The 72,089-nt window shown below is 42.4% G+C and overlaps 1 long non-coding RNA gene and 1 pseudogene across 2 annotated transcripts in view; both read right to left on the bottom strand.

Annotated features, from left to right (window-relative positions):
• Positions 1–13,558, bottom strand: part of LOC148004539 (ubiquitin-conjugating enzyme E2 R2-like) — a 25,343-nt pseudogene extending 11,785 nt beyond the window's left edge. The window contains exons 1-2 of the transcript XR_015624418.1: positions 13,526–13,558; positions 12,944–13,051 (exon numbers count right to left, since the gene is read on the bottom strand). The product of XR_015624418.1 is annotated as a ubiquitin-conjugating enzyme E2 R2-like (transcript). The remainder of the gene's footprint in view (positions 1–12,943; positions 13,052–13,525) is intronic.
• Positions 13,559–26,224: 12,666 nt separating this feature from the next.
• Positions 26,225–60,122, bottom strand: LOC148004538 (uncharacterized). Its single transcript, XR_015624456.1, has 4 exons — positions 59,840–60,122; positions 54,187–54,232; positions 53,431–53,542; positions 26,225–26,566 (listed from the first exon to the last, which is right to left on the bottom strand). It is a non-coding gene; the product is annotated as an uncharacterized LOC148004538 (long non-coding RNA).
• Between the last annotated feature and the right edge of the window lie 11,967 nt (positions 60,123–72,089).

The following is a 72,089-nucleotide window of genomic DNA, read 5'->3' as shown; positions in this document are numbered from 1 at the left end:
GACGGTCATTCCAAGTTTGAGACAGCCTGATCTATATACATATTAAGTTCCAGGCCACCTAGGGCTATTATTCCTCAAGCAGAACAAAACATATGGGGTAGTCTCCAAGATAGATGTCTGTCCTGTCTGTAGCATCATCTTTCTGAAACAAACAGAACAAGCAAGCAAGCATGGTACCTGCTAAATACACGGTTACCAACTGACTGCTGTGCTATACGATTTGCATAATGCATAAGCACTGTAAGAGCAGATCTAACAAGCACAGTCAATACGTCAAACACACAGCCACAGGGAGGTATCTAAATAAACATACTCAATAGAAAACAGGTCAGTAAAACAGTCATTTGTTTCTTTTCTCCCCCTACCTTCCCTTTTCCTGTTGTTTTTTCAAGACAGGTTTCTCTGTGTAGCCCAGGCTGTCCTGGAACTCTGTAGACCAGGCTGAGCTCAAACTCAAGAGACCCACCTGCCTCTGCCTCCCGAGTGCTGTGATTACAGGCATGGACACCACTGCCCGGCAAGTTATTTGTTTTTTAAATCTCAAGGATGGAGATAAGAGTTAAAAGTTTTTGAACTGATTATATATATATATATATATATATATATATATATATATAATGTGAGGTATAAAAATTATTATGTATAATCAAATTAAAATACATGCAGACGGCTAGACGGTGGTAGCATAAGCTTTTTATTCTAGCACTTGCAGAGGCAGGGGGATCTCTGAGATTGAGGACAGCCAGGGATACACAGAGAAAGCCTGTGTAGAAAAACTAAACAAACTACTTCTTTGTATGTGTGAGTAGCCCGTGTGAGGGAGTCAGTGGTGACCACCCTGTCATTTCCTCTCTGCCTTATTTTTTGAGCACGAAGATAGTCAACTACAAGGCTTAGCTAGGAATCCTCCTGCCTCTGCCTACACCTACACCGCACTGGAATTAGGTCTACACTGCACTGTCTCACTTGGCTTCTCACAGGAGCTGGGGACGGGAGCTCAGCCCTCATGTCTGCACAGTAATCACTTCCCTGAGGCATCACCCAAGTGCAAAGCACTTTAAAGTGTGTGTGTGTGTGTGTGTGTGTGTGTGTGTGTGTGTGTGTGTGTGTGTGTGTTGAATTTCTTAAATTATATGTATGTACTGGTAGGAACAGAGGGAGGGAAAACTGTAGTTGGGATGCACTGTATGAGAGGGAAAATGTCTCTTTGTATGAAAATGTCTGTCAATCAGCTGGTCTTACTATTGCTGTGACGGAACACCGTGACCAGAAGCAACTGGAAAGGGCTTATTTGACTTACACTTCCTCAGCACTGTTGGAGGAAGTCAGGACAGGAACTCAAAGGAGGCAGGAGCTGGTGCTGAGGCACGGAGTGGTGCTTCTTAACTGGTTTGTTCCTCATGGCTTGCTTGGCCTGCTTTCTTATGGAACCCAGGAGCACCAGTCACCCCCAACACAGCAAATGGGCCTTTCCCATCAAGGGTGCCCTGCACACCAGGCCCAGCCTGACTGCCGCTCTGGGGCCACTGCATGTCCCCATGTCAGCCTCTGGGAGCTGAGCAGAGATGAGACAGTAGAAGGCTGGCTAGACAGTGACGTGCAGAGGGGCTTCTAGTGGCAAAAGCTTCTGGAGAGCGTTCTCTTCCCAGGCAGTGTTACAGCTCTTGTGTGACAGATGCTCTCAGACAATGGAGTAATTCTCACACATCTTTATTGCTATTGGCTTGGTCTGAAATGTTTAGGGACGCCTCGTCTCTATGTGGAGGCACTGACCCTCCATGACTGATGGCCACAATTCTCTCCATGGTAGGCTGTGGCTATGAGACCAGGGCCTGGTGACAGGAGCAGGCGAAGCTCCTAATGTTTGTCCCTCGTGGGTCCCTGGGTTTTCAAGCCCACCTCGATCTTACTAGGCTTCCTCTCACAGTCCACTGTCCTGCAGTGTCCAGCAATCAAATCTTTAAGTCAAAAAATAACATGGAGAAATGGCTTTGATATAAGACCTAAGTTCAGTTCCCAGCACCCGCATCATGCAGCTCACAACCACCTGTAGCTCCAGTAGGTCTGATCTCATTGTCTTCTGCAGACCTGCACACACAGGTGTACACACGTACACACACACAAACACACACACAAAGGTGTACACACGAACACATACAGGTGTACACACAAACACACAGGTGTATACACGCACACACACACAGCTGTACACACGCACACACAAACACATAGGTGTATATACGCACACACAGGTCTTCACACGTACACACAAACAGGTGTACAAACTCACACACACAGATGTACACAGACACAGGTATACACACGTGTACACACACACACGCACACACACACAGGATTACACACACAGGTGTAGACACGTGTACACACACAGATGTACACACACACTCTCATACACACACAGGTGTACACACACAAGTGTACATACTCACAGGTGTACACACACAACTGTACACATGTACACACATGTGTACATACTCACAGGTGCACACACACAACTGTACACACACTTGCACACACAGGTGTACACACACACAGGTGTACACACACACAGAGTAAACTTTTTTTTTTAAATTTCATTTTACTTTTATGTGTTCTGCCTTCATGAACATCTGTTTACCACATGAGTATAATGCCCATAGAAGCTATAAAAGGGTGTAGAAGTCACATACAGCTGGCTGTGAGCTAGGGTGTGGGTGCTGGGAACTGAATTCAGGTCATCCAGAAGAGCAGTGCATGCTCTTAACTGCTGAATGTCTTCCCAGCTCCAGAAATTACAAACAAGCAAATAACCAGACCACCTGCTGTATCTGGTTGAAAGCCTGAGGCTGAGGCAGTTCTAAGTTCTCCTAAGGAAGCTACTCTGCTGCTTTGTTAAGAGGACATAGTGCCTGTCAGGCTGCCTCCCAGGTAACCATAGTTATGCCCCAGACTGATGCTGCTGTCAGCTTTGGTCAGAAAAGCTCCCTTCTGCAGTAGGCTCATAACTTGTCGCCTCAGTCACAAACAGGGCATCTACATCCCCCTCCTCAAGTGCTCAGCAACCACAGGTCAGCAAGGCGGTAAGCAGTCTTGGGAGCCTGGAGCTGACTACTGCACATGACACGCAGGTGTTCTCGTGCACTCACAGCAGCTGTGAATACTTTCATGTGCCCTACAGGAAAACACCTGCCAATATCCTGTCACTCAAAGGGCAGAAACTCAACAAGCCCCACACTTCCTTGAGCTTATAGTTAATGGCTGTTAGGGAGGAAGAGTTTCTTCAATGCTAAAATCCTGGTGTCACTAGTAAGGTGCCCAGGCACTGTCAGCAAACACAAGCAATCCATTTACCAAAACAAAAACAAGGCAGCAACAATAGCAAGAAAAAGTGGACAGGGTAGAAAGAGGAGCAGCTGGAAAAAGGAAAAGAATGAGAGAACCAAAGTGGGACAAGAGGGAGTAAAGGAAGGAATATGATAAAAAATTATATCCATGTATGAAATGTATGAAACCCATTCTGTATAGTTAATACTTTTTTGGTTTTTTGTTTTGTTTTGTATTGTTTTTTGAGACAGGGTCTCTTTCTGTCCTCAAACTCACAAACCTACTCTTTGGTTGGTTGGTTGGTTTTTTCGAGACAGGATTTCTATCCTGGACTCAATTTGTGGACCAGGCTGACCTAAAACTCACCTGCCTCTGCCTCCCTAGTGGGTGCTAGGATTAAAAGTGTGCATCATTACCCCCAGCCACAAAACTACTTTTGTAGAAGCAAGAACGTATCCCTTTAAAAAAAATTTAGGGCTAGAGAGATGGCTCAGCAGTTAAGAGCACTGACTGCTCTTCTGGAGGTCCTGAGTTCAAATCTCAGCACCCACATGTTGGCTCACAACCATCTGTAAAGGGATCCAATGCCCTCTTCTGGTGTGTCTGAAGACAGCACAGTGTACTCACATACTTAAAATAAGTAAATCTTTAAAAAAAATCTTTAGATGAATTTTACTTACTAAACTTTGGTCTTATCATCATGCCTTGGCTAGCTAGGAGTTCTATATACACTAGACTGGAACTGAACTCCTTGAGATCCATTCATCTCTGCCTACTGAGTGCTGGGATTAAAATTCTATGTTACAATGGCTGGCTAGAGTAACTGGATTGGACATGGAGGCACACATTTGCAATCCTAACACTTGAAAAGCAGAAGCAGGTGAATGGCTCTAAGTTCATGCCAGCCTAGTTTACACAGTGAGATACAGATCTGTCTGCTATCACTACAGTAAACTGTTTCAAGTAAACTCAAAAAAGCGAACAAAAAGTCAGAAAAGTCTGGGAACTGCTGGGCTGGAAGTAGAAATCAGTATTAATGTGCCCCAGCACCACAAAAACCACACTCCAGTGGTGCTTGTACATTCACAGGACTATGAATTAACGTTTTTAGAAGCTTTCAAGTTCTATCACACCAGTTTAAAATACTCTGCTTGGTGTTTTCCCCACTCCTTACCTCCCCAGACTTCTCACTACCATCTTGCTCTTCTGTTGAATACCTGGACCTTAAATACAAATGTAACCATACAATATGCAAGCCTTTCTCTGACTTCTTTCACTTTCCTGCATGTTTCAGTTGCCTCTCCTTTGTGACCCCCTGCGTGGATGTGGTGAGCTGGTGCTGTGGGGACACTGGTGTGCGCAGTGCTGAGCTCTACACTTGTGTGCTTGCCTACAGCGTGTGCTTCTTCTCCCTTACAGCAGAACTGTGGGTTAGATGTGAGACCCGTGTTTACCTTTGTCTAAGAGCATGTCCACTGTCCTGTGCGTTACTGGCAGTGTGTGGCATCTGCAGTCCTTGTTCCTCAGATGCAGCTAGCCTAGGCTGATGTGATGTGTCCTTCAGTTCATTCAATAATTGTCAGGTTCTCCTTGTATTTTCCTACAGGTTGTTGCCCAGTCGGGCCTAATCCTCTTACCTCAGCCTGAGTATACATTTGTGGCTAACTTTGGCTACTTTTCAACTAGGTTAATCTTCTTACTACTGAGTTTTTTGAAATTCCTTAAAGAACTTTACAGACTGAGCTGGCCTCAACTGCAGGAGCCCTCTTGCCTCTGCCTCTAGAGTTTATTTCTGAGCAGATTTTGAACATTTTTATCATCTGTTGTTGTTGTTCATGGAAATGCAACTATTAATAAGTGTGCTACTTCCCACTTGTGCTAATCTTAACAGGGAGGAGGTCAACTGCTCTGTGGACAAGGACTGACTAATGTGGATGTTGGAGGGGAAGGGGAATCACCCCTGGACAGGTTGTTAAGAAGGCTAGCTGAGCAGGCCCTGAGATATAAGCCAGAAAGACTTTCCCCATGACCTCTGCATCAATCAGTTCCTGCCTTGGCTTCCCTCTCTGGACAGTGACCCAGAAGATGCAAGCCAAATAAACCTTCTCATAGGAATCTGTGGTGGTTTATCACAACAGAAGCCATAGAAAGTACACCACTCAACGAGTGTGGTGTCATGACCGGGCATCACAGTTCCTGCCTACAATGTCAAACCTTGGGAAACTGAGGAAGGAAGAGTGTGAGTTAGAGGCCAGTGTGGGTACCAGGCCAAAAACTCCAGTAATTACACACGTTCTCAATCCTTGGTAACAAGTTTCACACTCTACTTCTCTCTCGATGTCGATTTGGCTCTACCTCTAGATCTCATTTCTCTATAAATTTTATGGGCATCTTGCTGAGAGAGAGAGAGAGAGAGAGAGAGAGAGAGAGAGAGAGAGAGAGAGAGAGAGAGAGAGAGAGAGAGAGACTTACTTTGATTGGAGATTTATGGATCATTTATGCCAAATACTCTCTGCCCTCTTACAGTTGTCTTTTATTAGGAACTCAGCTGGTGAAGCACTTGCTGTGACATCGTGAAAACCTAAATTCAGTCCCCAGTGTGCACATGAAATGCTGACTGTTGCTGGGTGTGGTGAGGTGGTGCTGATGCACAACTTTAATCCCAACACTCAGAAGGCAAAAGCAGAAGACCTCTATGAGTTCAAGGCCAGCCTGGTCTCCAGGATAGTCAGGGCTACACAGAGAAATCTTCTTTTGAACAAAGAAAAGAAATATCTAAGTGTCATTTTTAGATAAAATAAAAAATAAATACATGAACAGAGTTGAGTGCCATGGCACCCCTGCAATCCCAGGGCTGATATAGAGAAAGGTATATCCCTGGGGCTGGCTAATCAGCCACCCTTAAGCAGTTGGCAATACTCAGGCCCCATAGAAAGACCCTAATTCTAGGATCATATTCACCCCCTACACCCTTTCTTCTTTTCCCTAATGCTGGTTCCCTTCCTATTTCCTATAGTCCCCATTCTAATTTTATGTCTGTCCGTCTCTTGCTTCATTACTGTTTCTATTTTTAAGATTTGGATATGTATGAGAAAATTTTTGTTTTGTTTTTTGTTTTTCAAGACAAGGTTTCTTTGTATAGCCCTGGTTGTCTTGGACTCACTTTGTAGACCAGGCTGGCTCACAGAGATCTGCCTGCCTCTGCCTCGAGTGCTGGGAATTAAAGGTGTACAGCATGACAGTGGCTCAAGAAAACAAAGTGTTTGTCTTTCTGAATTGGGCCTATTTTGTTTACTCATTTCTGCTCATTTTCCTACAAATGACAGGACTTTACTTTTTTTTTTTGGTTAGATAATATTCTGTTGTGAGTCTATAGTACATCTTCTTTTCCCCATGTATGTTTCTGCTGTCTGTCTGTTTTGGAGTAGGATCTCACTACATAGTCCTGGCTGGCCTAGACCTCTACAAGTAGATCAAGTGGCCTCTATTCAGAGCTATCCCACCTCTCCCTCTGCCTCTGCCTCCGCCTTCAGAGGTGCAGTGAGATTAAATGTGTGCACCACCACGCCTGGAACTGGCACTGACCTGCTGCCTCTGCTTCTCAGTGCTAGGGCTTACACTTTGCTGTGTGTTTGAGACAGAAAGCCCTATGTGACCTGGGTACTTGGTAAGCCCAGGATAGAATCCTCTTGATTCCATCAAAATGCTCTAACAACAGAAATGTCCTACTGGGTCCAGTTTATGTGGCATTGGCAACTAATGGGCATCTAACCTGGTTATGTACCTAACTGTTGTGAAGTTAAGGGAAGTGTAGGCAGGCAGGGATCCAAACTGTATTTAACCCTGAGTTTCCTGGGTACATAGCAAGCAACTAGCTCACATCACAGTTCCAATTTTTTGAGGAACGTCCATGTTAATTTTTACACCATCGCACATGCCCAACCAACAACCATACGAGTTACTTTTTCTCCACAACTCTGCAGCCGTGTCCTTTTCCCCTTCCTGTCTCTTTAAAAGTTTATGTGTATGGGAGTCTTGTTATATTATGTCTGGGCAGGACATGGTGGTATACATCTTTAATCCCTGTACTTGGGAGGCAGAGACAGGTGGTCTGTATGAGTTCAAGGCCAGCCTGCTCTCTATATAGAATCCCAGGCTAGCCAAGGTGAATACTACGACCCTCTCTCAAAAAATAAAAAGTTCTGATTATGTGATAAAAATGTACATGTATGGGGCTACAGATATCTCTTGGTAGTTTAGAATGTTTGATGTGGAGCTGGAGAGATGGCGCCACAGTTAAAAGAGCACTGACTGCTCTTCCATAAATCCTGAGTTTAACCCCAGCCACCACATGGTGGCTCACAACCAACTACGATGTGAGCTGATGCCCTCTTCTGGCACACAGGGGTACATGCAGATAGAACACTTATGTAAAATGAATAAATAAATCTTTACCAAAATAAGGGAAAAAATGAATACTTAATGCCAGTTACTGTAGAAGACCTGAGTTTCTCTCACAACACACACAAAGTGCCTCACACCTCTCTGGTTTTAGGGGATCTGATGCCCTAACATGTCTGCACGAACACGGTCTATAAGCATATATGCAGGCAAAACACTCACATACATAAAATAAAAATGACCCAAGGCAGGGTCTCTGTTTGGTCCTGGACATCCTGGTACTCTCTTGGTAGAGTAGACTGATCTCAAACTCAGATCCACCTGACTCCTGAGTGCTGGAAACTAAAGAGATAAGAGATGCACTATCGCTCTCCAGCTAAAATAGAATTTTAAAATGTGTATTAGAAGGATACCATTTGTCCCTTTGAAGAAAGAAAAAAGCTTGTCTGAGCCAGGAATCCCAGCCCTCAGAAGTCAGAGCCAGGCAGATCTCTGTGAGATTGAGGCCAACCTGGTCTACAAAACGAGTTCCAGGACAGCCAGGGCTACACAGAGAAACAAGGACAACAACAGTGCACAGTTCTCCGTCCATGGCGGTACTCATGTGTATGAGTGTTTCCTGTCCGTTTGCTGGGTGTGCAGCCGGTGCTTGCGGAAGACATAAGTGTATTGTATCTCCTGAAGCTTGAGTTACAGATGGATGCTGGGAATCAGACCAGAGGCCTCTGCAAGAGCAGTCGGTGCTCTTAGCTGCAGAGCCAGCTCTCCAGCCTTTTATGGTCCTTGTTAAAGGCCAGAGAGTAAAATGAACACAAGATAAATGTCAGCCTCCTTGGACAGCAGAGTGAGCTACAGACCTGCAGCCCCACAGCTGAGAGTTCTCCCATCACAGGGAGCTGCACCCTCAAACCCTCAAACTGTGACTCATCTGTAGATTCTTCTGTAAAGTATTTTGTTTACAGCAATATAGAAAGCAACTAGCTTGGGCAGTGATGACAATTTTTGGGGGGAAATAAAATAATAAATAGGGCGAGGAATGTAGTACACAAGTGTAAGCCAGCCACTGGGGAGCTGAAGCAGGACTGCCCTGAATGGAAGCTGCCTAAGCCTAAGTGTACATGTGTGTGTGTGAGTGTGCATGTGTGTGTGTGTGTGTGTGTGTGTGCGTATGTGTGTGATGCGTGTTTGTGAACATGTGTGTGCTGAGTGTGTGCATATGTGTGTATGTGTGCGATGAGTGTGTGTGATGAGTGTGTGTGCGTGTGTGTGATGAGTGTTTGTGATGAGTGTGTAATGAGTGTGTGTGCATGTGTGTGTGTGATTGTGTGTGTGCATGTGTGTGTGTGATGAGTATGTGCATGTGTGTGTGATGAGTATGTGTGCAGGTGTGTGAGTGTGTGTGTGTGATGAGTACGTGTGCAGGTGTGTGAGTGTGTGTGTGATGAGTGTTTGTGATGAGTGTGTGTGTGTGTGATGAGTGTTTGTGATGAGTGTTTGTGATGAGTGTGTGTGTGTGTGTGTGTGTGAATATACATGTGCATGAGCGTGCACAGGGTGACGCAGGATAATGAAAACAGCATTAAGGGTCTACAGGGAGCTCTTTCAACAGCCATTCTCAAAACAAGGGCAAGAAGCCTCAGCCCTTAAGCACTGGCTGCTCTTCAGAAAACCCTGGTTCATTACCAATACTGCACGGCAGCTCAAGGGACCTCACACCTTTCTTCTGGCTCCACAGGCATTGCACATATGTGGTACACAGTCGTCCACACAGGCAGACGTCCATAAACATAAAAAGATAAAAAACCAAGATCCACAGCCGAGTACAGTGCTCTCACCTACGAATTCTCAGGATCTGGAAGGCAGAAAGAACAGGCAGAGGCAGGACTACAGTGACTTCACACCAACCTGGGCTACTGTGACCCTGTCTCAGTCTTACTCTCCCCAAACCCGGAGCACCAAACAAAAGGGGTATGTGAGGATACAGCGTTGGGGTACATACTTTAACTCCCACCACTGGGAAAGACTAAGCCAGGACTCGAGGGTGTGCATTACCCAGGGCGATGCAGTGAGACACTGCCTCAAAATATCCAAAGTGTCAACTGTTTCTGAAACCTCTTTATCCTTTAAACTTTGTGTATGAGTGTTTGACTTCCTGTGTATCTGTGGTGCACATGTGTGCTTGGTGTCCATAATGCCAGAAGAGGGCACTGGATTCCCGGGAACTGGAGTTACAGACAGATGGCTGTGAGACACTGTGTTGGTGCTGGAAACTAAACCTGGATCTTCTGCAAGAGCAACAAATGCTCCTAACCATTCAGCTATCTCTCTAGCCCCATGTAACCTTTTTAAAATCTAAAGTTGTTGCAAAAATCATTTTTAAAAGTTTATGTCAGTGGCTTTTAATGTGGCTAAAACATTTAGACAATGAGAACAAAACATACAAATAGTGCACCAAATCTTAATTTTTTTAAGAATTTTATATTTAGAATGTCCATGAGTTTAACAACAATGAGATAGTTAATAACGTCTCTGGTTTATAAGGTCATAAAACTGCCACAGTATAACCTGTGTATGAAATCCTAGTGCATTATCTTTAGACTTGTCAGTTGATTCCTAGTTAGGATAAATCATTAAAGCTAGTATTACAGAAATTACAAGTTCTATAAGATAGTGGATATTTCTATCTTCCACACAGAGAATAACTCGATTTAGTAAAACCAACATAGTGAACAAGAACAATCAAGAAGTGAAGCAGAAAAGTGATTCCGTCTGTCTCACGCTCGAAGCTTTGCTGCCCCAATAACACCGAGCAAAGGCTGGGCCCAGGGATGTGCCCACTGTTGCTGGGATAGGATGTTCAAGTCCAGCACTGGCAATGTAACAGTGGAGAGAAAGGGAGAGGGAACGGAAAAGTTAACACAAATGACTTGCCAGTTCCAGGATTCAAATATATGTCTTTTCCAATTATATCTCACTACTATCAGACAGCAAATGCCTGGCTTGTTTTGTCCAAGCTAGCTTTAGGTCCTGGGCTCAGGCTCTCATGATAGCAGGCTTTCCCATGCACTGTAAGCTGAGGTTCTGGGGTGGGGTAGGGTGAAGATGGTAATGAATATTTTATTTAAGTCATCCTATCTATAAGGTTTGTAGTCATTTGCATAAAGACAACAGTCCAAGTAGATTCCAGTTGAATGCTTTTGAGCACAGGAAAAATGTAACTAGAAAACTACTTAATAAAAAAAAAAGAAAAAAAAAAGAGTCTCACTATCTAGCCCTATCTGGCCTGGAACTCTCTAAGCAAACCAGGCTAACTTTAAATTCACAGAGATTCACCTGCCCTCCAAGTGCTAGGATTATAGTGTACAGCAGCATATCCTGCAGCCAATACATTTCTTAACTGTAAATAACAGTACAAAATGGAAAGGAATCTTTTTTTTCCCTCCAGAAGAGAGCAATACAGATGGTTGTGAGCCATCATGTGGTTGCTGGGAATTGAACTCAGGACCTCTGGAAGAGCAGACAGTGCTCTTAACCTCTGAGTCATCTCTCCAGTCCTATGCAGAAAGGAATCATACTGGGTAGTATAATTACTGATGGCAAACCCACATTGAATTTATTTTGTATTTAAAGATCCATCTTTAACCCTGCAGATAGAGGAATTGGTTCTAAGCATGAGATTGCCGGTGTTACAGACATTGCAGTATCCACCCCTGGAGATTCGAACACCGAACGAGAACAACAGGAACTCCACCTGGATTCTCTCCAAAAGCCGGGTGCACTCTTAACCGCTGACTCATCTCTAGGGCTCCAACTAAATTTCTTTTTGTTCCGTGTTTCTGCCTCATTTTTATAACTTTCATAAACATAGTATTTTTAAAAGAATTAAATTCACAATTATTACAGTAAAGTTTACAGCCTTTTTGGCCATAACAATACTTAATAAACTATAATCAAAGTTTGATCCCCACACACCCCCATACAGGGTTTCTCTGTGTATCCCTGACTATCCCAAAGCTCTCTCTCTAGACAAGACTGGTCTCCAATTGAGATCCACCTGCCTCTTCTAGGATTAAGTGTGTGTGTTTGTGGGGGTACCACAATTCGAACTCCATCTTTTGCTGTTTGACACGTCTGGATTTATTGGGGGAGAGGTGCCATGGTGTGTGTAGACCAGAGGACAACTCTGAAGAGTCAGTTCTCTCCCTCCACCATGCAGCTTCTGGAAACTAACTCAAGCTGCCAGGCTTGGTGGCAGGCGCCTGTTCTGGTTGAGCCTTCATGCAGTGCCTTAGTGTTATGATTATGTTAAATACTAAGAGAATATCACAGGCGCTGTTTCTGGAGAGGTAACCACACATCACTGTTGTCATGTGTATTCTAGCTAGAAAAACAAAAACAAAACTGTGCGTGCCCAGAACCCACTTGGGAAGCCCCGAGGACAATGAAAGACAGCCTGAAATCCATCAGGAAAGTTGTGTCAAACCCAAATTAACCAGGAAGTGCAATGAAGACACCTCACAGGAGAGGGTAATGCACAGATTACTCAAGTACTGTCAGGTGCAGCCCGAAGCTAAGTATGTTTCATGTTTCAACCACCAGTTCTCCTAGAAATGCTGTCTTCAGGACATTAGCTTGTTCACAGAAGATTTATTCCAAGAGGCTCGAATGCTCAGCTGTAACCCCTGACAGGAAGCCAGTCCAAATCAAGTGGATAAGTTCTCCGCCCCAAAAGCCCAGTCGCGCACAGCAACAGGTAACCCTCATTATGAGGGCTAGGGACACACACACAAATACATTTATATGACTTTATTAAACTTTTAAAATGCAAATGTTAACACACGAGCATTATAATCTTAGTAAGCTGCTAAGGCTTAATCTTTAACTGGATTATAATTACTACATATTATAATTAAACCAGACACTACAAAGTAGGAGTGCAAAAATCATGAATATTTCCCTGTAGTTAGAGCAAAACACACTTTTCTGAGATATCCAATCTACTTTAGAGGTGGGCGGGGGCTGTGCTGTTCTGACTGGGCCCAGATCCTTGTGCATGCTAAGCAGATGCTCTACCACTAAGCCCCCCTCTCTAGTCCAAACCACTTCTTTTCTGTGTGCTGATGATCAGACTCAGGGCCCTGACTGGTAAAGCCCTAACCTCTTGTTAAAGAACTAATCTGAAAAAACAAAACCAGACAGTTATGACAATGTCTCTTACATCATAGATGTTGGGGTGTCACATTTTGGTCAAGAATCTGAAGGTAGGTGGTGAATATGGGTAGTCAATAGGAAATTTAACATGTGCCTGAAAGAGAAAGACGATATGCTAATAAACAAAGCATTATTCATTTGCCTAATAATTCATTCTTTTATATCCCAAATAAACAAACTTCCTTTCTAATAAGAATAAAGTATGTTCTAGTTATTAGCATGTTCTTTTAGCATCTCATCAAATACTGATATTAAATTCCCCAACCCAGAAGAATGAAAGGTAGGCTGTGCCCAGTGCTGAGGCTGCTGCTGCCAGGCAAGGAGGGACCCAGACCACGGCATACAAACGTGCACTCTGCAGCCACACCCGTCCTCATCCTCTGGCTACTGTTCTTATGCCAGACAAAACAACTGATACGGTTTTCTAGTAAAGATTACAGAATCAATACATTTTCTTTTTATTGCCATCATGCAAACATTATCCCCCCAATGAGAAACAATGCTGCTGCCCCCTTTGGACATCCTTTCCTTCCAGGGGTTTTCATTACACACTTCCCCACCCACACCGAGCCTCGAGACTCCAGTTTACCTTCCAAAGCTCATAGTTCAAGCTCATACGCATCTCCCAGCACTAAATAAAGGTTTTAAAACTTACATGTAAATGTGTTATCTATGTACTGGATGTTTGTGTGTACGCGTACCACATGAGCCTGGTAGCTGTGGAGGTCAGAGAGGGAGAGTAGGCCCTGGAACTGGAGTTATGAATGGCTGTGAGCCACCTCATGGGAACTGGGAACCAAGCCTAGGTCTTCTGTAGGAGCAACGAGTGCTTTTAACCATGAGCCAGCTGAGTAGCTGGCTACTCTTAACACTTTCTTTAAACAGGCTCTGAATGCATCTCAGTAATGAACACTTCCCTAGCATTCACTCCCTAGCCCTAAGTTCAATTTGAAGAACTGACAAAAAGAAAATTTTGAAATGTGGGTAATAGAGAGGCAAAAACCAACAAGGTATAACAATGTATGTACCACAATGTGTGCATTTATGTTAACAAAAGATGACTCAAAAGGAAATTTTAGCATGTAGACATATGAAATTCTATATTGCTTTTGCCTGTATCACATCATAAACATTTTTTAATTATAAAATATTCTTATGCTAGGCCAGCCTGGGCTACTTAAGATTGTCTCAAAACAGAAAGGGGGTGCAAAAAAAAAGATTGTCTCAAAACCACAAAAAGCTAGCCCAGGTGGGACACATCTGTAACTTGAGCATTTGGCACAGTGAGTTGAAGCCAGCCTGGTGCTGCTTTAGACTCTACAGAAAAGTAAGCCCTTGTTTGGGCAGTGATTACTTAATAAAACTGGAACTGTGCCTAGATTAATGTGGCCCCTTTCCAAAAAGATACCCAGTTTATGATGTAGTCCGTATCTTATAACAAATAGAGCAATGTTCTGAGTGTGGTTATCAATGTTAACATAACCTGATTATACACACAGAGATGAAACCTTTTTGGAACCAGGCTATAGCTATCTATGTAGCCAAGGCTAGCCTCCAGTGTACAGTCCTCCTGTCTATCATTTACTAACTAGGATTATGGGTATTCACCCACACACAGGAATTCTTTCTTTCAAAAAGTCGTTTTCTTACCTTGGGATATTTAGGTTATTCCTTGCTCTTTTGATATGATAAATATCTTACAATATATGTTCTTGGCCAGAATTCATATTTAAAATATTATGAAATATAAAATAAGGGCCTGGAGAGACTGCTCAGTGGTTAAAGCGCTGACGGCTTCTGCAGAGGACCAGGGTTCAGTACCCAGCACTCAGGTGGCTCACACCGTCTGTAACTTCAGTTCCAGGGCATCTCACATTCTGTCCAGACTTCCTCACTGCATTTATGTTGTACTCAGACATACCTGCAGGTAAAACCCTCATATACATAAAATAAAATAAACTGGGCTAGTGAGATGGCTCAGTGGTTAACAGGATTAGCCGTTCTTCCAGAGGTCCTGAGTTCAATTTCCAGAAAGCACATGGTGGCTCCCAACCCTCTGTAAGGTTGCCCTCTTCTGACATGCAGGTGTACTTGCAGCAGAGCAAACAAACAAAGAAGAAGCACATTTTTAAAAAAATTAAAAAAAAATCTTTTTCAGAAATCCAAAGCAAGGACCCTTAGGAGTTCCATCATAAAAGCAATGAAAACGCTGTATAAAGATCAGCTACTTCACAGGGCTAGGAAATAACCAACACCAGGCCTGGCAGCACACATCTGTGACACATGCACTCAGGAGGTCAAGACAGAAGGGCTGGCCTACTTTCTAGAGGCTAGTCACAAGAGAGCAGGCCTTTCCAAAGAACAACTCAGTCTAGTCTAATCTGCTATTGCAAAAGCTTTACAACAAATATTTTATAAATTCAATATAAAAAATTATGATGGGGTGGGATGTCGGTGTGTGGGCAGGCACTGGAGAGAACCTGCTCAAACCACATGACACCCACACTGCACCCTTGAGAACTGTCATTTATCTGCCCCTTCTACAAGTTTTCTAAAAACCTCTACTTTCTGAGAGATGTCTATTTATCTAATTTGAAGCAGGGCCATCATGTAAACAGTTCTCCTCGTGGCTTTTGCTGAAAATTACTGCCTAAAATTATGTTCAAAGTTACCCTAGTCAGAGCACGCGTGCACACGTGGTTTCTTTGAGACAGGGTTTTTCTGTTTAGCCCTGGTCTCAAACTCACAGAGATCCAGCCTGCCTCTGCCTCCCAAGTGCTGAGATTAAAGGCATGCACTACCATGGCCCTGCTAAAGTGTTTAGTTCTGGGCTGGAGAGATGGCTCAGAGGTTAAGAGCACCCGACTGCTCTTCCAGAGGTCCTGAGTTCAATTCCCAGCAACCACATGGTGGCTCAGAATCATCTGTAATGGGGTTCTGATGCCCTCTTCTGGTGTGTCTGAAGACAGCTACAGTATACTTATAAAATAAATAAAGCTTTTTTTAAGTCATAAAAAGAGCTAACATTATAAAACTCACACATTAAAACATAGGTGTAAATTATCATGACATTGTATGTGGCAGTTTTCCTGTCTGTGACTCCAAAACTGCAGTATCAAAAACAAAATAGATAAACAAGACTTGACTGTATTCATGTTTAAAATAAAGTTCAATGTCAGAGCCAAAGGAAACTCCAATTCCCCTGACTCCAAGAGGCAGTCCAAACATCCAGGTATGAGCTCAGCCTGGACTACAGGAGGGTTTCTGGTGGTTAGATAATAGCCAGCATTCCTCAGGAATTGTGAAACTCATTGCCATCTATCAAAGGCAGAGGGACAAATGGCTACCTGTGGTATCTGTCAACACACCAATGCTCATGCTGGCCTTCAGGCTCCTTCAGTATAAAAAGTACCCATCCCACATTTCCCAGTCCATGCGAGCATACTAGCCCTTCCCACCTCTTCCTCTGCCCTAAACTTTCTATAGGTACTAATTCTCCTTTTAATACTGCTATTCCTCTCTTCCTCTCTCTTCCTCCCTCCCACTCCCTTCCCTCCCTCCCTCCACCCCTCCCTCTCTCTGAAAAACAAGAAGAAACACCCAAAAAGATGAAAATTGAAACAAACAAAACCAAGAAAAAATGGCCAAAATAAAAGAGAAACTATACAAACATTGAGTTTGTTTTGTGTTGGACAACTACTCCTGAACCTGTTCTTAAGTGTGGTTGATATGCCCAGTGACACCTCACTGGAGAAACCTGAATTTCCCCTTACAAGTGGGCATTAATTGCAAATAGCTTCTTGGTTAAGTATAAGGCTGGAGAGATAGTTCAGCTGTGAAAGGCTAGGTTCACAAAGAAATACATATTTTGAGTTTTGATCTCTTTTTAAAAATCAGGCCATTAGTCCCACCATAAGGCCCACCCTCTTTACCTCTTCAACTTTCCCTCAAATGATATCACATCAGGGATTACAACCTTAACCATGTGAATGCCGGGGAAGACAGCACTTGGTCTTCCCACCTTTAAGGGAAGCTTCCTTCTGGGCCAGCCACACCCACCCCAGGGTGCATCCTGGGCTGGCTTCCCAGCACAGTGTCTTGGGCATCAGCTCAAAGAGAAGCCCAGGAAGGACTTGCAGTGGGTCTCACATTGCTGCTGACCTCCAAGCGATGGAGAGGAGGTCAAGGAGAGGGGAAGAGCTGGACCACAAACTCTAAAAGTACCATAGGAGGACCAGAGATGAAAATGGGTATAGTGTGTGAGTCACTATAATGGACAGTTGGACAGACAGGGACAGGCTGCAACCTGCTCTGTGTCTTCAGGGTAGAGTGAGAAGGACACAATAACCTATGTGCTTGCAGAGTTCATCACAAGGAGAGGAAAAAAGACACTGCTATTCATGAAGATAGACCTCTGGGACAGATAGCAGTAATCCACTTAACTTGACCCCAGGTTTCCCAAATTTACCTAAGGACACTTATTAACCCCCTCAGGGAACCTTCCTGTAAAGTTTAGTCCAATCTTCCTATTTCATTGGCTTAAATTTCCAATATTTATACCTACAACCCTGCGTGAGTATCTGCATTAGTAACAGCTGGATTCTGGAGCTTTAAGTGTCAAGAACCTCTGCACCTCTAATTCCTTTCTTCCCGTAAGACGTAATTAAGGCTCAAACTTCCTAAAGTGACATTACCAAGCACCACTGTAGATTGACTACTAGCCACATGGTTAAATAAAGTGCTTTAAATATTTTTTTAAAAATATCAATTCAAGAAATGATGATTGACTGGCTCCTGGAGTCATCCTCATGCACTTTTCTCAGGAGTTACCAGGACACAGGAATAGCAGAGGCAGAAGTTGATGCATGAGGAGCACCGGCCAGGGCCCAATAGCTGGCCGTTCTCACACAAACATTTGGTGTCATCACCAGTCCCTTTTCACCCAGAAGCTGAGCCACAGAGAAGTATTATTGCCCAAAGTCTTGACTAGCCACAGATGGGGAAGGCTCTCAGGGAACTCACTCCTCACTGCCTCTCTGTATCATGGGCTACATAGCACAGGGGTCTGGTCAAGTAGTGAGTGCCCCTGTGTGTTTAATGAGCTGGGGCTGAGATAGAGTGGGTTCCTTGAGCCTCTTACTTTGGTGAGCATAATGGCTGTTATTGGTGGTCTGATTATAATCAGAGTGAACTATAATGCAGAAACGGAGGGTACAGCTATGAGAGATTTTTTTGCTTGGTTTGAAATGGGTGAGTACACTTCTAGTCCAGACCTTTGAGGAAGACACACATCTTTAATGCAGATCTTGAGATTAGAAAAACTTTAATCTGTGCCAAACCTTCTGCTGGAAGTCTACGTAAAAGACAGAGACAGAGTAGACTTCTGCTCTTTGGTTGCTCACCCTCACCTTGCTAGAATACCCATCCCTTCACTGGTACTGGAACCTCCTTCTTCAGGATTGCAGTGTATACTGCAGACCAGATATGATGAGACATCCTGCCTTGTGGACTGAGCAACAACTGGATTCTTGGACATTCCATTCACAGCCAGCTGTTGTTGAATTAGCTGGACTGTAGCCTATAAGTAATTCTGATAAATCATATATATGCAATATATACATATAATATACATATACACATATAATGTACATATAGAATATACATGCACACACACACATAAAGTACATATGTATACTATAATACACATATAGTATACATATAATACATGTATACATATATGCATAAATAATTATATATAACAATATATACTATATAAATAATGATATATGTATTATTCATATAGGTATGCACATATATACATATGATAGATAGATAGATAGATAGATAGATAGATAGATAGATAGATAGATAGATAGATGATAGAGACTCTCTCTATGATTCTGTTACTCTAGAGAACCCTAACTAATACAGGAAGCCTCTGTTTAAAGGTGCTACTGCTTACTCACTGTACCACCCAGCACAAGCCAGTTCACCTGCTGAGAAGGGATCTGTTGCCATGTAGTATCAAAATGACAGTGTGGCTCTTTAAAGAAGTTTGAGCCTCTAGCATGTTGGCCCCAGCAGTGCCAAGGAAGAATTACAGGGCAGCTTTAGCCACTCTCACTGTTTTTCTGAACTGTCATTGAATTTCCATTTAAGATATCCATGGCTGGCTAGGGTATAGCTCAGTTGATAGGAAGCTTGCCTAAACTGCTCTGAAACCCAGACTCTAAAATCAGGTGGGCCTGAAATCCCAGGGGAAGAGGCAGAAAGGATCAGAAACTCAAGGTTACCCATGAGATCTTCCTGTTTTTATGAGACCCTGTTTCAAAACAAAACAACAAAACAAATGCCTAAAAGTCACATGGTACTGGGTGCTAAATATGTAAACCTAGCCATTACTCTTGCATGGACTTACTGTTAGCCTGTTTTCAGAATCCTTCTTTGCTAAGAACACTCCAGGTGTTTTTGTTTGTGTTTGTGTTTTCAGGGCAGTGTCTATTCAGCTACCCTCATTACCCAGCAGTTGTGTTAAAGGCAGGGGGAGTGGTGGTCTTAACTGGGTGAAGCCAAGGGTGCAGTGGGCAGCGGGTCTCTGTCTCTACCTTCCCACACTAGCTCCTGTGAGGACAGTTTCTGGGTCTGGGCCTCTTGGTGATTCCAGGAACTTCCTGGACACAAACAATTCAGAGGTTCCCTGCTGTATGAGACAAAGAACATTGGTCTCTGGCCTAAATTTCCTGCTTTTGTGCCCAGCACCAACCACTAGCAACATTGGACTTTTACATTTAAGTCCAGTCAATCTTTCAAAACAAACAAACAACAAAAAACAAAACCAAACAGAACACCAAAGACCACAACAACAAAAACAAACCCAAAATCAAATTTTCATTTCTTGGCCACAGAGGCACGTTTCAAGTGTTCATTGGCCACAGAGCCAGAAGAAGACAAAGCGGGGGTTGTGAATATTCCATGGAATTGCAGACACAGTTAGGGGCATGTGCTGCTTCTGGGATCTGTCCCACGTGCCTTATGAAACCTCTGTCCTCACATACTGCGATCCCATTTCTTCTCAGGCCATCACATTCTGCTCAGATCTTGCCCCAGGCCAAGCTCTTCTTTGTTATGAGAACCCAACATGGAAGCCCCGTGTCTATGTTCCTCCTCTGGGCCTTGGCTCAGTGGCACAGAACATGAGTGTAGCTCAAGGGGTCCTCCTCCCTTCCCACTCGATAACCTGGGCAAACCCAGCAGTGACTCTGTCCATTTGCACTGTGTATCCCTCTAGCCTTGCTGTAGTTCTCCAAGCAGGACCGAAGAGGGACCCTCCTTGTCCTGGACCATCTCATTCCTCTCTGGGTCAGAAAGACCATCAACAGCTGCAACGTTTCTTATCTCAAAACCACACAAAGGACACAACCCTGTGACCTGGAGGAGATCTGAGGCAGGGACACAATGGGCCTGACCCAGACCAGAGAGGGCTCCAAGAAGCCCATTGGCTTTACCCTCAGTGAAAACCTAGAATTCCCTCATTTCTCCTCCACCATTCCTTACTCTTGAGGTGTGGGCTCCCACAGGCTCTCAGAGCCTACTGTTGGCTGTGACCCATCGAACAGCCCGAGTCCTTCTTCAGAAATATACTTTGAATCCTGGATCTCATCCCTTCAGACCCAACCATTACCCTCTTTCTTCTGCACAGGAAACTACTTTGTATAGCGCCCAGCCTCCACATCAGGTAAGCTCTTCCCCACTGCCTCCAGACCTCAGCTCCTCCACTGTGCTGCCCAGTCCACAGCTCAGCCTGCTCTATAGCTGGCCTCTTATTCTTCCAGAAACTGTGAAGAACAGCCAGTGTCAGGACTTTGGGCTTAATCTCACACTGCCTGCTGGGTTTGCCTCATTAAACCCTTGATTTCTCTCTTCTTTCCGGCTGCAATCAAATGCCGCTTAACTGAGAGGTCTTTTCTGTCCACCTGTCCCAAGTGTCAATCCTACCTCCACGGCTCTGCCCTGAAGCCCTTTCCTTACTCCATATCTACACCAAGGTTACCCCTCCAGTGCTGCCTCTTTCTCTTCTTAGCACACATGCCAAGGCCCATGTCGTGCTGCACATTTATACATTACTGTGACGCTCTCACTAGAATATTGATGCATAAAGAAGGAACGTTTTCTATCTACTCAAACATACTGGAATATCAGTACCATACCTATGGAGAGACCTGTGAGCTAGGAAGCTGGAGGTAAATATCATTATCAGGAGGAAGGACGGAAGTAGTGTTCTTGTTTGTGGAAGAAGCATATGCAAAGGCCCTGTGGTCATCACAACTGAATTCTGGGATCATTGTGGCAGAGATAGGGAAGTAAAAAGTGGTCAAGGGAAGCAGCAAGTATGTCTTCCAGGCTTTGTGGGCAGTGGTAGGGAGCAATGGGCAGAGTATTAAGGTGGGAGGGTGAGTCAGTCAAAAGTTGAGAGCTAACTCTGAAAGTTCTGGAAAGTGGGAAGGGAGGGAGGGGCACTAGAACAGCCAAGGAACAATTCTGGAACATCTAAGGGAGACAAGGTGGGACTGGAAAGTTGGGATTCCCATGGCTAACAGGTCCTTTGTGCTGCACTCTCTGTTTCATGAGCAATGTCATGTTAAAAAACAGAGAAAAAAATGCCTGTGTAAGTATTAGATATTGTAGCCATCCTTATAGTACTACAATTACATTTTATGACTAAATGGACTCAGATAACTAAGGTAAGTAAGGTATGATTCATGTGAATGTATAAATGTTCACAAAATGGCTGCACCTGGCGTAACTTCTACCTGGGAATGAATTTCTTGATTTGTGTCTTTGATCTTCACATTTCTATTCATTATGAAATCTAAAACCTACCTGAAGATAACACACAGAACAGACTGGAATGTCTATGCAACTGAGGCTCACAGGACCAGACTGTAGTCTTGCTTACACATTTGAAGCACTGACTGTTCGGCTATCTCCTGTGCTTTTTCAGATTTAAATAAAAGTCATTGTTTAAAAGGTTATTCATTTTTAAAACGTAAATGCTCTACCGTTTTGGTTATGAGGAGAGTCTAAAGCATTCTTTTCAAAATTAATTTTTTCAATATCAAGACTACCTTCTGTATAATACTTGTTCATTTAAATAAAAGGAGGTATAATTACAGAGGGCAGAGTGTAGCTCAGAGGTAGAACCCTGGCCTGACATGCTCAAGGCTCGGAGGTTTTATCGATGGTTTTGCTCCTCCTGCTTTACACACTGTAGGGCCCTCTGTGCGTTGTCCTGGATTTTTTTCTTTTTGTAGCTTACCTCCTCCTCCTGCTTCAACCTCTTGTAGAGGACTGAGTTTTCTCATTCTTTGCCTCCTTCAGAGTCACACCAGTTTCATGAGCCCAGTCCCTGGCTCTCACCTGCACTTCGCAGGAGTCAGGTCCTACAGTCTCCAGTTAAGTAAGAAACAACTCCTCTTCCTCACAGACTTTGTGGTTTTGGTTTACTTTTAAAACTTGAGCATACAATTGAACTCAGCTGAGAGAACCCCATCACGGACAGTTCGCGGAGGAGCCTTAATGTGATCCGAGTGTATCTTACTACTTATCTATTTTACTTGGACATTCTCTCATTTATTCCCTATTCTCAGTCTCTTGTTTCCTTCCACCTGAACTGTGTTCTTCAGATCTACCCAAACTGATAGCTGGACACATAAATAGTTTATTTCTTATAATAATTGAATAAAGCATTTTATTCATTTTATTTCTCCAGGACCTCACACAAGGGCATTAATATTGCTGCAAGTACTTTGTTGTAGTGAAAAGTTCTGCGATGAAGCTGTTGGCTTAGATCTGAGTCTATTCTTTCCTTCATTCAGCATAGATTTACCGGATACCTATCTGTGCTAAATACAATGAGGATGGGAACAGGGTGTAATCAAAAATAAATACAGCTTCCCGCTGTTTTAGTAAGGGAAGAAAGGACACTATAAATATATAATGCTCTATATAAAGCAAAGAAGAAAATAAATCAGGATAGGAAGGCAGAGACTGGCGAGGTTGCTATTTAGATGGAGGGCTCAGCAGAAGACTCTCTGAGAATGGAGTGACATTTGAACAGAGATGAGATTGAGGGAGAGTAGCCATGTGGATATCTGGAAATGGAATATTCTGGGGTAGGAATTAGCTGAACCCTGAGATGGGAAACACAAGGGAGTTCTGGAAATGGCATTGAGGAGCTGAGAGAAGGAGGGAGGGAGGGAGAAACAGGAAACAGGAGGGAGCTGGAGCCATCAGATGGGATTTCCTCTACCACCTAGAAACTTTGGGTTCTGTTTTGAGTGGGAAGGATTTTAAAGAAAAGAACGAGATCTGACTCAGAGCTTTTGTTATTGCTGTTTTAAAGATCCCTCTCGCTAGCAGTTCAGTAGAGAGAAGCTTTCAGAGAAACAAGGAAAAGAGGAAGTGGCCAGACAGGATGCCATGACAGTGGCCTTGCTGCAAATGGAAGAAGGGATATGTGTCCATGCAGAACTGGTAGAGGCGCTGGGGCCTCAGGCCAAACAAACATGAGGTGACTGGAAAGGTGGGGAAATAGCTGAATGAAGAGTGGAGGCCACGGGGGAAGACTCAAGTGAGAGACACAGAAGCTTTCCAAGGGCTTCAAGAAGGATGACATCAGTCAATGCTGATGGGCCCAACAAGAAGGCAGAATATAAACAACTCCCTGGAGATATGCTGCTGTAAATGAGCTATAGAAAGAGAAGTTCAAACAAAGACATTTTCTTTCCTTTATTTATTCTTCCTCCCCTCCCCCCTTCCACTGTTTCTTGTGTCGGATTACAACACTTGTTGATGTGAGTGATACTACAGGGTAGGAGAGATGGGCAGCACAGAGGCAACCTAGAGAGCAGACAGGCGAGGAAGCCATATAGGGGTGTGGAGTGCACAGACACACACTGAGGACTGCCTCACTGAGACAGACGAAACACATGCACATTGTTTTCCTTTCACATTCTCAATTCAGTAAGAGAGGTGGCCAACTGAATGCAAGGCAGAAAAAGAATGGATTACAGGAGAAAGGTTCAAAAGGAGAAGGGAGGGGAGCAGAGAGCTGGCCAGGGTAGGGAAGCCACCAGAGGCCTTGAAGAACAGCTTGTTCAGCTGTCAGGTGGGATGGAGTTGAGAGTGAGTGGGGACTGCTAACCCTGGAGTTGTGCTTAGATGTCAGGGCACCGTGCTGGGTGACATATTCATAGAACTACATTAGTTTCTCCACATCCTCCCAGTGCCTTAGACAGTCCACAGTTCTAGTCTGTGGATCCTACTCAGGCAGTACAGTGGTTGCCTGGGACACTGAAGTCCCGGGATCAATCCCTATAGTAAACCACGTGAATCTGGTATTGTGGCGTCTGCCTGCAGAGTAGTCACAGCTATGAAGTGGAAGTTTCTGTTTGTGTCATGCGATGCAGACTCATGTGGTATTTTGCTTAGGCAAGACCTGCAGCAGGACAGGTGATGTTTGGAGAGAGTATACATACATAGGACTCAACAGACAGTGATGGGGTGCTTGCACAGCTAGCCTTGCAATGTTTCGTTGGTCTTCAGTCTTCACTGATCTTCACTTCATTGAGAGAGGTATGGCAGAGAGTTTCTCCTGGCACCCCAGCTGGTTCTGGTCACTCCCATAGTGGAGGACTGTCTGTTTCTGCTAGATCATACCTCCACTGCTGATCTGTATTTGATATCCTACCACTACCAAATTGGACTGCTGGTATCTCAACAACAAAGACTGGAATCACCCCCAAAGACCTACTTCTATTCTGGTCCACATACCCTTGTCCTAGTTACCATTTTTCTCTCCAACCTTTGGACAGTGGACTAGAAGGAGAGTGGGTCGAAGCATTTGAGGATTCTTATTAAAGTAGATTTTGAAAAACCTAAGCCTACACAACTCACTGCAGGGACAGAGCTGGTGTGATTTCTTAGAGTGGCTTGCAGTCTGTAGTTCAAGTAGCTCAACAATGGCTGTGTAGGGCTGGAGTCCTGGATTTTTGGGTTTTAGCTGATTCTAGACAGTCAAGCCAATAATCAACAATGTCCATCATAGCCTTAAGCCAGCATTCAGGAACTGAAAGCAAGAGGATCTGAAGTTTGAGGTCAGAGCCAGTGTGAGGCTGTCCTGCGCCACCTGAAACCTTATCTCAAAACACAACCACAAAAATTTTTTTTTGCCAAACTTTGAGACAAAATGGTGCTTCCCTCTGTAGTTTGAATATATCTGAGCACTGAAGTTGATCCTCTGTCCCTAGGCCTGTTGGTCTCTCCTATTCCCCCTTCTGTGAAATGTGTATTTATAATCTGTCCTAAAATGGGCTCCCTGAAAATTCTCAGACACAGGCTAGTCTATAGGTCATTTATTCAGAAGCACAAGCAAGGGAGTGAGGACATCACAAAAACAAGATCTCTTGTTCAGAAAAGGTAGACAGGTTTACCTTGCTAACAGGCTTCACAAAAAGATAAACAGGTTTCTGATGTAACTTTTTATTATTCCTTTATTTAAAGAAATAATAAATTATTTCCAGACTGTCTCAACCTGGCAGCCTCAACCCACCAGCCTCCAATAACGACACAGAGACTTACTATTATTTATTAAGGTTAGACCTTATAGTTTAGGTTCATTCCCAACTAGCTCATATAACTGAATCGACCCATTTATTCTAATCCACATTCTGCCACGTGTCCTGTTATCTCTCCTTCAGTCTTGGCACCTGTTTCTTCTTCCGTGTCTGGCTAGTGAATACTACACACACACACACACACACACACACACACACACACACACACACACACACACACAAACAGGCATACAAACACAGACCCACCCTTCCACACACAGACAGACACACACAGACACAAACACACACACACACACAGACACACATAGACACATATACACACAGACCCCCACACACAGAGAGACACAAATACACACACAGACATACAGACACACACATGCACACACACACAACACACACACACACACACACACACACTATTCTGTCCCAGAGTTTCTCTCTCTACCCAGGTGTTCCCCTTTCCTCTCCTGCCCTGCCATAGGCTGTCAGCTCCTTATTAAAGCAAACACTGAGACAAGTGATGCTTCATGAAAATGATAGCAATCTTCAGACTGTACTCAGCAATCTGCTGGTACAGAAATCAACATTTGAATAATACAAAGAAACCTTTACACAATGCACAAGAAGATTATCCCCACAATAAAGGACTGCTCTCAGCAATCAACAACTGTATTATGAGAAATGGTTAAAGAGGAAAAAATGGTTTACAGTTTATGAAAGTTATGAGAGTCAAAGAAAGTAATTTCATATCTGGGGATATAAAAGCTTAAGTAAGTTATAAAAGTATGAAGAGAAAATGATTTAAGGCATATGAAAAGTGAGAAAATTTTCACATTTCTTTCTCCTTCTATGTGCCTGGAGTGCTGGGGGATGTTGGTCATGTAAGATAATAGGCCACATGTTCTTGCTTCTTTAAGCCAACTTGGTTGCCCCAACTGCACAGCATGTGCTTCATCAGAAGTAGGCAGGAGGTACATCATGATGGATGCTTGCCCCTGTTGGACAAAGACAGAAAGCACATAGCCTTGTGGGTTTTGCCTCTAGAAGTCTCTGAATAAAGTAGTTCTGGCTACTCTGGGAATCCTGAATTTGGATCTGACCATTGTCCATTGTCCTAGATAGTATTTAATAATTAAATGTGGCTCCAAATTTCTGGTTATGGTCTTGTGCTGCCTGGTGGAAATAAGAAAACATCATGTTCCTCAAGGGAGAAGTCCCCAGGAAGGCAGCCCTCATGTTATACAATGCACAACAGCAACCTGCTTATTAGCTTTCTTTCTTCTTCTGATACCCCTCCTGTTGTGTCAAAGGTGAAATGTCCTGCATAGCCCTTCATGTTTGAAGACTTGGTCTTCATCTGGAGGCTCTCTAAGGAAGGATGTGAAATCTGCAGAAGGTGGTGGCTTGGAGGAGGAAGTGGGTTCATGTGGGGAATTGCCTCAAGGTTTATTAGCCTGGCTTCACCGGTTGGTTGCTCATCCTTTTCTCCTTCCTGAGTATGGATATAATGTGCCCCGCACCCTCTCCGTCCTGCCACTGTCCTTCCTCACCAACACGATGGACTGTGTTCCCACAAACTGTAAGCCAAAATAACATTCCTTGTAGGGAGCGATGTGGTCTAAAAAGATGGCACCAACATCCGGTACTCGATTGTGGTAAACACCTGTGCAGCACATGTGTTGGCATACCTCCGGCAGCTATCAGGCCGGAGCGATATTCATGCTAATGAGGTGCTTCATGCTCCACCAATCCCTGGAGGAAAAGTATACAACCATAGTCTGTTATGTTTATAAGGTGAGCGCCCTTGCTGCTGGCGGTCCCCATATCAACAATGAGGTGGTCCTGCAATAAAGGCTGTTGAGAAGAATCTGACCAAAGAATTTTCTCTTCAGGTCCAGTTTGGTGAGCCAATTAAGTTATGGGAGATACTAATAGAAGTATAAGTGACCCAAAGGCAGTGACACTGCTGGGAAGACCCTGAGGGAACTTCTGGGTAGCTATGCCCCCAGAGAAGCCTTATTCTTGTCACGCGTTTACCCCTATGGAGTCAGGACTGGGATCACAGGGGAGAGAGGCTACTCCTGAAGATCTCACAGGAGCCCCAAGAACTCATCTCTCTCTGGAGAGCATGCTAACAGGGCACATGGGGGTCTCTGTGAGTCATGATACTGAATCAAGATGGCAACGACTACATTCGACACAGAGGAAACAGTTACACAGTACTGTCAATTAAACTACAATGAACAGCACAGTCCACACAAGAATTTCCAGGCCTCAATTACCAATTATACCTATGAGTGGGAGATCCTGACTTCATGTACCTGGGGTTCATGGCTCATAAACTCAGCTCAACACATTACCTTAGAAATCAGGTAAATATCAATTTTGGAGAACAAGTTCACATAGGTGATAATCCAGACCACGTCAGTTTCTGCTCTGTTACAATACAGCTGGAATTATTGGGGAGAATGGGGTGTCATGGTGAGCCAGCCCTTAGCTACATGTGAGAGAAAACGGCAATGGAAAAGGGGACACAGTTGCTGCTGGCTTAGGACAGCATGCAGCATGATTGACAATGCCAGCAGGACCATGGAGGTTCCAATAGCAGGGCACCAGGTATGAAGATTCTCACACAGTCATATATTTAACCAATGAAGTACCATATGTGCATTAGGAGGCTGGAGAAAAAGCTCAATAAATAAAGTTCTTGCTTTGAGGACCTGAGGTCTATCTCTGGAAACCAGGGCTACATAGTGCTACACACAGAAGAGTGGAGACAGGCATATCTTTTTTTCTTTTCCTCCATTTTTATTAACTTGGATATTTCTTATTTACATTTCGATTGTTATAACTTTTCCCGGTTTCTGGGCCAACATCCCCCTAACCCCTCCCCCTCCCATTCTCTATGGGTGTTCCCCTCCCCACCCTCCCCCCATTACCACCCTCCCCCCAACAATCACGTTCACTGGGGTTCAGTCTTGGCAGGGCCAAGGGCTTCCCCTTCCACTGGTGCTCTTACTAGGCTATTCATTGCTACTTATGCAGTTGGAGCCCAGTGTCAGTCCATGTATAATCTTTGGGTAGTGGCTTGGAAGCTCTGGTTGGTTGGCATTGCTGTTAATACGGGGTCTTAAGCTCCTTCAAGCTCTTTCAGTCTTTTCTCTGATTCCTTCAATGGGGGTCCTTTTCTCAGTTCAGTGGTTTGCTGCTGGCATTTGCCTATGTATTTGCTGTATTCTAGGTGTGTCTCTCAGGAGAGATCTACATCTGGTTCCTGTCAGCCTGCACTTCTTTGCTTCATCCATCTATCTAGTTTGGTGGCTGTATATGTATTGGCCACATGTGGGGCAGGCTCTGAATGGGTGTTCCTTCAGCCTCTGTTCTAAACTTTGCCTCTCTATTCCCTCTTAAGTGTATTCTTGTTATCCTTTTAAAGAAGGAATAAAGCATTCGCATTTTGATCATCCTTCTTCAATTTCACGTGTTCTGTGCATCTAGGGCAATTCGAGTATTTGGGCAAATAGCCACTTATCAATGAGTGCATACCATGGGTGTTTTTCTGTGATTGGGTTACCTCACTCAGGATGATATTTTCCAGTTCCATCCATTTGCCTATGAATTTCATAAAGTCATTGTAGTTGATAGCTGAGTAGTATTCCATTGTATAGATGTACCACATTTTCTGTATCCATTCCTCTGTTGAAGGGCATCTGGGTTCTTACCAGCTTCTGGGTATTATAAATAAGACTACTATGAACATAGTGGAGCACGTGTCTTTGTTATATGTTGGGGCATCTTTTGGGTATATGCCCAAGAGAGGTATAGCTGAGTCCTCAGGTAGTTCAATGTCCAATTTTCTGAGGAACCTCCAGACTGATTTCCAGAATGGTTGTACCAGTCTGCAATCCCACCAACAATGGAGGAGTGTTCCTCTTTCTCCACATCCTCGCCAGCATATGCTGTCACCTGAGTTTTTGAACTTAGCCATTTGAGACAGGCGTATCTTTAGGGTATATCTAATTAGTTAGCTCCAGGCTAAAAGGAAACCCTGTCTCAAAGGAAGTGCATCCTGAGAAAGACACCTGAGGTAGTCCTCTGGCCCTTGTACAGATAGGACTCATGCAAAACAAAGAGATAAGTAGAGCAATGTGGCTTGTTGCCTTGCTTCCCTGTTATAACACACCCTACTAAAGCAATTGAAGGAGGGAAAGTCTTATTTTGGCTTGTAATTCAGGAAGACATTGGTGAGAAGGGAAGGGATGAGTAGGAGCAGGAGGCTTACTGTCTCCTTTCAGCACCACTCAGGAAGCAGAGCAGGACAAAGAACAAAGTGTGACAAGGCTACAGAATCTCAAGGCTCACCTCCACCGACCCATTTTCTTTAGTGAGGAGCTACCTCCAAAGGCTGAGCAACCTTCCCAGAGAGGCCACCATCTGGGGACCAAGTGTTCAGTACACTTAGGTTGGGTATTTCATATTCTAAAGATACTTGTGCTATTTTAACACACCCTATCTGTACTGGTTGCTTTTCTGTTGCTCTTATAAAATACCATGGCATGAGTATTGCTCTTTATCCTCTGCTTCCACAGTGTGGATAGGATTGGTGTGGCCTCGAGCGTCCTGCGCCTACCTCCAGACACACATGGTACTAATTACAATGCTGTGATGGTTAATTTCGATTTTCAGTTTGACAGGCCTTAGGATCACCTAGGAAACAACCTCCAGAGTGTGTATGTAAGGACATTGCAGGGAAGCTTGATGGGTGGGACCTGCACTGTGGGTGCGAGTGGAACAATTCCATGGACTGGCCATGATTTCCCCACCATGGTAGACAATATCCTCAAACTACAGGCAAAATAAGAGCGCCTTTCCTCGGCACATCACCTTTGTCCAGTATTTTATCATCCTCACAGCAAGAAAAGTAGCTAATACAGAAATATTGTTACTGAGCAGTGGGCTGACCCTCTGCTAACCTGACCCTATAGATCATAGGCTGACCCTCTGTTAACCTGACCCTATAGATCGAGGCTTGCAGAACTGGAAGGTGTGAAGAATGTGAAAAACTTATTGTCATCCATGGGGATTTAGAAGACCAGAATGCCTAAGAAACACAAGCAATGGAGACCCAGCTCATGAGGTTTCAGAGAAGAAGAAACTGGGCTAGGTGGCCTTTGTGTCACAATTGTGCCAAGAACATAGCTGAAGCTGACAGGGAGCCACGTTTACTTCTTCCCTAAGAGAGATTCCAGGAGACTGCAAAGAGATGGAGTTCTCACCCCTTAAAAGCCCATGGATATAGAGCACCCACCACATTTCCTAGAGGGCTAGAGATGCCTGCAGAATGGAGCAGATATTTGCTGTGTGATAAAGTTGTCCTGGGAAGATGCAGCACAAATGTCTCTTCAACCCACATTGGGAACCCACAGGAGACAAAAGTATGGACATGACTGAAGACCAACTTGGTAGGGCAATGAGTTTTATTGGACCTACTTATAGGCATATGTATTTGTGTGTGTATATACATATACATACCTACATACACACACTATATATATATATACATATACATATACATATACATATACATATGTATATGAGGTGAGGGGTTACTTGTAAGAACACAAATGTCTCAAAGGCAGCTGCATCATTTAGGCCCACTCTGTATGAGTGACAGCTGGGAAACTGGAGCACCCTGCACAGGTTAGAGTGTGACCTTTCCAGGTACCTCTGGTCTAAACCTCTTCCAGGCAGCTCAGCTGCTTTCTGCTTTTTTCCAGGCAGCCTGTGTGGTCTCAAGAGTCTTATTTGCAGTTCCCCTTAGTTGGTCTGAGAGGGAATCTCAGCTTCTATTGCTCAGTCTGGCAGGGAGGGGCCTGGTGAATCTGGTCAGTTTCAGGTATTTCCTAAATCTACTTTGAGTTGTTTATCTGCCTGTTTAAGAAGCCGTCTGTAGGATAGAGTGTTCCAATAGCAGAGAAAGCTGCTATGCAACAATATTCCTTCTGAATTCCAACACGTGGCACTGATTGTAAATATTAAACCAAGAGCCCATCAGACTTAGTTGTGGGGCCCAAGGTACCACAAATCAGAGTGTTTGCTTTCTAAAACAGATCTTGAGACAGAATAGTACAGGGACCTGAGTGACTATGGGGCCCCTGCTTTAACTAACTACTGTGTGCTAAAGCCCCACCTCCGTTGTTCTGCCTAGATGCTACTCTTAGTTTCTATATTAAAAAGAGCAGAGGACTTGGTCTAATTTGAACTTGCACTGGGCTTGTGCTTGCTGTCATAGCCACTGTGAATGCTTTTGTCCAGCTGCCGTGTTGTGTCCGGAGGACACAGCTTCTTGCATTCACTCGCTGCTTCTTACAATCTTTCTGTCCATCTTCCACAAGGCCTTAGGAAGAAGGGTAGAGTACAGATGTTCCAGCTAAGGCTCCAGCAGGTGCTCAAGGCTCTGACTCGATTCACCTTGGTCAGCTGTAGCCACTGGGAGATGGACAGTAATCGTTCTTTATTTTTTCTTTTATTGGATATATTTTTTATTTACATTTTAAATGTTACCCCTTTCCCAGTTCCCCCTCCAGAAACCCACTGTCCCATCCCCCCTCCCCCTGCTTCTGTGAGGTTGCTCCCTCACCCATTCACCTGCTCCCTCCCACCTCCCCACACCTATATTCCCCTACACTGGGGCATCTAGCCTTCACAGGACAAAGGGCTTCTCCCATTGATGCCCAAAAAGGCCATCATCTGCTACATATGCGGTTGGAGCCATAAGTCCATCCTATGTACTCTTGGTATGCTGGTTTAGTCCCTAGGAGCTCTGGGGGTTCTGGTTGGTTGATATTGTTCTTCTTATGGGGTTGCAAACCCCTTCAACTACTTCAGTCCTTTCTCGAACTCCTCCATTGAGGACCCCGTTCTCAGTTCACTGGTTGGCTATGAGCATCCATCTCTATATTTGTCAGGCTCTGGCAGAGTCTCTCAGGAGACAGCTATATCAGGCTCCTGTCAGCATGCACTTCTTGGCATCTACAATATTGTCTGTATATGGGATAGATCTCCCAGGTAGGGCAGTCTCTGCTCCATACTTTGTCTCCATATTTCCTCCTGTGAGTATTTTTGTTCCCTCTTCTAAGAAGATCTGAAGCATCCACACTTATTAAGCACTGTGGTGGTTTGTATGTGACTGGCCCATGGCTTGGCACCATTAGGAGGTGCGCCCTTGGTAAAATAGGTGTGACATTGTTGGAGGAAGTGTGTCACTGTGGGTATGGTCTTGTCCTAGCAACCTGGAAGCCAGTCTTCTCCTATTTGCCCTCAAAATAGGGTGAACAACTATCAGCTTCTCCTACACCATGCGGGCCTGGGCACTGCCATGCTCCCACCTTGATGATAATGGACTGAACCTCTGAAAGTGTAAGCCAGCCCCAATTATATGTTGTCTTTATAAGAGTTACCGTGGTCACAGTGTCTGTTCATATCAGTAAAACCCTAACCAAGACAACCACTGGTAAGTCAACTAAACTCCAGTGGAAGGCCACACATCCATGACTATATGGGCACTACAAATAGACACAATGAGAGAGAAAGAGAGAAAGAGGGAGGGAGGGAGGGAAGGATGGGGGAGGGGGAAGGGAGGGGGAGGGAGGTTGGGAGGGTAGGGAAGCGGGATGGATCTGGGAGAAGTTGGCAGAAAGTAACTAATTCTGGGATATTCTCAAAGAACTCCTAAATAAACCCCACAAGCATAAAAAGTGAAAATTAAAAAGGCAAACATCTTTGCTACATCCCTATTCTTCCCTGCACAGTCTTCCCAGACTAACCCTCACCTTAGTCCTGAATTTGTCCTCTGTGACTAGGTTCAGAACCCTTTCATTTTATTTCCTTTTCTCTGCTGTTAATTTAAATCAAGCTGCACTCACCCCAAATTCGGAGGCCACTGGCCTTTTTCATGTTCTCTTGATTTTCTAATTTGTTGTCTGTACGTTATAATGTATATTTTGTGATAATTCTACAATGCCTGAGACCTTTGTGGCACAGCACCGTTTTCAGAATGAAGCTTCTGATCTTTAATACTCTGTGCAGAGCTTGGCATGGTTGTCCCCTGTCTGCCTACTTCATGTGTCACATGCCTTTTTTCTCCATACTTGGACATCAGAGTTTTTAAAAAGTCCTAACCAGCTGCCTCCTCTCTTCCATTCTGTATGTTTCTTCCTTCTGGTTATTTTTCCTTGGCTCATGCCTATCCAGTTTTCAGATTTCTACTATGTTTAAAGTTTCTTCTTAACCCACCATTCCTTGTTGGTTTTCGTTTTTGTTTTTTTTTTTTTTTTTTGGTTGTCCTTTTGTTTTTTGTTTTACATCACTGTGTTTACAGTGTGTTTTGTCTACATGCCATCTACATATGTAAAAACTCAACTTTTTCCTTTGTGTTTGGCAGATGCCATGCCTGGTACACAGCCACTCACTCTTGTCTTATTTGGTAACAGAATTCCCTGTTTAACAAGATGCATGACTTACGTGTGTCTCAGAGCTAAATGCAATGTGAGGTAACTAATGGCCAAAGATGTGAAAATGAGAGTATGTCCATTCACAAAAATGTCTTTCTTCAGCCATTTCTCCTTCCCCAGATAGAATGACAGACTCTACGGCTAGACACTAGCTGTCAGTCTGGACCATAAAGTGGAAACTGCACCCTGGAGACAGTTGCACAGTATGTAAGATAGAAGATGAGTGCTGCGGCTGCAGGTACTATATCATTTTAGATTGTCTACATTGACATCAGAAATGACTTCTGTAAGGCATAAGACATCTTCACTTTGGTTTATTTATTGTAACTTGCCTGTGAAACTCATCCAAACTGATTCTGTGTAATTAGTGTCTCTGCCATCAGAACAGGAACTGTAGTGAGGGCTGGGACCATCTGTTTGGATGGTCTCTTTGTTTTCGTTTGTTTTAGAGACCAGAACTCACTGTGTAGTCTTGCCTATCTCAAACTCCTAGGGCCCAACAGAGCGCCAAATATCAGATCAACACTTACATGAACATTTCTAGAAAGAAAAAACTGGGGAGGGGGGACCAAATGAAGCAGATAGCCTCAGGGAATAGTGTAATATAAGAGTCCCTTTTAATAATGCATCTGGCAGCCTTGCTCCATAATCTGCACATACTGTGCACACATACACCCTGTCTGAACAGTGCACCTGGCAACATAGGACTCCTCCCAGCATCTCACTATACATACACGCCTCTCTAAACAATAGTTGAAGTTACTGTTCCCCTAACAATAACTAAATCTAGATAATTCCCATTCAAATATTCAGTGTACCCAGTGTAGCCAGTATGTAGGATACAAAGACTCACCTGGTCTGAATTGGTTGGAGAAATATGCCCAGTAAGTCAAACTGTGTCCTTCATGGGAATTTTTAGGGAGAATCCTCTTGAGAATCCCGGGCCAGCCCTGCCAGGGGACCTGGAGGCATGGCGCTCCTGCAGACTCCTAGCCCGGCCGCTACCAAAAAGCCACAGTCTAGGCTCTCTCTGTATTTTTATTTCCCTCTTGTGGTAAGAGCAGTTCATATGACACCTAGGTTAGCTGTGATGCTTTGTGTGCGCTTGGTCCAGGGAATGACACTCATAGGAGATAAGATCTTACTGGAGTAGTTGTGGCCTTGCTGCAATGGGTATGGCCTTGCTGGAGTAGGTGTGTCCCTGTGGGTGTGGGCTTTAAGACCTTTGTTCTAGCTGCCTGGAAGCCAGTCTTCTCCTAGCTCACTTCAGAGGAAGAGGTGGAACTCTGAGCTCCTCTGACCTCACATCTGCCTGGATGCTGCCAGGCTCCTACCTTGATGATAATGGACTGAACCTCTGAACCTGTAAGCCAGCTCCAATTAAATGTCATCCTTTGTAAGAGTTGCCTTGGTCATGGTGTCTGTTCACAGCAGTAAAACCCTACATAAGACACTAGTCCACTGATAGCTTTGGAGTGCACAAAACTCTATTGTCAATGATAAATGCTCTATTGCATTGCACTCTGAAATGTTATATGTGTTGAGTTTCTTTTCCCATTCCTCACCTGGGGACGATATTCTCATTGTGTTCTCTGTTTCTGGGTTGACTCTAACAGATATAGCTCATACAATCAGGACTGTTGCCAGCATACCTGATGGCCCAGAATAGAGAAAGGGAAGAATATTGGCTGGTGGCCTGGACCTTTCAGTACCAGTCCTGCAACCTGGTGGTTGGCATCCAGAGGAAGGCACAATGCTTCAGGAAGGCAAAAAAGGAATCTACTCTTTGTCAACTGACTTCTCCCTTCCTATTGGCAAGTTCCACACATTTGCTAAGTGTGCCTTGGGACTCAAATTTCTACCATGAGAACAGAAGTGTTTGTCACATAGAATGCTTGCTAACATACCCCCCTATGGAAGGCTCAGAGGATAATGAGAAAGCAACAGATATACCACTGTAAATGCCTCTTGCAAGGTTTCGGTTGGCTTAAAAGTACTCACAACTTCCCATTTCAGGGCAGACCTCCAATCATGCCTGCTCCTGCAGACCCCTAGCCAGGTCACCGGTCCGGCCCTCAGGGACAACAAGCCGGATGGCCTGCCCCGCCAGAGTAGCATCATCCAGGCAGGTAGGAGACCCGTACCCATCCTTGGGCTCATTCTCCCTGCCCAGGGGAAGCAGTAGCAGAAGGAGGCAATGCAAAGTGAGCCCATTGTGAAGGGAAAGCGAGGGTTCAAGGATGTTTGGAGTGCTGAAGCAGGGATTGGAAAGCCCATGGCATTGGGAAAGAATGGAGAGGTGATCTGGAGTTTGCATGAGAGCTGTACACTACTCTGACATCTCCAGAGCAACTTAGGGCTGTCACCTCTCTCCAGATTGACTTGGAATTAAATGGCCTTGTACCTGCCAGGGCAGGACAGGCTTTTCAGAGGCAGCTTAGCCAGGTGGCACACTCCCTGTAATGTTTCTATCCTATGATAAAGGACAGGGATCCTGTGAAAATATTTTCTTAAAACTGCAGGCAATGAAGGTATATTATTTATTAGATTTCTTCTGATCTACTTGTAATTGGTTGCCCCTTGCAAGTGATTGTACTTGGAGGATGTAAAATATCCCTCCTTCAATTACTTGGAGAAAGAGAACATAAAAGAAAGGGAGACATAGACGAAAAGATCTCCTGGGAAGAATACAAGCAGGCCACCTATGGCTACTACCTGGGAAACCCTGCTGAATTCCAAGATAGCTCTGGTCATTACACCTTTTAAAAGATGCTTCAACAAAATAAGAGGAGGTTTAAGGCTTCAGACCTTGACGGTGACCTGAGAGCTCCTCAGGAGGAGTTCTCTTCCTTTCTGCACCTAGAAGAGTTGGAACATATGAAGGAGATTGTAGTTCTAGAAACTCTGGAGGATATCGACAAGAACGGGGATCGTTTGTGGACCAGGATGAGTACATTGCAGACATGTTTTCCCAGGAGGACAATTGCCCTGAGCCAGATGAGGCTTTGTCTGAACAGGAGCAGTTCAAGGATTTCTGATATCCTAGCAAGGATGGGAACCTGGACAAGGATGAGATTCACCACCGGATTCTCCCTCAGGACTACAACCATACACAGGCTGAGGCCCAGCATCTGGTGCATGAGTCAGACAAAAACAAGGATGAGATGCTAATCAAGGAGGAGATTCTAGACAACAAGTACATGCTTATGAGAAGCCAAGCCACCAATTATGGGGACGATATTACCAAAAATCATGATGAACTTTGAAAGACACTCATCGGCATGTGGCCAACAATCTTGGGCTTTCTGCAGATGTTCTGGGTGATTGCTACAGTTGTCAACTGTATAGCAATTGTGTCCCTAAACCGTGAGATTATACCTCAGATTGGGGTAAAAATTATTTTTCACTCCATACTTACTGGAAAATAACCATCACTATTTATTCCAGTAGGATTTCCCCTGAAGCACATTAAACTCTTGGGAAATTGTAATTCTCTGAGGGGATGCACTGCATGATCTCCTAGACTCGTTCCCTACTTATTTAATTAATGGACAAGAAATCCTGAAGGGGTTCTATAATTTAATGTGAGTGGTGGGGACACTGTGCAGAATAATCACTATGTATTTGAACTATTAAATTTTGGGATTTCTTAGTTGCCACTGTTAAATGTAAAGGTAAAGGCTTGAAGGAGTCAATGTTATATTGTCCTATGTCAGCCAACCTTGGAGCAGGCATGGTATTTCAAATTCTTTATATTGGGAGCTGCTATTGTAAATGGTATATATACTTTTGTGAATTTTCCTGTTTGGACCTGCTAATGTGCACAATAAACCCACATCTTTGTGGTTTTGTTTTGCTTTATTTTTAATACTAAGAAGCAGAGTTCCCTGCAGCTAAATCCCATGGGAGGGAGAGCTGGACCCTGAGAAGTGTGCAGACTCCTGAGAAATCAGTGGTGACAACATTCCAACATTCCCTCTGCCCAAGAGAGAATCGCCTAGTGCCAACTGTGCCCCCTGGGTGCAAGGACCCAGGAGCAATCACAGACAGGATCCTTCTGATTCCTGTCTGCACCTAAAGGTCAAAGACGGTCACCAGGAACACCTACACACTTGAGTCCCAGCACCTGTTCTCAGAACAGGTTGAAAGAAAACAAGAAAACAAGAGGGTCAAGCCACTCTCAGAAAAAGCAAGACAAGCAAACACCAGAGACAACCCAATGGCTAGAGGCAAGTGCAGGAACGTAAACAACAGAAGCAAGACTACTTGCCACCATCAGAGCCAAGTTCTCCCGACAAAGAAAATACTGGATATGTAAACACACCAGAAAAGCAAGATTTAGATTTAAAAATCACATTTTATGATAATGATGGAGGACAAATAACTCCCTTAAAGAAATATAGGACAACACAGGTAAACAAATAGAAGCCCTTACAAAGGAAACACAAAAATGCCTGAATGAATTACAGGAAAACACACCAAAACAGGTGAAGGAATTGAACAAATCCGTCCAGGATTTAAAAATGGAAATAGAAACAATAAAGAAAGCACAAAAGGAGACAACCCTGGAGATAAAAAAACCTAAGGAAGCGACAAGGAGTCATAGATACAAGCATCACCAACAAAATACAAGAGATAGAAGAGAGAATCTCAGGGGCAGAAGATACCATAGAAAACATCGACACAACCATCAAAGATAATGTACAACACCAAAAGCTCCTAGTCCAAAATCTCCAGGAAATCCAGGGCACAATGAGAAGATCAAACCTAAGGATAATAGGTACAGAAGAGAGTGAAGATTCCCAACATAAAGGGCCAGTAAATATAGTCAACAAATTATAGAAGAAAACTTCCCTAACCTAAAGAAAGAAATGCCCGTAAACATACAAGAAGCCCACAGAACTCCAAACAGACTGGACCAGAAGAGAAATTCTTCCTGTCACATAATAATTAAAACACCAAATACACAAAACAAAGAATATTACAAGCAGTAAGGGAAAAGGGTCAATTGACACATAAAGGCAAGCCTATCAAAATTACACCAGACTTCTCACCAGAGAAAATGAAAGACAGAAGTTCCTGGAAAGATGTCATACAGACCCTAAGAGACTACAAATGCCAGGCTAGGCTACTATATCCAGCAAAACTCTCAATAAACATAGAGGGAGAAAGCAAGATATTCCATGACAAAACCAAATTTACACAACATCTTTCTACAAATCCAGCCCTAAAAAGGATAATAGATGTGAAACTCCAACAGAAGGAGAGAAACTATGCCACAGAGAAAGCAAGAATATAATCTCTTTGCGATGAAATGAAAACAGGGACACACAAACCTAACATCACCTCTAACAATGAAAATAACAAGAAGCGACAATCACTATTCCTTAATATCTCTCAATATCAATGGAATAAATTCCCCAATAAAAAGACATAGACTTAAAGACTGGATACCTAAAGAGGACCCAGCACTTTGCTGCATACAGGAAACAAACCTCAGAGACCAAGACAGACACTACTTCAGTGTAAATGACTGGAAAACAACTTTCCAAGCAAATGGCCCAAAGAAAAAAGCTGTAGTTGCAATTCTAATATCGAATAAAATTGACTTTAAACTAAAAGTCATAAAAATGGTAAGGAAGGACACTTCATAGTCATCAAACGAAAAGTCCACCAAGATGAACTCTCAATCCTAAATATCTATGCTCCAAATGCATCAGCACCTAAATTCATAAAAGAGACCTTACTAAGCTCAAATCACACATTGCACCTCACACAATAATAGTAGATTACAAGACCCCACTCTCATCAATGGACAGATCATCGAAACAGAAATTAAACAGAGACATAGAGAAATTAACAGGAGTTATGAACCAAATGGACTTAACAGATATTTATAGGACATTTCATCCTAAAACAAAAGAATGTAACTTCTTCTCAGCCTCTCATGGCACCTTCTCCAAAATTGACCATGTAATCAGTAAAAATACAGGCCTCAACAGACACAAGAAGACAGAAATAATCCCATGCATCCTATCAGATCACTATGGACTAATGCTGGCGTCCCATAACAAGAAAATGACAGAAAGCCCACATATACAGGGAAGTTAAACAACACTCTACTCAATGATAGCATGGTCAAGGAAAAAAATGAAGAAATTAACGACTTCTTAGAATTCAATAAAAAAGAAGGCACAATATACCCACACTTATGCGACACAATGAAAGCGGTGCTGAGGAAAATTATAGCTCTGAGAGTCTCCAAAAATAAACAAGAGAGAGCACAGATCAGCAGCTTGACACATAACTAAAATGCTCTAGGAAAAAAAAATTAAGCAAATACACTGAACCTCTGTAGAAGGCAGGAAATCATCAACCCTGTGACTGAAATCAACCAAGTAGGAACAAAAAGGACTATAAAAGAATCAACAAAACAAGGAGCTGGTTCTTTGAGGAAATCAAGATACATAAACCCTTAGCCAGACTGACCATAGGAGACAGAGAGTGTATCCAAATTAACAAAATCAGGAATGAAAAGCAAGGCATAACAACAGAATCTGAGAAAATTAAAAACAATAATCAGATCCAACTACAAAACCCTATATTCAACAAAACTGGAAAATCTCAAGGAAATGGACAATTTTCTGGACAAATATGAGGTAACAAAGTTAAATCAGGAACAGATAAACCATGTAAACAACCCCACGACTGCAAAGTAAATAGAAGCAGTTACTAAAAGTCTCCCAACAAAAAAGAGCCCAGGACCAGATTGATTTAGTGGAGAATTCTATCACACCTTCATAGAAGACCTCATACCAATACTGTCCTAACTATTCCACAAAATAGAAACAAATGGAGCACTATCAAATTCCTTCTATGAAGCCACAATTATGCTTATCCTACAGCACACAAAAACCCAACAAAGAAAGAGAACTTCAGACCAAATTCCCTTATTAATATCAACCCAAAAACACTCAATAAAATTCTTGCAAGTTAAATCCTAAAACACATCAAAAGGATCATCCATCTTGATCAAGTATGCTTCATCCCCCCAGCCTGCAGCAGCTCACTGCTCCCAAACCCCTTGGGAGAGATAGCTCACTGCACGGAGAGGTGGGCACTCCTGAGACTGCAGAGCAGAAGAGACCACCAACACTGCCCATCCCTGCCCACATTCCTGGCCCAAGAGGAAACTGTATACGGCCTCTGGGTTCCCTTGGATAAGAGCACAGGAGCAGCAGGTCCCCTGCGTCTGAGACACCGCCGGAACCTGAAAGGACCGACCAGATAAACAGTTCTCTGCACCCAAATCCCATGGGAGGGAGAGCTGAACCTTCAGAGAGGCAGACACGCCTGGGAAACCAGAAGAAACTACACTCTGCCCACATTACTGATTCCAGAGGAAAACACCAAACGCCATCTGGAACCCTGGTGCACGGAAGCTCCCGGAAAGGGCGGCACAGATCTTCCTGGTTGCTGCCACAATTGTGGTTGAAGCCACAATTACTCTTATACCTAAACCATACAAAGACCCAACAAAGAAAGAGAACTTCAGACCAATTTCCCTTATGAATATCAACACAAAAATACTCCATAAAATTGTGGCAAACCAAATCCAAGAGCACATCAAAACAATCATCCACCATGATCAAGTAGGCTTCATCCCAGGCATGCAGGGATGGTTTAATATACGGAAAACCATCAACGTGATCCATTGTATAAACAAACTGAAAGAACAAAACCACATGATCATTTCATTAGATGCTGAGAAAGCATTTGACAAAATTCAACACCCCTTCATGATAAAAGTCCTGGAAAGAATAGGAATTCAAGACCCATACCTAAACATTGTAAAAGCCATATACAGCAAACCAGTTGCTAATATTAAATTAAATGGAGAGCAACTTGAAGCAATCCCACTAAAACCAGGGACTAGACAAGGCTGCCCACTCTCTCCCTACTTATTCAATATAGTTCTTGAAGTTCTAGCCAGAGCAATCAGACAACAAAAGGAGATCAAGGGGATACAGATCGGAAAAGAAGTCAAAATATTACTATTTGCAGATGATATGATAGCATATTTAAGTGATCCCAAAAGTTCCACCAGAGAACTACTAAAGCTGATAAACAACTTCAGCAAAGTGGCTGGGTATAAAATTAACTCAAATAAATCAGTAGCCTTCCTCTACACAAAAGAGAAACAAGCGGAGAAAGAAATTAGGAAACGACACCCTTCATAATAGACCAAAATAATATAAAGTATCTCGGTGTGACTTTAACCAAGCAAGTAAAAGATCTGTACAATAAGAACTTCAAGACTCTGAAGAAAGAAACTGAAGAGGACCTCAGAAGATGGAAAGATCTCCCATGCTCATGGATTGGCAGGATTACTATAGTAAAAATGGCCATTTTACCAAAAGCGATCTACAGATTCAATGCAATCCCCATCAAAATACCAATCCATTTCTTCAAAGAGTTAGACAGAACAATTTGCAAATTCATCTGGAATAACAAAAAACCCAGGATAGCTAAAACTATCCTCAACAATAAAAGGACTTCAAGGGGAATCACTATCCCTGAACTCAAGCAGTATTACAGAGCAATAGTGATAAAAACTGCATGGTATTGGTACAGAGACAGACAGATAGACCAATGGAATAGAATTGAAGACCCAGAAATGAACCCACACACCCAAGGTCACTTGATTTTTGACAAAGGAGCCAAAACCATCCAATGGAAAAAAGATAGCATTTTCAGCAAATGGTGCTGGTTCAACTGGAGGTCAACATGTAGAAGAATGCAGATCGATCCATGCTTATCATCCTGTACAAAGCTTAAGTCCAAGTGGATCAAGGACCTCCACATCAAACCAGATACACTCAAACTAATAGAAGAAAAACTAGAGCAGCATCTCGAACACATGGGTACTGGAAAAAATTTCCTGAACAAAACACCAATGGCTTATGCTCTAAGACCAAGAATCGACAAATGGGATCTCATAAAACTGCAAAGCTTCTGTAAGGCAAAGGATACTGTGGTTAGGACAAAACGGCAACCAACATATTGGGAAAAGATCTTTACCAATCCTACAACAGATAGAGGTCTTATATCCAAAATATACAAAGAACTCAAGAAGTTAGACCGCAGGGAGACAAATAACCCTATTAAAAAATGGGGATAAGAGCTAAACAAAGAATTCACAGCTGAGGAATGCCGAATGGCTGAGAAACACCTAAAGAAATGTTCAACATCTTTAGTCATAAGGGAAATGCAAATCAAAACAACCCTGAGATTTCACCTCACATCAGTGAGAATGGCTAAGATCAAAAACTCAGGTGACAGCAAATGCTGTCGAGGATGTGGAGGAAGAGGAACACTCCTCCATTGTTGGTGGGATTGCACACTGGTACAACCATTCTGGAAATAAGTCTGGAGGTTCCTCAGAAAATGGGACATTGAACTACCTGAGGATCCAGCTATACCTCTCCTGGGCATATACCCAAAAGATGCCCCAACATATAAAAAAGACACGTGCTCCCCTTTGTTCATAGCAGCCTTATTTATAATAGCCAGAAGCTGGAAAGAACCCAGATGCCCTTCAACAGAGGAATGGATACAGCAAATGTGGTACATCTACACAATGGAATATTACTCAGCTATCAAAAAAATGCCTTTATGAAATTCATAGGCAAATGGTTGGAACTGGAAAATATCATCCTGAGTGAGGTATCCCAATCACAGAAAAACACACATGGTATGCACTCATTGATAAGTGGCTATTAGCCCAAATGCTTGAATTACCCTAGATGCCTAGAACACATGAAACTGAAGATTGATGATCAAAATGTGAATGCTTCACTCCTTCTTTAAAAGGGGAACAAGAATACCCTTGGCAGGGAAGAGAGAGGCAAAGATTAAAACAGAGACAGAAGGAACACCCATTCGGAGCCTGTCCCACATGTGGCCCATACATATACAGCCACCCAATTAGACAAGATGGATGAAGCAAAGAAGTGCAGGCAGACAGGAGCTGGATGTATATCTCTCCTGAGAGACACAGCCAGAATACAGCAAATACAGAGGCGAAAGCCAGCAGCAAACCACTGAACTGAGAACAGGACCCCCGCTGAAGGAATCATAGAAAGAACTGGAAGAGCTTGAAGGGGCTCGAGACCCCTTATGAACAACAATGCCAAGCAACCAGAGCTTCCAGGGACTAAGCCCCTACCCAAAGACTATACATGGACTGACCCTGGACTCTGACCTCATAGGTAGCATTGAAAATCCTAGTAAGATCACCAGTGTAAGGGGAAGCCCTGTGTCCTGCTAAGACTGAAACCCCAGTGAACGTGATTGTTGGGGGAAAGGCGGCAATGGGGGGAGGATGGGGAGGGGAACACCCATAAAGAAGGGGAGGAGGAGGGGTTAGAGGGATGTTTTCCAGGAAACCGGGAAAAGGAATAACACTCGAAATGTAAATAAGAAATACTCAATTTAAAAAAATAAAAGAAATGACTATTTTAAATAAAAAAAAGTGTAAAAAAAAAAGTATGCTTCATCCCAGGGATGAAGGAATGGTGCAATATATGAAAATCCATCAAGGTAACCCACTATATAAACAAACTCAAAGAAAAAAACGGCATGATCATTCCATTAGCTTCAAAGATGCATTTGACTAAATTCAACACCCCTTTATGAATAAAATCCTGGAAACATCAGAAATTCAAAGCCCATACCTAAACATATTAAAAGCAATATAGAGCAAGCCAGTAGCTAACATTAAACTAAATGGAGAGAAATGTGAAGCAATCCCTCTAAAATCAGGGCCTAGACAAGACTGCCCACTGTCTCCCTACTTATTCAATATAGTTCTCGAAGTCCTGTCCAGAGAAATCAGAGAGTGAAATGAGCTCAAAGGGATACAAATTGGAAGGGAAGAATTAAATTATTAAATTTTAATTTTACCGGGCATGTTAAATCAAAACAATATTAAAACTCCAAAGTAAACAAAACAGCCATTCAAAACTCCAAACAGAAAATTAGCAAACTCTCAAATCAGTCTTTTTTTCTTTGCCTTTCTGTTATCAAATTAATATAAATCTTAACACTCCCACATTAATGTCCGAGTGACTTTAGAAATGAATGAATTCTGTTCCTATTCCTTAATACTACTGTGTTTAATGCATGTTCTCAAATAGCCGTTTCCTGAATAACACCATATAAGCCCCACTGGATCTCGAAATTTTCAGAAGTTAATAGAAACAATACCATCTTTTATTTTCAGATATTCTACGCATACAACTCATTTTTTTCCTGATTTTGATCCAAACTCTCTTCAATCAACATACAGTAGATTCTTAATTGGTTAACATGAATTTTTCTAAGTAGAACTTATTGGGAATGTGTGTATGGAAGAGGCAATACAACAGAGCACAACAGAAATGGACTTAGTCAAAACACCTACATTTATGCCTCTTACTAAGTTACGTTATAAGCAGCATGCTTACCCGAGTTTATCTCTGACAGACTGCTCTGATAATGACTAAAATTGGTGAACTCATTTTATAACGTATAAAGTAGCATGCTGTATTTGAATTTGTTTCAATGAAGTTAGAAAAGTCCCCCCCCCCACTAGATTTTCCTATCTTAGCTGCCTTTATTCACTGAATTGAATTGTAGTAAACTATTATGTCACATCCACTCAAAATCGATTCATGAAACTTAATAGGTAAATACTGAATATTAAGGAAAAGCTAGAATACATAACTTGTTTATATGTGTGCATACATGTTAAGAAGCTAAAAATGTCAGTTTTTAAAAGATTAACTTAATAAAAACTTTAGAAATGAAAAATCATCAAATCATGTTTTGCTTTTATCTACTTAAAGCCATATTTTCTATTTTGTTTCCTACATGAGAAGTACCTTATTCCTTTGAACAGTAAATCCCCTTTGTGTTATTTCATGCTAATGACACGGCAGGGAGTAAGATTATTAAATTTTTTCCTTCTTTCACTATCTTACAATTTCAGTTTTATTCTAAATGGAACTACTATATATGCTATGCAATTTGTGGACTATTTAGAACTTGTCTTGATTTGATTTCCTAATAGTGTTTATTAGTGTGTGTGAGTGTGTTTGAGTGTGTTTGAGTGTGTGAGTGTGTGAGAGAGTGTGTCTGAGGGTGTGTGATTGAGTGTGTGTTTTTGAGTGTGTATGTGAGTGTGTGTGTATGAGTGTGTGAGTGTGTTGAGAGAATGTGTGTGTGAGTGTGTATGAGTGTGTATGAGTGTGTGAGTGTGTGTGAGTGAGTGTATGTGTGTGAGAGTGTGTGAGTGTGTGTATGAGTGTGTGTGAGTGAGTATGAGGGTGTTTGTGAGTGTGTGTGTGACTGTGTGTGTGTGTGAATGTGTGAATGTGTGTGTATGAGGGTGTGTGTGTGACTGTGTGTGAGTGTGTGTGTGTGTGTGTGTGTGTGTGTGTGCATGTGTGCAAACTAATGCTCTAATTAGCTGCTATGGAGAATACTATTCCCAACTCAGTCATTAAGGTTAGTATTAAGCTGTAAGTCATATGAGGAGAGTGGTCACAAATAATAATTATGAATCCTCTTCTGTTAAATTGTCTGAGATTTCCAAATGCTGCATGCTATGAGTGGGCCTCACATCTCAGCACACTAACTCTATTAAGTATAATTCCATTGTGTTTTTCTTCACCAATTTTCTATGAACAACTTTATTAATTTTTCTCCCATTCATTTTTTGGGGGGAGGAGGCAAGGTTCTTTGTTTTCTTGCTTATCGTAGGTCCACAGAATTTTCTGTAGCCTGTGAGGAAGTCCTAGACTTAGGACACTGGATCTGTACACTTTACGGAATTAACCAGTTCACTAAGCACGTTTTTGTTTGTTTGGTTTCTGTTTTTCTTTTGAGATCTCACTGTGGGAGCAGAGGAAGCCCTGAGGAAGTGAAGTCGTGAGTGGATGTGTGCTGTTAACATGAGCATGACCATGCCAAGGACCCCAAAGCCATTTACCCATGGGAAAAAGGCCAAGGCCCCCATGCCCCATGAGGCTCAGAAAAATGCCAAAGCCTTCTCAGGATGGTGTTGAGAGTGTGTGCAGAAAAAGTCTACTCTATCTTTCTCCCTGGCCCCATCTGGATATTTACAGCCTGAAGACTGCTCCCTGCAGAGACTGCTCCTACTAAGATTAGCTAAATCTGCCCCTTGTCAGTTACATATGCATAGTCTTCCCCTCCTTGTTTATCTGCATGTAATGCCCACCTCCTTGCTGCTGTGTGCAAGAACCCTGCTTCCTGGCCAACTCTATATAATAAACATGCTGAGCTTCTGGGATGCTGCATTTTCTCCAGCCCACAGACCCAGCCTTGCCCATGTATGTGTGTCCAATGTCATTCTTCATTTCCTCGTCACCTCCGGTCAGGCCCAAGTCCCTGGAGCCACGCAAAGGACTTGGCAATCTCAGTCTGCTCCACTTTGAAGGAAGTGCTTGCTAAACTGAAATCTAAAGGACACAGTGGATTAAGCTCCCTATCAAGTGTCTTTGGTGACGGTTGGGGTGTGTGTGAGACCAGTTACATTATGACTATTGCAGAAGAGTTAAGGATTCACAGTTTGCTTTTAGTGAAGGTAAGCTCCCCAAGAAGCTATCATTGCCAACGTTTTCCCAAGTCACCTTCTAGGAGGTCAACTGACTCCTAGGTGAATCTTTGGTTACACTGCTTCAGTTTTCTGTGTTTTCTTCTGGCTACACTGTCCAAATGGCACCCACTGGTCACACATGGCTATTTGAGATGAACTAAACTTAGAACTAAAATCTGCCTCTTTAGTCACAGCAGGCAAACCAGGAGGCCAACAGCCAGCCAGAATCCATAGCAAGAAACACAGCAGAGATAGAATATTTCTATCATCTAGAAAGTTCTCATGGACAGCAGTGGTCTAGGTTCTTGGTGTCTGGTTTTTCCTTCGGGGAGAATTACTTGATGTATTAATATCCAAAAGTTTATTTTTAAAGCAACTACCAAAATATGACTTACTCACCCCCAAATTAATCCATTTTAAGTCTACAATGCAATGGTTCCTCATAATCTACCTGAGTTCATCCCTAGATCACAAAACACAAGGAGAGGGGTGACTGCTTCTCAATTGTTTTCCAAGGATACTCCATGGCTAAAGAAATCCAGACACTGCAGAAGGAAGTTATATGTTACAGTGTACAGATGGTGACTTTAGAGAATTGAAACTGAATTTCTACCAACCCCAAGTGAGAAAGACGTCGTCGTCATGGGGCTGCAGCTTAAATGAGTTCAAAGAGAGGTACAGGCCTGGCTGGATTTCTCCAAGTCGTGTGCACAGGGGAGAGCTGCACTGCAGCACCAAAGCTGGACAACACTCATGGGCATGTCACAACTTAACATTTCTGTCCTGTCCTGGACACAGAAGTCTCTCTCTAGCAAGGGAAATCTAAGTCCATTAAAGCATGGTTAATATAGGACTCCTTCAGAACATTTGATTGTTGCAATACATACCATCCTATGTAACAGTACACTATAATATGTACAGTACGTAGTATGTTCTTGTAGAGTGTATGCGGTTATGTACAATAGTATGCAGCAGTATGACCACTGCATAATTATACTGCACTACTTTTGAATTCTTCAAAATTCAGTCTTTTATTGATAGTTGTACAAAAATACATTTTCCTAGAGTTGAAAAAATATTATACAGTATTTCACCTAGGCTTTTTATTTCATTGCAACATTAATATTTTTGTATCTTTTGCTAGTATCTTTAGATTCATTATAAGAGTTTTGTGTATTTTTCCCAATCTGGCCCCTATTTGATGCCATTTCAACGTTTTTTAGTATTTTGACGAAAATAATACCACAATGATAAAGTCATACCCATTTTCTTTAGTCATTTACACATGTATATACACATATGTGGGCACTTATACATATTAGAATGTACATATTTCTATGCTATATTGTGTAGAATACAATTCTATTATATGTCAACATATACAGTTTGCTCAATATGATTTCTGTGAATGTTATCAGTCAAGGGAAATATTAAGAGCCTGAATAAACATGGACAATATTTGCAGAATGCATATAAAGTTGAAGATGTATATAAGCAAAAATGCAGTGTATCACTCACAGCTTTCCTATCAAATGCACTTTAAAATGTTTAATAGATTAAAAATATTTAAATTATCTTTACCCGCTTTTTTGTTTTTCTCAAAATGTGTGTCCTGGATGACTTGAATGCTGCTCAAGATTCTTTTGACAATAGTAATCAAATGTCTTACAGGTACTTCTGATATTTCTATTCAGTTGATCACTGTTCAATAATTGTACCAAGTTGATTACTGTAATTTTTTATCACTTTGAGCATATAAATTTCATGTGTGAGTATATACCTTTGATTCTAGCTCTTGGGAGGCAGAGGCAGGTAGAGCTCCTTTTTGAGGCCAACCTGGTCTACATAGCAAAAACCTATCTTAAAAAAAATCGATCGATAAATAAGCAAATAAATGAAAAAGATTTAAAATATTTGACATTAATATGAACACAACCACATCTTTAACAAAAACTGATTTTTTATTGCAGATAATTCATATAATCAATTTACAAAATGTTATATAGTGTCATATGGGAACTCAATTTCATCGTAAATTAAACCTGCTATTCTCTTTTCATTGGTTGACCTTAGTTAACATTTTCATTCACTTATACAATGTATTCTGATTATTCTCTTCCCCACATTGCCTCATCCCCTCCCCATAACTTAAACATACATAATCTTCTAAATTCAGGCTTTCCAATGTCTGATTTCCTTTTATTTATTATATATTCCTTTACTTTTCCATCTGTGTTTTATGATATCTTAATAAAAAACCTATTCTGTCATTAGCATTATCTCAGTGTTTTGGTAGGAGACATTCACATTCTTTAATAGCTTGTCATCAGTGCAAGAAATGACATCGAGTTCTCTCTCTGTGTCTCTTCTGTCTCTCTCGTCTCTGTCTCTCTGTCTCTCTCTTTTTCTCTGTCTCTCTCTGTCTCTGTCTCTCTCTCTCTCCATCCTGTCCCCAGTTATTTTGTTTTCTAATACAAGGTCTCACACTTTAGTCTAGGCTAGCCTTGAGCTCAAGGCAATCCACCTGCCTCAGCCTTGTGAGTGTTGGGATTCCAGGCATACACCATCTTGCCCAGTGAATTCTGTGACTCTCTTACATCCCTTTACCATTTCTGAATTATGTTTAATATTGCTGTGACCCTTTTCTAGCTCCTAGATGTAGATACATTAACTTGATTAAAAGGTTTTATTGTTTAAAGATGTGTTTATTTATATATATATGAGCACTCTGTTTGCAAGTGTGCCTGCATGTCAGAAGAGAGCTTCAGACAAAAGAGGGCATTGGATCCCACTACAGATAGTTGTCAGTCACCATGCAGTTGCTGGGAATTGAACTTGGGAGCTCTGGAGAAGCAGCACTCTTAACCACCAAGCTATCTCTCCAGCCTGATAAAAAAGATTTTAAATTTCATTCTTTTTTGTGTTTGTTTGTAGCCTTTCTTCCTGAGAACATTGCGATGGAATCTCCAAATGGTACTTATTGGCATTTGGTGTAGAAGGAGCCATACGTGTGTTGCTAATATACTATAATCGAGTCCATGGATACGACCACTCTTCTCCAGGGAGAATCCTGACTGTTCCTCTGTTGGATGGATTCCCTCCTATTTTTCCTTACTTGTAAACTGTTACTCAGGTTTTGTACTTTTATGATGAAGTTGGGGCTCAAAAAATTCATACTGTTTTAAAGAAAACATGCTGTACCTTAAAACTTTATCTTAGAGCAATTTAAGAAGTGTAGGAATGGCTTATTTTTTAAAAGCTTTGAAAGAACTCACCACTAACGTACTGAGATAATAGCACCTACCTCACCCAACCGTTTTCTGTTTCTGATTATGTGTTTTTATTACATGCCTGTGCAAAATCAGGAAAGCATGACTAGTAAATCAATTAGTCAGACACTTGCAGCTCAGAATAATGGCTTTTTGTTGGTTCCTTTGTTTGCAGGCTGGGGATTGAACCCAGGGCAAACCCTTTACTACTAAGCTGCATTCCTAGCCCTGAACAGTGTTTCTTAAAATGTAATAAAAATCAATTGAACCTTTCGCTGATCACAGTAACTTGTTATTGTTTTTACTGGTTAATAGCTTGCCAGTTTCGCCCATTTGTTTCAGAATGCATACTACTTTTGTGTTGGATTACTTTATTCGATTGAGTTTTTACTTTCTTACTGTGTTTGGCTCATTACTTCCGTGCTAGGCATTTTGGGCACAGAATTAATTCACGACATTTCTAATCTCATTTCCTGAGTATTATGTGCTAAGAGAGAGAAATTCACTTGCAGAATCTCCTGGCATGTGTTCGTTGTTACTCTAGCTTCCTGCTGAGGGGACTACTGTGGAACATTGGCTTTCATTCTTGTGAGCTTGTCTCTGTAGAACTCTATTCTTTTTATTTAATTATAAGTGTAGTGGGAGAATATGGTGTCAGCAGAAGGGCATTTGTCCATCTCCATATACGATTAATTTGTGTAACTAAAGAGGATGTTTTAATCCTTTGTTCCAGGTATACTCTCCATATATTGTATCGTTTGCTTTACTTCTCCTGTGCCCATCAGCCATGGACTTCCTCTCCTATTTGTCTAAAGATTCTGCCGTATATTTTAGTGCCTTCACCTGCAGTCATATTTCTGAGGGTCTCCTGCTGCTCCCATATGTGCTTACAGACAATGCTTCCAGGATGTTATGGCCCACCCATAGGTTCCTATTCTCAGCATTCAGATTAATTCTTGACTGATCATCTGCTGTCAGTGTCCTGCGATTCTTAGTCATCTCAGCACTTGCCCTTTGCAGAGAGCCCTCCTGCCTGAGTCATGTAGCCAACCCTGTGCAGTCAATGGCCTTGCTGAGGTACATTTTGTCCAGGCTGATTGGAGATACTTTGTTGGATTTTCTAGATAAGACACTGTATCATCTAAATGAAATACGACTCTAGCAGACAGTTTGGAGAAAGTCCTCTCGTTAGCCTGCACCCCGACCAGGGTGAAATTACTGCAAGCAGCTTTCTCTGTGTCTACTTCATTTAATGTCAAATGTTCCATTGTTGCTTCCAGAGGAGCTTGAGGCCAGGTGTCCACCAGATGGGACCAAGCTCAGGCCCCACCAGTTCTTTAGTTTGGAGCAGCTGGAGTAAAAGGAAGCTCTGGTTTTAATCTTTTTCTTCCAGAATCCTTCTGCCTTAATTACATCCTACCATCACCCTGGAGGTTCAAGACTCACATTTCTTCAAAATACATCCCTTCTCTGGGGGAGTGGAGGAGGCAGCTGAGACGTCTCTGTGCAGTCCAGAGACTGGAGATGTCTTTGGTAGAGAGCCCTAGTTCTCATATGTTCTTTCATTTTGATCCTGGGAATAATCCCAACCAGTGATCCTCGTTACACCTACCTGCCTTTCAGAATTGATGAGTGCATTTCTCTAAGACAGTCTTTGTTTGCTAAGCAGGCACCTCTCTTTTTCAATGACACCATCTGTTTCTCTCAGGGTTCTAGTTCTCTCTCTTTGGAATCATCAGCTTAGATTTAGAAGACTAAAGCAGTTTTTATTTTTTAGGGATTCTTGTTTTTTTTTCAATTTACATCCCAATCACCCCTACCCTCATCCCTTCTCTCCTCCCTGTCCCACCCTTACAAATCCCTCCCCCATTACCTCCTCCTCCCCTTCTCCTCAGAGAAAGGGAAGCCCCACATGGGTACTGCCCCACCCTGGAACATCCAGTCATAGCAGGCCTAAGTGCATCCTCTCCCACCAAGGCACAACCAGGCAGTCCAGTTAGGGGAAGAAGACCCAATAGCAGGCAACAGAGTTGGAAACAACCTCTATTCCAATTGTTAGGGGACCCACATGAAGACCAAGTAGCACATCTGCTACAAACGTGTAGGAGGCCTAGGTCCAGCCCCTGCATGCTCTTTGGTTGGTGGTTCAATCTTTGTGAGCCCCTGTGAGTCCAGGTTAGTTAACTCTGTAGTAGAAGACTAAAATGGTTTTAAAGCTCAATACGGATGGACAAGTGGATGTGCAAATAATCCCCAAGCCAATAGGTCAAGAAGGAATCCATTGTTAACGGACTTCAATAGGACACACTGCATATCCATATTCCATGATAGAACATTATTCTATTCTATTCTATTAAAAATGGAAACAAGGAGGCTGCTAAAAATAACCTTTAGTGAAACAGTGAGAAGGGATGTACCTTACATAGAGTTGGAGCTGAGATCTCCTGTGTGTACCAGAAATAGTATGTAGATTATTGCTCCTTTTAAGTCCTATTCATGATGCTCTTGTGACTTGCTCCACCATCAACCCTGGGAACAAGATATAAAGACTAGTTACTATTTTTTATTTTATTTGAAGCATTTTTATTACATTTAGAGAGAAACAGAGAGAGAGACAAAGAGAGAGACACAGAGAGAGGACAGAGAGAGACTATGTGTCTGTCTGTTCAGAGGTCACTCCTCTTCTTCCACCAAGTCTGTCCTAGAGACTGAAGCCCACTTTTTATGTCACAAGTACCTTTACCTTCTGACTCAAATCACTGGCTCCCAGTCATCGTTTTTATCCCCCATGTGACCAAGTTGGAACATAATAATCCCCGAGGATTATTGTTTCATATCAAGCAGTAATTGACTACCAGGGTTCTGATGTACACTCCCAGGCAGTGTGCCTCTGATCTGGCTTAGTCACCCAGCCAGTGCGCTTCCTATTCACCTAAAGTGGACAGAAGTCTTGACTTCCCCGAAAATAGGAGTGCCTACACTACATTGTTGGATGGAAATGCTTACAGACCACCAAGAGAAAATGGCTTAGAGAAGGAGGACCTTGAACTAAGCCCCCTGTTTAGAAGGGAAACAGAGATGTAGTGGAGACAATGGGGATCTTTTTCATGGCTGAAGTGTCAGTGCACACTAATAAGATCTTTGGAGAGTGATGGGTGGGTAAAGAACGTTACCTGGCTCAGTCAGTGCTCTGTGGAGGGAGGAAGGCAGAGCTTGATCCTAGAGTATATGAAAGAGAAGCCAACTTTATTTTGGATGCGATGTGAGTTGAAACCCTGAAGTACAGAACCAGACTGTACTTTGATCGAATTGTGCCACGCTCCTAATTGTTCCCGACTGTCACAAACACAGCAAGCACACAACATCAAAGCAGTTACCATATCAGGAAAAAGGTACTTATAATTGAACAAGTAACCTGGATCTCTGCTCAATGACAGAGAGAAAGGAGACCTAATTTACAAAGCAGGAGAAATGGGCCAGTGAAGTGAAATGGTGCAACCCAGGTTCTAGAAATACACTGTGACAAAGGTATTTGATTTCAATACAGTAAAACTACACAGGAGAGAAATGTGCATTTGGAAGAAGGCTACAATGTTTCATTGTTTCAGATCAAATAGTAATTCCATTAAAATAGACTAGGAAGAACTTGGGGGTGAGGCAGCTGCTGCTGCTGCTGCTGCTAAACATTTAATTTGATTGCAATTATAAATTTAAAAAAAAAGACACCAGTGATTGAACACTGAGAATCCACAGGTCAACCAGAATCTTTCATTATGACCCTTTGCCTTGGGACTGGAACTGCCCCAACCCTCCTGGCAGATAATTGCCTTCCCAGTTCTCAAGGTTCACAGGAAAAGGCAATTCCAAGACTCCACTGGTAATGCATTCCAGTGCCTGATAGCAGAGCAGGGAAGGTATCCCTTATCCCAGCCTAGCTCAGGGTCCATGATTCCAATGGTAACAAGATCTTCAGAGATCATCTGAGGCTATCTCCCTGGAGCACCTAACACCACTTAAGTACAGAGGACAATTTGTACAGGACTCTAATGGAGACAGAAAATAAGAAGCACAGTAGCCTGTGCTGTAGGCTTCTCCACTGTGACCTTCTGACCTCACATGGCAAGTGAGTTCCATCACTTCCTCTAAGGCCAGGCTCACACAAGCCTGACTTCCTTCCTTTGCCCCTTTCCAAGTTCCATATAGTGTAGGATGCCTTGTGTTGAGCCTTCCCACTACCACCTTTGTGTGACAGCACTGTTCCTCACAGGTGTTTCAGGTACCTTTTCCATCAAGGATGCGGTAAAGTTTGGCCTTGTTTTTTCTTATGTGTGTAAGTGGGAGCTGTCTAGAGAAGCTCCCTGTTGCCAACTACTTTGGTTATAGCAACAGATTTCTGAATATTTCAACCATTTTTGTGTGGTATGTTATTTGTGGTAGGGATCTCTGACTAATTATGGAGTTGAGTACTATACCAAACTATTCCACAAAATAGAAACAAAGGGAGCACTATCAAATTCCTTCTATGAAGCCACAATTATTCTTATCCTAAACCACACAAAGTCCCAACAAAGAGAGAGAACTTCAAACCAAATTCCGTTACTAATATCAACCCAAAAACATTCAATAAAATTCTTGCAAGCTGAATCCAAGAACACATCAAAACGATCATCCATCTTGATCAAGTATGCTTCATCCCAGGATGAAGGAATGGTGCAATATATGAAAATCCATCAAGGTAACCCATTATATAAACAAACTCAAAGAAAAAAACGACATGATCATTCCATTAGCTTCGAAGATGCATTTGACTAAATTCAACACCCCTTCATGAATAAAGTCCTGGAAAGATCAGAAATTCAAAGCACATACCTAAACATATTAAAAGCAATATAGAGCAAGCCGGTAGCTAACATTAAACTAAATGGAGAGAAACGTGAAGCAATCCCTCTAAAATCAGGGCCTAGACAAGGCTGCCCACTGTCTCCCTACTTATTCAATATAGTTCTCGAAGTCCTAGCCAGAGAAATCAGACAGTGAAATGAGCTCAAAGGGCTACAAATTGGAAGGGAAGAATTAAATTATTAAATTTTAATTTTTACCGGGTATGTTGAATCAAAAGCATATTAAAACTCCAAAGAAAACAAAACAGCTTTTTAAGACCCCAAACAGAAAAATATCAAACTCTCAAATTAGTCTTTTTTCTTTGCCCTTCTGTTATTAAATTAATATAAATCTTAACACTCCCACATTAATGTCCGACTGACTTTAGAAATGAATGAATTCTGTTCTTATTCCTAATACTACTGTGTTTAATGCATGTTTTCAAATAGCCGTTTCTTGAATAACACCATATAAGCCCCAGTGCCATCTCGAAATTGTCAGAAGTTAATAGAAACAATACCATATTTTATTTTCAGATATTCTACGCATACAACCCCTTTTTTTCCTGATTTTGATCCAAACTCTCTTCAATCAACATACAGTAGATTCTTAATTGGTTAAGATGAATTTTTCTAAGTAGAACTTATTGGGAATGTGTGTATGGAAGAGGCAATACAACAGAGCACAACAGAAATGGACTTAGTCAAAACACCTACATTTATGCCTCTTACTAAGTTACGTTATAAGCAGCATGCTTACCCGAGTTTATCTCTGACAGACTGCTCTGATAATGACTAAAATTGGTGAACTCAATTTATAAAGTATAAAGTAGCATGATGTATTTGAATTTGTTTCAATGAAGTTAGAAAAGTCCCCCCCACTAGATTTTCCTATCTTAGCTGCCTTATTCACTGAATTGAATTGTAGTAAACTATTATGTCACATCCACTCAAAATCGATTCATGAAACTTAATAGGTAAATACTGAATATTAAGGAAAAGCTAGAATACATAACTTGTTTATATGTGTGCATACATGTTAAGCTAAAAATGTCAGTTAGTTTTTAAAATATTAACTTAATAAAAACTTTAGAAATGAAAAATCATCAAATCATGTTTCGCTTTTATCTACTTAAAGCCATATTTTCTATTTTGTTTCCTACATGAGAACTACCTTATTCCTTTGAACAGTAAATCCCCTTTGTGTTATTTCATGCTAATGAAATGGCAGGGAGTAAGATTATTAAATTTTTTCCTTCTTTCACTATCTTACAATTTCAGTTTTATTCTAAATGGAACTACTATATATGCTATGCATCTTCTGCACTATTTAGAACCTGACTTGACTTGATGTCCTAATAGACAATCTATCCATCTCTACTCAATTTTTTTATTCAAAAATAAACTCAAAACAAAAAACATTAGTTCTCTAATTTTTATAGGATTCCATTTCTCAATATCCCATTTTGTATGGATGAATTTACAATATATTTACATTTGATGGTTCTTTTTACTGGTGTCTGTACCACAATACATGGATATATTTCAACTTAGAAGTGTAATATTTCACCAGTTAACCAGAGTATAAGTTATAATGCACTGATTCTCAGTACTGCAGGGGTACTATTAAATGTCTAGAACATTTCTGGATGTCACCAGTGAAGTAAACTTCTGGCATGTGGTAGGCAGCCAGGGATATTTCCATAACAATGGATTCCCATAACAAAGTATTACTGGGACCAAAACCTGTACAGGGATATGATGAAAAATCCTGTAATGGGTACCTCTAGAACTAAAGATCAAAATAATTGTTTGGGAGAACTTGCTTTTCATTGTTCATAATAGTGGTTTGCTTGCTTACAAAAATTAGAAAAAAATCTCAAATGTCTTCTAAATGTATTCTGTGTACTAAAGTAAAATGAATGTTTGAGAAAAGTTTACTGAGAATGAAAATAAAGCAGTAAATATTATAGGATGCTTGATTTGGGCTTAAACTACCTGTTTCACCAGAGTAAACATAAAATCGGTTTCACCCTAATAGTGTAAACTGTATTAAAGAAAGCACACCATATCCTGGTCCTTATCCTTGAGTAGGTGGCACTCAAAACCACGAAAGCAAAGAACTCCATTTTAATAAGACCTAATGCCTACAGTATGCTCAATATTGTTGTATTTAAAACACCCACTACTGATAAACGCTTTAGTTACTTCTTTTAAAATATGATCAAAACCACTCCACAACCAAATACTTGTAAGTCAAATTTTGATATTCAAGAAAGTGTTAAGTTTTAAACTTAAGAGATAGGGCCTTATTATGTAACTCTGGCTGGCCTGAAGCTTGCTATGAAGACCAGACTGGCTTCAAACTCATGCCTCTATTTCTTGAGTACAACAGATTTTAAACGACGTCTTATGTTGCCAAAGTTGACTTGAATTTCTAAAGGGCTCAAGTGATCCTCTTGCCTTGGCCTCTGGTCCCCACTCACCCCAATAGTTGAGATTTTCCACACATCTACATGCCCACTACTGACACTGGTGGAAAAGTATAATCTTACCCACCAATAGACTGTAATAGCATACTGAAAACAAATTGTAATAAATTTAAGGCAGATTAATTATATCTCCAAATGTGCTATGACTTAACGGGAAATGTTAGAATACCAGCAATGAACTTGGAGGCTAGCACACACAAACTTTGCTATTATGTACAGTAACATATTCCATTATATTTGAATATCCACATAACAAATAGTGCTAGAAGCTGAGAATACTGTTATTAAAGATTTTAGGATAACGTTTTTGAAATGCAATTAAATCACTGTACTAGGCAAATTTCCATGTATGTCACAAATACTAGCTAATATAAAGTCTGAAGTCCTCACATTTCAAAAACTAATGTAGTGAGTAACTGCCCGGTATTGTCAGATCTTAATTATTGTAATAGATAATTCACAATTGTGATTCTCAATTATTGCAAATGTTTACAAAAGTCCCACTTAATTTTCACATCTGTCATAAACTGTATGAATTTCTTCCTTTACCTTTAAAGTGCAAAAAATTATAAACAAGATGCAACATACAATGGATTTGTGACTAAATGGCCATCAACGTTTACAGTACTGATTCTGAGGCAGAGTCTTACTGTAGCCTAAGTTATCCTGGAAGATCTAAAGCTAGCGTCCTGTGGTGGGGTACAGCACGTGTCCTGTCTAGCTATCCCCTCCTCCACCCTTTCCTCAACCCAGCTCAGGCCTCTAGGGCTCTCCCCCAGCCCATGCACACCAGAAGTTAAACACACAGCTGAGGCAAAGCTGCCTCCACCACTCAGGCACCACTGTCCACAGAGCCTGACCAATGGCAGCCTTCGAAGGCCCGCCTCCAGCCTCCCAATAACCATACTTGCTAAGTCACCCTAGACACAGCAGCTAATCCAAAAGTCCACAGGCTCTGAGGCTGCCAGCTTAGGCGCCACCTGGCAAAGGAGCCCACACTGACTCCTACCCGGAAGCTGCTCCAGACAAGGGCCTGTGCGGCAGAGTGGGGCGTGGGAGGCCGCGGGCCTGACCCAAGGCTTACTCCTCTGGGCACCTCCGCCCAAAGGCGGGAAAGGGCTGTCACAGGATGCCCAGGTCCTGCACATGGCCCACCCTGGACCAGCCCGAGGTCCCCAGGGCTGCCATTGGCCACCGGCCGACCCCCATCTTCCTGGGGCCCCTCAGTGCTTGTGTAGGCCGCAAAGTCAGCAAGGCCACGACTCCCGCCCTCCAGGATTTACCCTGGTGGCTGTCTGGTGGGGGAACCCAGAACCGGAAATTCGAAGGAACCCCTTTTGCCCTCTCCCCATTTCTTTGTGCTACACCCAAAAAGCCGAATTTCAACCTCCATGTAAGGAGTCTGCAGCTTAGGGCTGGTCTTCACTGTCACCCGGGACCTCCCCTAGACTCACCGTGATGGCGGCCGGAAGTCTGGTGCAAAAATAACTCGAAGGTGGCACCACTGAAGCCATGTGGTTAGCAGCTTCTCAGGGCAGCTGCGGAGTGGCAGCCTGGCCGCCAACGGGCAAAAAGCCAAGGTGGCTGTTGAAGGAGAGCCGAGGGCCTCCAAGGCAGCTGAGCAGACTTGGCGGGAGCCTGTGAAACACTGAGGTGTGGGTGGCTCGCCCTAGGGAAAGACTGTGGGTGGCTGGCCTTGTCCTGGGCTTCAGCCAATGGGCGGCAGCGCTCGGCCCTCGCCGGGGGGGCCTGGGGACCCACGTCGCCCATCTGAGTATCTGAGGGGTACGCATGGGGCATGCGCGAGGAACAGTGCTCAGTGCAGAGCTAGGCCGGAGCCTCGCAGATGTACAGACTTGAGCCACTCCCCTGCCCCCCAGAACCGTGTCTGAAGACCCTTTGAAACAAGTCCTGTGCAGAACCGTGGTCAGAGTTCTGTCAGGAAACCATTTATTCAGGTCATACCCTCAAAATGGCGCCTGCAATACATAGGGTTATCCTGTCTGAAAAGCTCAGCGACCAAACTGAAAAGTAACAAAATGCCTGTAGAAAGAGAAAATAACAGGCCCGTCTAGAAAGAAGGCCTTGCCTGGCCAGACCCCTTTACCCCTTTCTCCAGCCACATTTAGCAGATGAGTCCGGTTGCATATTGGAGGACATACTCACAGACTGGCCCTTCAGCCGTCAGGACTTATGTTTTTCCTTCCGTTTTTTTCTCCCTTTCCGATGATAAGTACCTGAATTATCAGGTACAAGGGACACACAGCAGTGAACACGCAAGAGAATATTTCTCACGTCGTGGCACTTAAGTTGCAATGCGAGCTTTTCCTTGTAAGCTTTACAGAAACCAGCTAGGCCGTGAAAATCTCGTATCACAGAACCCCTTCAGCGCCTTATTCCGTCATGATTACCTTTTGTACTGAAGAAAAGTATTAGGTGTTTTTCTTTTTCTTTTCTTTCTTTCTTTCTTTCTTTCTTTCTTTCTTTTTTTTTTTTTTGAACTGGCAAAACGAGAGACTTAAAATTGCCATTAAAGATACAGTAATGCTGGATAAAATGATAACATAAGAAATAAAAAATAAAAATATTAGGGATAATGCACCCATTTAAAAGGGGGAAAATTCCAAGGTCCGGAAAATGAAAATAAGTTGGAAACTGCAGTGGTGAAAATCTGATTTTCCTCTGGCCTTTGATTGGTGACTACATTGTGGTGTGAATGGTCTAACAACGGGACTGGACTGTCCTAATTTTAGTACAGAGAAAAAAAAAAAAAAACACCACACCTATCTGGAGTGGTTGGTTCATGAGCATGGACAGATGGTTCTAACCTCTAGCTCTAGGCATAGTTGTGTGGGCTGGAGGGAAACTTTGAAATAGTGCAGACAGATGTGGAACTGAGCACCCTGCAGCATACCAGTACTCTGGAAAGGCAGCACCCTAAGGAAATGCATGGACTTGAGGAATGGAGAGCACAGTAGAATTTAGAGCAAAACACCACATCATTTAAGTCCAAATAGAATTTGACGCTCTACACCTGCATTTCCGGAGTTTGGGAGTTTGGCATTTATATTTATGACATGTTTATTACCAGAATCTCGAAATGAAGAAAATAGGCCTTCCCAGCTCACTATCCCCTTCCCTGCAAAAGATTCTTAGGCATGGTATTTTTTAAATGCTTGAAAAAGGGAGCAAAAGACAGTCTGGAGAGATGGTAAGGGGTCCTCACAGAAAAGGACTTTTCAAAGAGAACCCTACTGGAAGTGGGGCTTAGAGGTACAATCTCCTAACCCCAGCTGCTTGGGAGGAGAGGCTGTGAGGCAAAGAAAACAAAAAGTTCAAGGGTGCCCTGACGATTTAGAGACACTGTTTATACATAAATGGAAAGAGAGAACTACAGAGGATACTACACAGGAGAGAGTTCTTACCTAGCATAATAGAAGGATGTCCTGGCTTTAATTCCCTTAAGCACTTTCTCTCTTTCCCCCTTTCCCCCTCTCCCCCTCTCCCCCTCTCCTCTATATACTCCCTCTCCCTCTCCTCCCCGTGTCTGTGTGTGTGTCTGTGTGTCTGTGTGTCTGTGTCTGTGTGTGCATGTGTGTGGGCACTCCTGTGTGCATGTCTCTCTGTCTCTGTGTCTCTGTCTCTGTCTCTTTCTATGTGTGAATGTCTGTGTTTGTCTCTGTTCCCCCTCTCTCACAATACCCCTCCCGAAAGATTACAAAGCCTTTACCAGGAATAGGAATGGCATGTTTGGATTGCATGGACTTTTGTCTTTTTCTGTCTCTGCCTTTGGTCTTTTAAGACAGACTTTCTCTGGGAGGCCAGGAATTCTCTCTGTAGACCAGGCTGGCCTTACAGAGACCCACTTGCCTCTGCCTCCTGGGGAATGAACACTCCTGGTTCTTTTATTGCTTTCACATACACTTTAAATAGAAAACCTGATAAATATCTTCCCTCTTAAAGAATTCAAAGGCCTCTCAGGGTGTTTTTACTTGTAAAGCTCTTCTCCCAGTTTAAACTGGCTAGTTTTCAGGTTCCTTCTGTTAGACTCCTATAAGTCAGCCATGGTGGTTTTTAGACCAACCCACACAAAGAAACAACACTGTACTCTCCACATTACCTCCTGCTCTACCCTGTTCTCCTAGCTCCCTCCCAATTTAATCCCCCTATTCCAGTTGATCCTAGAGTATATGGAAGAGAAAACAAGTTTATTTTGGATGCGATGTGAGTTGAAACCCTGAAGTACAACACCAGACTGTACTTTGATCGAATTGTTCCTAAATGTTCCTGACTGTCACAAACACAGCAAGCACACAACATCAAAGCAGTTACCGTATCAGGAAAAAGGCACTTATAATTGAACAAGTATCCTGGATCTCTGCTCAATGACAGAGAGAAAGGAGACCTAATTTACAAAGCAGGAGAAATGGGCCAGTGAAGTGAAATGGTGCAACCCAGGTTCTAGAAATACACTATGACAAAGGTATTTGATTTCAATACACTAAAACTACACAGGAGAGAAATGTGCATTTGGAAGAAGGCTACAATGTTTCATTGTATCAGATCAAATAGTAATTCCATTAAAATAGACTAGGAAGAACTTGGGGGTGAGGCAGCTGCTGCTGCTGCTGCTGCTGCTGCTGCTAAACATTTAATTTGATTGCAATTATAAATTTAAAAAAACACACCAGTGATTGAACACTGAGAATCCACAGGTCAACCAGAATCTTTCATTATGACCCTTTGCCTTGGGACTGGAACTGCCCCAACCCTCCTGGCAGATAATTGCCTTCCCAGTTCTCAAGGTTCATAGGAAAAGGCAATTCAAAGACTCCACTTGTAATGCATTCCAGTGCCTGATAGCAGAGCAGGGAAGGTTTCCCTTATCCCAGCCTAGCTCAGGGTCCATGATTCCAATGGTAACAAGATCTTCAGAGATCATCTGAGGCTATCTCCCTGGAGCACCTAAACACCACTTAAGTACAGAAGACAATTTGTACAGGACTCTAATGGAGACAGAAAATAAGAAGCACAGTAGCCTGTGCTGTAGGCTTCTCCACTGTGACCTTCTGACCTCACATGGCAAGTGAGTTCCATCACTTCCTCTAAGGCCAGGCTCACACAAGCCTGACTTCCTTCCTGTGCCCCTCTCCAAGTTCCATATAGTGTAGGATGCCTTGTGTTGAGCCTTCCCACTACCACCTTTGTGTGACAGCACTGTTCCTCACAGGTGTTTCAGGTACCTTTTCCTTCAAGGATGAGGTAAAGTTTGGCCTTGTTTTTTTCTTATGTGTGTAAGTGGGAGCTGTCTAGAGAAGCTCCCTGTTGCCAGCTACTTTGGTTATAGCAACAGATTTCTGAATATTTCAACCATTTTTGTGTGGTATGTTATTTGTGGTAGGGATCTCTGACTAATTATGGAGTTACTATACCAAGCTGGAGGGGTGCTGTGTTTGATCTGGTGGGGCTTTGCTATAGTCTACCTCTCACAGATAGGACTTTTAAAGCCCTGTAGGGAGGCCTCAACTCCTCCATTAATTCATTTTTTTTCTTTTTTCTCTTTTCCGGAGCTGGGGACCGAACCCAGGGCCTTGCACCTGCTAGGCAAGCGCTCTACCACTGAGTAAATCCCCAACCCCCATTAATTCATTTTTAATAGAACTGTTAATTTATACACAATGGACAATAGATATACTTTCTACTTCAAACCAGTTACCTTCCTTCATAGAACCAAACAATCGCTTTCAAAAGTACAGATGGTAGCTACCTGAAGGCGCTTATTTGCATAGGGTTATAAGGAAAAAGAAAGAAAGAACTATAAAGTATAGAGTTTATAGAAACTCAAAATATCGAAGGAAGAGGACTTAGGAAACAAGAAAGAGTTTATGAGTATTGAGGGACAAAGGTAGTCTTATTAATTCAAATCTACAAAATTATTGACGATCTATAATATTCAAACCCTTAGTTGGTGGGGTGATGGTAAATCCTATGTAATGTCAAAGGCTGACTAACTTTGCATCCAGAAAAAGCTTTATGTGGAGCTAACTCATGTGGACAAAGATTCATGAATAATTGAATAAGATATATAATAATGAGAGCCATTTGGAACTGTGTATTTAGTGCTTCAAGGGCCTTGAAACACTAATAAATTATTAAAATATATTATAGAAGCAATAAATGTTTATGTTTCTTGAAGGATACCTCCTACTTCTAAAGGTGAAAAGGAAAAAAAAATTCTATACCTAGCAGACACCACAGGCAGAAGGTGATGATGTCTAGCCTCCTCACAAAGATAGTGTGAAACTGTTGGCTACATTGAAGTAGGAGATTATACTAGAAAGAAACCCGAGGCCTAGCTTATAAATGTCCTTGTGCATATGAAAAGGAAATTTTCTTGAAGCAAGACCATTGGAGAGTTTGAATTTGAACAGAAATCCAACTCCACTTCATCCCTCACCCCTACCAAGGATCATTCTGTTGGAGCTGCAGACACAGCTTGGTCCTGGAAGGGAACTATGGCAAGCAGGGTAAGGAGGCAAGTACAGAAGTCTGTGTGGAGTATGCTAACACAGTAAGTAGTCCATTCTCATGGGAATGGGCTGGAGAGACATTTGTAGGTTAATTTGCAATGTCTCAGGGGGTTAAACGGAGCAACAGACTCAGGAGGTGGCTATTGATGCAGACTTTTTCAATGGTGCTACCCTGTGGGTTGAACACTCCTGAGTAACATATACAGTGTAGGAAAACCGATTTATGGAGTTCACATGTAGTATGTTTTGACTAATGTGTCAGCCCAGAACCTTGGCAGACCTAGGGAACATGGCAACAATAGAGGGGTTAGCATCAAATGTTCTAGAAAAAGTCAACAGATATAAAAAGTGAAAACCAGCACTCAGTGTGTCAACCAGGATCTCTAGGAAGGCAGTTCTGATGGAAAAGGCAGAAAGCAGACAGAACAAAGGCAGCTTAGAAGGGGAGAAAGAACGAGAATCACAGAACAGATGTGTTGTGGACAGGGAGGCTTCATGTGAGGGAAGGAAAGTGAGAAGAGAGGGAGACAGTTAAGGGAAGCTCTATACAGTGTATTATGTGGAAGAAAGCAGCCTTGGTAAGAGAAATAGAGTGAGCAAAAAGGAGATAGAGAACAAGGACCTGTGCCATGTCAGTGATATCATAGGAGAGACCCTCCGTATTGTAGGTGACGTTGGTCTCTTCAGCTCAAGTTTTCTTTGCTCTGGCATCTCATTGACTGTTAGCTCACCGGCTCATGCTGGCTGGGAGTGAGGTGGGGAGGAGGGTGTCCTCTCTTCTTCATGGACTGTCCTTGAATTTGTAGTGTCAGAGTGGAGGGGAGCGAGGGCTGGCAAATCTGCCTCAGCTAACATCATCAGGGACTTAAAACCATATGGAGTGATTTGAAGTCACTTACTTAGTGCTTCAGCATCCAGCCTTAGGGTGCTTCTGATGAAGGCATCTCCTCCCTGCCTGGCTTCTCAATTCCCTTCTCATTGCTTTGAACAGGGTCTCTTGAACTCTTTTTTTTTTTTAATTTTTTTTTTATTAACTTGAGTATTTCTTATATACATTTCGAGTGTTATTCCCTTTCCCGGTTTCCGGGCAAACATCCCCCTCCCCCCTCCCCTTCCTTATGGGTGTTCCCTTCCCAACCCTCCCCCCATTGCCGCCCTCTCCCCATAGACTAGTTCACTGGGGGTTCAGTCTTAGCAGGACCCAGGGCTTCCCCTTCCACTGGTGCTCTTACTAGGATATTCATTGCTACCTATGGGGTCAGAGTCCAGGGTCAGTCCATGTATAGTCTTTAGGTAGTGGCTTAGTCCCTGGAAGCTCTGGTTGCTTGGCATTGTTGTACTTTTGGGGTCTCGAGCCCCTTCAAGCTCTTCCAGTTCTTTCTCTGATTCCTTCAATAGGGGACCTATTCTCAGTTCAGTGGTTTGCTGCTGGCATTCGCCTCTATATTTGCTGTATTCTGGCTGTGTCTCTCAGGAGCGATCTACATCCGGCTCCTGTCGGTCTGCACTTCTTTGCTTCATCCATCTTGTCTAATTGGGTGGCTGTATATGTATGGGCCACATGTGGGGCAGGCTCTGAATGGTGTTCCTTCAGTCTCTGTTTTAATCTTTGCCTCTCCCTTCCCTGCCAAGGGTATTCTTTTTCCTCATTTAAAGAAGGAGTGAAGCATTCACATTTTGATCATCCGTCTTGAGTTTCGTTTGTTCTACGGATCTAGGGTAATTCAAGCATTTGGGCTAATAGCCACTTATCAATGAGTGCATACCATGTATGTCTTTCTGTGATTGGGTTAGCTCACTCAGGATGATATTTTCCAGTTCCAACCATTTGCCTACGAATTTCATAAACTCGTTGTTTTTGATAGCTGAGTAATATTCCATTGTGTAGATGTACCACATTTTCTGTATCCATTCCTCTGTTGAAGGGCATCTGGGTTCTTTCCATTTTCTGGCTATTATAAATAAGGCTGCGATGAACATAGTGGAGCACGTGTCTCTTTTATATGTTGAGGTATCTTTTGGGTATATGCCCAAGAGAGGTATAGCTGGATCCTCAGGCAGTTCAATGTCCAATTTTCTGAGGAACCTCCAGACTGATTTCCAGAATGGTTTTACCAGTCTGCAATCCCACCAACAATGGAGGAGTGTTCCTCTTTCTCCACATCCTCGCCAGCATCTGCTGTCACCTGAGTTTTTGATCTTAGCCAATCGCACTGGTGTGAGGTGAAATCTCAGGGTTGTTTTGATTTGCATTTCCCTTATGACTAAAGATGTTGAACATTTCTTTAGGTGTTTCTCAGCCATTCGGCATTCCTCAGCTGTGAATTCTTTGTTTAGCTCTGAACCCCATTTTTTAATAGGGTTATTTGTTTCCCTGCGGTCTAACTTCTTGAGTTCTTTGTATATTTTGGATATAAGGCCTCTATCTGTTGTAGGATTGGTAAAGATCTTTTCCCAATCTGTTGGTTGCCGTTTTGTCCTAACCACAGTGTCCTTTGCCTTACAGAAGCTTTGCAGTTTTATGAGATCCCATTTGTCGATTCTTGATCTTAGAGCATAAGCCATTGGTGTTTTGTTCAGGAAATTTTTTCCAGTGCCCATGTGTTCCAGATGCTTCCCTAGTTTTTCTTCTATTAGTTTGAGTGTGTCTGGTTTGATGTGGAGGTCCTTGATCCACTTGGACTTAAGCTTTGTACAGGGTGATAGGCATGGATTGATCTGCATTCTTCTACATGTTGCCCTCCAGTTGAACCAGCACCATTTGCTGAAAATGCTATCTTTTTTCCATTGGATGGTTTTGGCTCCTTTGTCAAAAATCAAGTGACCATAGGTGTGTGGGTTCATTTCTGGGTCTTCAATTCTATTCCATTGGTCTATCTGTCTGTCTCTGTACCAATACCATGCAGTTTTTATCACTATTGCTCTGTAATACTGCTTGAGTTCAGGGATAGTGATTCCCCCTGAAGTCCTTTTATTGTTGAGGATAGCTTTAGCTATCCTGGGTTTTTTGTTATTCCAGATGAATTTGCAAATTGTTCTGTCTAACTCTTTGAAGAATTGGATTGGTATTTTGATGGGGATTGCATTGAATCTGTAGATTGCTTTTGGTAAAATGGCCATTTTTACTATATTAATCCTGCCAATCCATGAGCATGGGAGATCTTTCCATCTTCTGAGGTCTTCTTCAATTTCTTTCCTCAGTGTCTTGAAGTTCTTATTGTACAGATCTTTTACTTGCTTGGTTAAAGTCACACCGAGGTACTTTATATTGTTTGGGTCTATTATGAAGGGTGTCGTTTCCCTAATTTCTTTCTCGGCTTGTTTCTCTTTTGTATAGAGGAAGGCAACTGATTTATTTGAGTTAATTTTATACCCAGCCACTTTGCTGAAGTTGTTTATCAGCTTTAGTAGTTCTCTGGTGGAACTTTTAGGATCACTTAAATATACTATCATGTCATCTGCAAATAGTGATATTTTGACATCTTCTTTTCCGATCTGTATCCCTTTGATCTCCTTTTGTTGTCTGATTGCTCTGGCTAGAACTTCAAGAACTATATTGAATAAGTAGGGAGAGAGTGGGCAGCCTTGTCTAGTCCCTGATTTTAGTGGGATTGCTTCAAGTTTCTCTCCATTTAGTTTAATGTTAGCAACTGGTTTGCTGTATATGGCTTTTACTATGTTTAGGTATGGGCCTTGAATTCCTATTCTTTCCAGGACTTTTATCATGAAGGGGTGTTGAATTTTGTCAAATGCTTTCTCAGCATCTAATGAAATGATCATGTGGTTCTGTTCTTTCAGTTTGTTTATATAATGGATCACGTTGATGGTTTTCCGTATATTAAACCATCCCTGCATGCCTGGGATGAAGCCTACTTGATCATGGTGGTTGATTGTTTTGATGTGTTCTTGAATTCGGTTTGCCAGAATTTTATTGAGTATTTTTGCGTCGATATTCATAAGGGAAATTGGTCTGAAGTTCTCTTTCTTTGTTGTGTCTTTGTGTGGTTTAGGTATAAGAGTAATTGTGGCTTCGTAGAAGGAATTCGGTAGTGCTCCATCTGTTTCAATTTTGTGGAATAGTTTGGATAATATTGGTATGAGGTCTTCTATGAAGGTTTGATAGAATTCTGCACTAAACCCGTCTGGACCTGGGCTCTTTTTGGTTGGGAGACCTTTAATGACTGCTTCTATTTCCTTAGGAGTTATGGGGTTGTTTAACTGGTTTATCTGTTCCTGATTTAACTTCGATACCTGGTATCTGTCTAGGAAATTGTCCATTTCCTGAAGATTTTCAAATTTTGTTGAATATAGGTTTTTATAGTAAGATCTGATGATTTTTTGAATTTCCTCCGAATCTGTAGTTATGTCTCCCTTTTCATTTCTGATTTTGTTAATTTGGACACACTCTCTGTGTCCTCTCGTTAGTCTGGCTAAGGGTTTATCTATCTTGTTGATTTTCTCAAAGAACCAACTTTTGGTTCTGTTGATTCTTTCTATGGCCCTTTTTGTTTCTACTTGGTTGATTTCAGCTCTGAGTTTGATTATTTCCTGCCTTCTACTCCTCCTGGGTGTATTTGCTTCTTTTTGTTCTAGAGCTTTTAGGTGTGCTGTCAAGCTGCTGACATATGCTCTTTCCTGTTTCTTTCTGCAGGCACTCAGCGCTATGAGTTTTCCTCTTAGCACAGCTTTCATTGTGTCCCATAAGTTTGAGTATGTTGTATCTTCATTTTCATTAAATTCTAAAAAGTTTTTAATTTCTTTCTTTATTTCTTCCTTGACCAGGTTATCATTGAGTAGAGCATTGTTCAATTTCCACGTATATGTGGGCATTCTTCCCTTATTGTTATTGAAGACCAGTTTTAGGCCGTGGTGGTCCGATAGCACGCATGGGATTATTTCTATCTTTCTGTACCTGTTGAGGCCCGTTTTTTGACCAATTACATGGTCAATTTTGGAGAAAGTACCATGAGGAGCTGAGAAGAAGGTATATCCTTTTGCTTTAGGATAGAATGTTCTATAAATATCCGTTAAGTCCATTTGGCTCATGACTTCTCTTAGTCTGTCTACATCACTGTTTAATTTCTGTTTCCATGATCTGTCCATTGATGAGAGTGGGGTGTTGAAATCTCCCACTATTATTGTGTGAGGTGCAATGTGTGTTTTGAGCTTTAGTAAGGTTTCTTTTACGTATGTAGGTGCCCTTGTATTTGGGGCATAGATATTTAGGATTGAGAGTTCATCTTGGTTGATTTTTCCTTTGATGAATATGAAGTGTCCTTCCTTATCTTTTTTGATGACTTTTAGTTGGAAATTGATTTTATTTGATATTAGAATGGCTACTCCAGCTTGCTTCTTCTGACCATTTGCTTGGAAAGTTGTTTTCCAGCCTTTCACTCTGAGGTAGTGTCTGTCTTTGTCTCTGAGGTGTGTTTCCTGTAGGCAGCAGAAAGCAGGGTCCTCGTTGCGTATCCAGTTTGTTAATCTATGTCTTTTTATTGGGGAGTTGAGGCCATTGATGTTGAGAGATATTAAGGAATAGTGATTATTGCTTCCCGTTATATTCATATTTGGATGTGAGGTTATGTTTGTGTGCTTTCATTCTCTTTGTTTTGTTGCCAAGACGATTAGTTTCTTGCTTCTTCTAGGGTATAGCTTGCCTCCTTATGTTGGGCTTTACCATTTATTATCCTTTGTAGCGCTGGATTTGTAGAAAGATATTGTGTAAATTTGGTTTTGTCATGGAATATCTTGGTTTCTCCATCAATGTTAATTGAGAGTTTTGCTGGATACAGTAACCTGGGCTGGCATTTGTGTTCTCTTAGGGTCTGTATAACATCAGTCCAGGATCTTCTGGCCTTCATAGTTTCTGGCGAGAAGTCTGGTGTGATTCTGATAGGTCTCCCTTTATATGTTACTTGACCTTTTTCCCTTACTGCTTTTAATATTCTTTCTTTATTTTGTGCGTTTGGTGTTTTGACAATTATGTGACGGGAGGTGTTTCTTTTCTGGTCCAATCTATTTGGAGTTCTGTAGGCTTCTTGTATGTCTATGGGTATCTCTTTTTTTAGGTTAGGGAAGTTTTCTTCTATGATTTTGTTGAAGATATTTACTGGTCCTTTGAGCTGGGAGTCTTCACTCTCTTCTATACCTATTATCCTTAGGTTTGATCTTCTCATTGAATCCTGGATTTCCTGTATGTTTTGGACCAGTAGCTTTTTCCGCTTTACATTATCTTTGACAGTTGAGTCAATGATATCTATGGAATCTTCTGCTCCTGAGATTCTCTCTTCCATCTCTTGTATTCTGTTGGTGAAGCTTGTATCTACAGCTCCTTGTCTCTTCTTTTGGTTTTCTATATCCAGGGTTGTTTCCATGTGTTCTTTCTTGATTGCTTCTATTTCCATTTTTAATTCCTTCAACTGTTTGATTGTGTTTTCCTGGAATTCTTTCAGGGATTTGTGCGATTCCTCTCTGTATGCTTTTACTTGTTTATTAATGTTTTCCTGTGCTTCCCTAAGTGTGTTCATGTCTTTCTTGAAGTCCTCCAGCATCATGATCAAATATGATTTTGAAACTAGATCTTGCTTTTCTGGTGTGTTTGGATATTCCATGTTTGTTTTGGTGGGAGAATTGGGCTCCGATGATGGCATGTAGTCTTGGTTTCTGTTGCTTGGGTTCCTGCGCTTGCCTCTCGCCATCAGATTATCTCTAGTGTTACTTTGTTCTGCTATTTCTGACAGTGGCTAGACTGTCCTATAAGCCTGTGTGTCAGGAGTGCTGTAGACCTGTTTTCCTCTCTTTCAGTCAGTTATGGGGACAGAGTGTTCTGCTTTCGGGTGTGTAGTTTTTCCTCTCTACAGGTCTTCAGCTGTTCCTGTGGGCCTGTGTCTTGAGTTCACCAGGCAGCTTTCTTGCAGCAGAAAATTTGGTCTTACCTGTGGTCCCGAGGCTCAGGTTTGCTCGTGGGGTGCTGCCCAGGGGCTCTCTGCAGCGGCAGCAACCAGGAAGACCTGTGCCGCCCCTTCCGGGAGCTTCAGTGCACCAGGGTTCCAGATGGTCTTTGGCTTTTTCCTCTGGCGTCCGAGATGTGTGTGCAGGGAGCAGTCTCTTCTGGTTTCCCTAGGCTTGTCTGCCTCTCTGAAGGTTTAGCTCTCCCTCCCACGGGATTTGGGTG

Source organism: Rattus norvegicus, chromosome 7, assembly GCF_021556685.1.
Source record: "Rattus norvegicus strain SHRSP/BbbUtx chromosome 7, alternate assembly SHRSP_T2T, whole genome shotgun sequence".
Lineage (NCBI taxonomy): Eukaryota > Metazoa > Chordata > Mammalia > Rodentia > Muridae > Rattus > Rattus norvegicus.
This window is presented reverse-complemented; position numbering and strand designations above follow the sequence as displayed.